Genomic DNA, 72,089 nt, shown 5'->3' with positions numbered 1-72,089 from the left:
ATAGTGCGTGATGACATTGTCAACTACGTGACTGTAGCCAGCTTCCTCCAGATGTGGCATATTGTTGACAAGTGTACAGAGATCCTGAAGAGACCTCGACCCCCAGCAGAATGCAACCCTGGGGATGCTGCAGCTGCCACACACCACGGTGCCTCCTCAAGGCAGCAGTCCCCAAGCAGCACCGACTGCCTATACATGGAGAGAGAGGGGAAAGGTAAGGAGAGGAGGCCCTATGGCCAGGAGCAGAATTCTCTGCCTCCATTGGCCACGTGGAGGAGGCCCCAGCAGTTCCCCAGGTGGAGCCGCCCCAGGTCCTCACCCCAGCAAGTCATATCCATGCCTGCCCAGCACCTAGCTGACTCACACCTGGACTACCACCCTGCCGGGGAGAGTGACTACTCCAGCTGTGAGGAGGTGTGGATGTCCAGCCACAGCAAAGCCAGCCCCCTAAGCCATCATGATGGGAGAGGACTGGACCATAGCCACACCAGGCATGGGGGGATTCCTGGTGAGGCGTTGAGACTGCGAGCTAGACTGAGACAGAGGGCAGTGCCACCAAGTGCTGAGAAACTCCATGGCAGGGATAGAGGAAGTGGAGGGGGCTTTGGGGAAGAGCCTCAGGAGAAGAGAGGGACTGAAAGAGGGATTGAAGCAAATGAAGAAATGGGGGAAGAGGAGAAGAGGGAGATGCCTGAGCGGAGAGGAAACTCTGGTATGTACTCCTAGAATGTGAAATGTAAACCGGACTTGGCGATTGATATGCCTGGGTTGGTTGTTTATAAAAGTCTCTCTCTCAAATGGGCATTCTGCAGTTGCTACATACATTTTTGGACTTATAAATTAATGATATGTACCCATTTGATTCTTGAAGAATATACCTTATAAATGCCACATGAGCTTATTTCAACTGTCGTAACCCCTCAGAACCCCAAATATAAGCTTGTTTTACGGTGTAAAGACTTGTAGTGCCTTGCCATGGGGTAGTCTTCATTGCCTACAGTGCAAGGTGTTCTACATTGGACAGACAAAGTGACACCTTCAAGACCGCTTAGCGGAACACAGGTACGCCATACGGGTAGGCAATGAAGACTACCCCATGGCAAGGCACTACAAGTCCTTACACCATGGCAACCCTGCCTCCCTACAAGCTATGGGTATTGATCATGTTCCGGCCTCTATTAGAAAAGGGGACCGTCTTAAACAGTTAAACCAAAGGGAAAGTTTTTGGATTTACAAACTACAGGCCACTAAGTACCCTGGTTTAAATTAAGATATGGATTTCTCACCCTTCCTGTAAGGTCGTGATAGGTCCATTTGCTGTCATCTAGTGGACAGTTTGCTCAATTGCCCTCAGCTATGTTTAGACTGTTGTTCATGTTTTGCTGTGTTCTAGTGTACTATGGAATATATTGCTTTCTTATTCTAGACACTTCTCCCAGTCATATTTTAAAGGTTAGAACTACCTTTCTAAGTGTTCTGATACTTCTAGCTTGGATTTGTATTTTTATGATAACATAGCTACAGTATTTCACTTTTTAATGTGTATAGTATTGCTTACTAGGTTGTGTCCCATCAATTTTGTAACCACTCCCTCTTCAAATTAGGGCTAATTGGAAAAGCTGTTCAAAAGAGGACATTGTATAATTTCTTTGTACTCCCCGACGAAGGCCATGCAGCCGAAACGCGTTGGATTTTTAAAACTTTGTTTCTATTGAACATGCCATACAAATAAAGGCATTTTAATTAATTATATGAAGAGTGCCTTGGTCCTCCTTTCTTTTTGTAGTTTTAACCATGTTGAGGCTCTAATTTTTAAATCATGGATGCACCCATAGCTATGTTGTGTTTTTTGAGAGTGGTTACATTTATCTAACCCCATCCATCAGCTAATTACCGAAACCGGGGAAGGGAATATGCTTTATTGTTGTCTCCTATTTATGAGATGATCAGCACCAATATGTGATAAGCACACATCCCTGCACCTTAAATAGAGTACCATTATATAATTATCTACGTGTATGTCCTTTGTACATTGTACATCTCTCTGTTTTGTATTTCTCCAGGAGACTTCCACACTAGTGTACACCAAGTTGAAGAGGGAGGACAGCCAGAGGGGAAAAAGAGCTCAGGGGAGCTGCAGAAGAAAGAGGAAAGACCGCTGGGGAGAAGCTCAGCCCTGACTTCTCCCCATGTTGTGGATCCAGATGATGTGATTCCTGGCCCTTCCTGCCCAGCTCCTACACCCTCATCCCGGATGCAGTGGCAGGCCGGTCCCTGGTCTCAGCAAGTAGCTAGGCCGCAAGCTGGAGAGGAATACTACAGAAGAGAAGACGATGAAGAAGATGAGGAGGAAGTGGACTTTGGCCGATTTGCAGATGGTGCTTTTGGAAGGGGCACCTATGATGAGATTGAGGATGGCACTGGGCAAGTTTCTCAGAGACCCTTAGTACCTGACTCTCCTGATAACAATGACTTTATCCTGGGCGCCCAAGAGTTGAACTGGCCCTCTGGGGCAGAAATGACCCATGGTGATGGTACCCCAACCTCCAGCTGCCACCTGTCCCCATCCCCTGCTCCATTCCCCCCTTCCTCCTCACCCCCCATCCCCTCTTCCTCCTCCCTCTCCCTTGCTGGGGCCCCTTACACGGGCAAAGTGCACTTCTGCCACTGTGGGAAGGCCTACACCCTGAAGAGCATGCGTGACCGCCACGTCAAGATGCAGCACCTCAACCTGCGGCCCTTCGCCTGCCCTGTGTGCACCAAGAGCTTCAAGATGAAGCACCACTTGACCAAGCACCTGAAGACCCATGGTGGGCTGCGGCCTTATGAGTGTGGCCTGTGTGGGAAGAAGGTCATCTGGAGGGACAGTTTCCTGCGCCACCAGGCCCGCTGTGAGAGACTGGCCGCCAGCTGTGATGGCGCTGCTGCCAGTAGTAACACCAGAGCGGCTGCCAACATGGACGATGGTTATGCTTATGGGTTCGGGGAGGGGTTTCTCTCACAGGGCGGGCAGGTGAAAGTGGAGCAGGCAGACTTTCAGGGGGAGGCGGAGTCTGGGATGAGTGGGTTGTTAGGGGTTGGGGCTGAGTTAGGCTCTCAGTCAAGGACTCTGGTTAGTCACAACTTTAAGGAGGAAGCCAGCGACAGGTTTAGCTGAAGCTAAATGAGGTAAACAGGTGGAATATAGGGCCCACAGCACTTGAATTGAGTATTAGATTGGTTGATGATTATGCTCATAATGGTCCATGTATAATCCATTAACACTCCGATCCATGTTAATGCACCTGTTTGTGAACAATTATTCTACGAGGGACATTTATGTTTATTATTTATTTAAATGACTATCCCATCATGCTATTGATATCTCGAAAGAGGGCACAAACATGTCATTTGTGTGATGTGAGTCTGTGTACATTTTGTATATTTAAATGAGCCAATTTATCTTATGAGCTGTCTTGTGAATGTATTTGAGTCACAATAAAATCTTGTTTGCACAGATATGGTTTGAACAAGAAGTTATCAGGGTCATATTGGATAACTAACATAATGCCATAACTGTGGTGGTTTGCTTCCCAGGAATATTGGAAGAAATTACTGAATATTAATTGAAAGTGTATGCAGGGTAAATACAGGGAACACAAGCGGTCTCTCTTGCTAAACGCAAGAGAGGAAAAAAAAGGGTGATGTCTTATTTTCATAGTCTGCAGCTAGGTCTGTCCCAAATGGCACCATATTCATTATGTAGTGCACTATGAGGTCAAATGTACTGTAGTGCACTATATAGGGGAAAGAGTGCCATTTGGGACCCATAGAACAGAGTAGATCAAAACCTGTACAAGGACACTGCAATCCACTTTCATCAACCCAGCCATCTAGACATTATCTCCCATTTTATTTTCGAATAACATTTAAATCAAATTTTATTTGTCACATGCGGCGAATACAACCGGTGTAGACCTTACCGTTAAATGCTTACTTACAAGCCCTTTAACCAACAATGCAGTTCAAGAAATGGAGGTAATAAAATATTGACTAAATAAACTAAAGTAAAAATCAATCAAAAAGTAAGACAAATGTACTTAACAATAACGAGGCTTTATACAGGGGGTACTGGTACAGAGTCAATGTGCGGGGGTACAGGTTAGTTGAGAGAATTTGTAAAGTGACTATGCATAGATGGTAAACAGCGAGTAGCAGCAGTGTAAAATTTATCGCCCTCCAGGTTCCCTTGGAGAGTTCATCAATGAGCTTGACGCCCTGATAAGTTCCTTTCCTGAGGATGGCTCACCTCTCACAGTTCTGGGTGACTTTAACCTCCCCACGTCTACCTTTGACTCATTCCTCTCTGCCTCCTTCTTTCCACTCCTCTCCTCTTTTGACCTCACCCTCTCACCTTCCCCCCCTACTCACAAGGCAGGCAATACGCTTGACCTCATCTTTACTAGATGCTGTTCTTCCACTAATCTCATTGCAACTCCCCTCCAAGTCTCCGACCACTACCTTGTATCCTTTTCCCTCTCGCTCTCATCCAACACTTCCCACACTGCCCCTACTCGGATGGTATCGCGCCGTCCCAACCTTCGCTCTCTCTCCCCCGCTACTCTCTCCTCTTCCATCCTATCATCTCTTCCCTCTGCTCAAACCTTCTCCAACCTATCTCCTGATTCTGCCTCCTCAACCCTCCTCTCCTCCCTTTCTGCATCCTTTGACTCTCTATGTCCCCTATCCTCCAGGCCGGCTCGGTCCTCCCCTCCTGCTCCGTGGCTCGACGACTCATTGCGAGCTCACAGAACAGGGCTCCGGGCAGCCGAGCGGAAATGGAGGAAAACTCGCCTCCCTGCGGACCTGGCATCCTTTCACTCCCTCCTCTCTACATTCTCCTCTTCTGTCTCTGCTGCTAAAGCCAATTTCTACCACTCTAAATTCCAAGCATCTGCCTCTAACCCTAGGAAGCTCTTTGCCACCTTCTCCTCCCTCCTGAATCCTCCTCCCCCTCCTCCCCCCTCCTCCCTCTCTGCTGATGACTTCGTCAACCATTTTGAAAAGAAGGTCGACGACATCCGATCCTCGTTTGCTAAGTCAAACGACACCGCTGGTTCTGCTCACACTGCCCTACCCTGTGCTTTGACCTCTTTCTCCCCTCTCTCTCCAGATGAAATCTCGCGTCTTGTGACGGCCGGCCGCCCAACAACCTGCCCGCTTGACCCTATCCCCTCCTCTCTTCTCCAGACCATTTCCGGAGACCTTCTCCCTTACCTCACCTCGCTCATCAACTCATCCTTGACCGCTGGCTACGTCCCTTCCGTCTTCAAGAGAGCGAGAGTTGCACCCCTTCTGAAAAAACCTACACTTGATCCCTCCGATGTCAACAACTACAGACCAGTATCCCTTCTTTCTTTTCTCTCCAAAACTCTTGAACGTGCCGTCCTTGGCCAGCTCTCCTGCTATCTCTCTCAGAATGACCTTCTTGATCCAAATCAGTCAGGTTTCAAGACTAGTCATTCAACTGAGACTGCTCTTCTCTGTGTCACGGAGGCGCTCCGCACTGCTAAAGCTAACTCTCTCTCCTCTGCTCTCATCCTTCTAGACCTATCGGCTGCCTTTGATACTGTGAACCATCAGATCCTCCTCTCCACCCTCTCCGAGCTGGGCATCTCCGGCGCGGCCCACGCTTGGATTGCGTCCTACCTGACAGGTCGCTCCTACCAGGTGGCGTGGCGAGAATCTGTCTCCGCACCACGTGCTCTCACCACTGGTGTCCCCCAGGGCTCTGTTCTAGGCCCTCTCCTATTCTCGCTATACACCAAGTCACTTGGCTCTGTCATATCCTCACATGGTCTCTCCTATCATTGCTATGCAGACGACACACAATTAATCTTCTCCTTTCCCCCCTCTGATAACCAGGTGGTGAATCGCATCTCTGCATGTCTGGCAGACATATCAGTGTGGATGACGGATCACCACCTCAAGCTGAACCTCGGCAAGACGGAGCTGCTCTTCCTCCCGGGGAAGGACTGCCCGTTCCATGATCTCGCCATCACGGTTGACAACTCCATTGTGTCCTCCTCCCAGAGTGCTAAGAACCTTGGCGTGATCCTGGACAACACCCTGTCGTTCTCAACTAACATCAAGGCGGTGACCCGTTCCTGTAGGTTCATGCTCTACAACATTCGCAGAGTACGACCCTGCCTCACGCAGGAAGCGGCGCAGGTCCTAATCCAGGCACTTGTCATCTCCCGTCTGGATTACTGCAACTCGCTGTTGGCTGGGCTCCCTGCCTGTGCCATTAAACCCCTACAACTCATCCAGAACGCCGCAGCCCGTCTGGTGTTCAACTTTCCCAAGTTCTCTCACGTCACCCCGCTCCTCCGCTCTCTCCACTGGCTTCCAGTTGAAGCTCGCATCCGCTACAAGACCATGGTGCTTGCCTACGGAGCTGTGAGGGGAACGGCACCTCCGTACCTTCAGGCTCTGATCAGGCCCTACACCCAAACAAGGGCACTGCGTTCATCCACCTCTGGCCTGCTCGCCTCCCTACCTCTGAGGAAGTACAGTTCCCGCTCAGCCCAGTCAAAACTGTTCGCTGCTCTGGCACCCCAATGGTGGAACAAACTCCCTCACGACGCCAGGTCAGCGGAGTCAATCACCACCTTCCGGAGACACCTGAAACCCCACCTCTTTAAGGAATACCTAGGATAGGATAAAGTAATCCTTCTAACCCCCCCCCCTTAAAAGAGTTAGATGCACTATTGTAAAGTGGTTGTTCCACTGGATATCATAAGGTGAATGCACCAATTTGTAAGTCGCTCTGGATAAGAGCGTCTGCTAAATGACTTAAATGTAAATGTAATGTAAAAACAAGGGTGGGGTCAATGTAAATAGTCTGGGTGGCCGTTTGATTAGTTTAGTTGTTTAGCAGTCTTATGGCTTGGGGATAGAAGCTGTTAAGGAGCCTTTTAGTCCTAGACTTGGTGCTCTGGTAACGCTTGCTGGGCAGTAGAAGAGAGAACAGTCTATGACTTGGGTGACTGGAGTCTTTGACAATTTTTTGGCCTTCCTCTGACACGCCTAGTATATAGGTCCTTGATGTCAGGAAGCTTGGCCCCAGTGATGTACTGGGCCGTACGCACTACACTCTAGCGCCTTACGGTCAGATGCCGAGCAGTTGCCATACCAGGCGGTGATGCAACTGGTCAGGATACCCTCAATGGTGCAGCTGTAGAACTTTTGAGGATCTGGGGACCCATGCCAAATCTTTTCAGTCTCCTGAGGGGGAAAAGGTTTTGTCGTGCCCTCATCACAACTGTCTTGGTGTGTTTGGACTATGATCGTTTGTTGGTGATGTGGACACCAAGGAACTTGAAACTCTCGACCGTCTCCACTTTTCCTGTAGTCCACGATCATCTCCTTTGTCTTGCTCACGTTGAGGGAGAGGTTGTTGTCCTGGCACCACACTGCCAGGTCTCTGACCTCCCTATAGGCTATCTCATCATTGTCGGTGATCAGGCCTTACCACTGTTGTGTCATCAGAAAACTTAATGATGGTGTTGGAGTTTTGCTTTGCCACACAGTTGTGGTTGAACAGGGAGTACAGGGGGGGACTAAGCACCCATGAGGGCCCCCAGTGTTGAGGATCAGCGTGGTAGATGTGTTGTTGCCTACCCTTACAACCTGGGGGCGGCCTGTCAGGAAGTCAAAGATCCAGTTGCAGAGGAAGGTGTTTGGTTCCAGGGTCCTTAGCTTAGTGATGAGCTTTGTGGGCAGTATGGTTTTGAATGCTGAGCTGTAGTCAATTAACAGCATTCTCACATAGGTGTTCCTTTTGTCCAGGTGTGAAAGGGCAGTGTGGAGTGCGATTGAGATTGCGTCATCTGTAGATCTGTTGGGGCGGTATGCGAATTGGAGATTTCAACAGCCGAGATTTGTATAAACCTTGCTGTCTGTCTTTCCGAAATTTGCAACATTGTTTAAATATTCAAATTCTATTTCTAGCTGTCCCATAGTAATGCATGTGTAGGGGACGAGACAGGCAGGCAGCGTTTCTCAGCCAGTCGAAATCATGAATCAGCTGGCATAATTTTTATGGATATATGCAAAGAAATGTAAATTTTAAAAAAGTCAAACGAAACGAAGTGCACCAAGTTTGCAGTCTTTACAGATTCAGTGTTTGAAGTAATTGTGTTAGCTGTGTTGTTGGCTAGCTCATCTGAGCAACTGTCCTGAGCAGATTTTTTTATGCCAGGCAAAATTCGCTCATCATTAGCTCATTGTTATGCATGTATCCAAATAATTGTCACTAGAAAACAGTTTATGCAAATGCAGCTCCTGTTATTCTGTTTAATGTTTGACGTAACTGTAAGTTAGCCGTAGTTGGCTAGCTAGCAAGCAAGTGATAAGAATGTTGCCAGACAGTATGGCAATGGAACATTTAGAACGAACGACTGGGTCGCGTCCATAAATACAGAACGAAAAGACTGAACGACTGGGTCGCGTCGCTGGCAAACGAACCAACAGAATGAACGACCAACCGGCTTGGGTAGCAACCCTAGATTTATGTCGGGACCATATCTTGTGGAAGGATGAAATAGTATGAATAAATTAATGAAAATACGTTTTTTTATTTTACAATATGCACATTTTCCCAACAAAAGTGTTTCCATCAAACAGACTTGTTGCAGATAAAAGGCTGTGCCTGATGACGTAGTGCACATAAAAATAAAAAGTGAAATGGGTTTTAATTGCATTTTCAACACTATGATGGTTTTGTCACAAAAACTGCTGCAATAAATCACAATCTTGCCCATCATAACTTAAATATACAGTACCAGTCAAAAGTTTGGACACAACTACTCATTAAAGGGTTTTTCTTTATTTTATAATTTTCTACATTGTAGAATAATAGTGAAGACATCAAAACTATTAAACAACACATATGGAATCATGTAGTAACCAAAAAAGTGTTAAACTAATCAAAATATATTTTAGGTTCTTCAAAGTAGCCACCCTTTGCCTTTGCTTTGCACGCTCTTTGGCATTCTCTCAACCAGCTTCATGATGAATGCTTTTCCAACAGTCTTGAAGGAGTTCCCACATGCTGAGCACTTGTTGGCTGCTTTTCCTTCACTCTAAGATCCAACTCATCCCAAACCATCTCAATTGGGTAGAGGTCGGGTGATTGTGGAGGCCAGGTCATCTGATGCAGCACTCCATCACTCTCCTTGATCAATTAGCTCTTACACAGCCTGGAGTTGTGTTGGGTCATTGTCCTGTTGAAAAACAAATGATAGTCCCAATAAGCGCAAACCAGATGAGAAGGCGTATCGCTGCAGAATGCTGTGGCAGCCATGCTGGTTAAGTGTGCTTTGAATTCCAAATAGATCACTGACAGTGTCAACAGCAAAGCACCATCACACCTCTGTGCTCTACGGTGGGAACCACACATGCGGAGATCATCCGTTCACCTACTCGGCGTCTCACAAAGATATGGCGGTTGGAACCAAAAATCTCAAATTTCGACTCATCAGACCAAAGGACAGATTTCCACCAGTCTATTGTCCATTGCTTGTGTTTCTTGGCCCAAGCAAGTCTCTTCTTCTTATTGGTGTCCTTTAGTGATGGTTTCTTTGCAGAAATTCTACCATTGAAGGCCTGATTCACGCAGTCTCCTCTGAACAGTTGATGTTGTGTCTGTTACTTGAAATCTGTAAAGCATTTATTTGGGATGCAATTTCTGAGATGCAGTTAACTCTAATGAACTTATCCTCTGCAGCAGAGGTAACACTGGGTCTTTTTAAATTTTTTATAATTATTTATTACAAAAGACACAAGGAAGGGGTAACATTAAAGTATTAGAACATGAAGGACAAACAACATCAAGACACTATCAAACATGTATCAGTCTTTCCGCAACAGAGCCATCCTTATGTGTGATGGTGCGTGTGCATGATAGTGATATGTCATAGTTTCCTTTTTCACGATCACCATCTTGTGAAACCCGATTCCTACAAGATCACCCCACAGTTCCCCAATAGCTGTCTTTTAGTCTTTTTGCCCCTCCCACAGCCCCCCCTCCCCCCCTGGAAAAAAAATACAATTAATTATATTCCCCACCCCCAAGAACCCCCCAATGCACCAACAACCATGAGAATGAACTAAAGAGAAAAAAGGAAAAGAGAAGAAAACAGCAAACAACAATGCAATTTTTTTAAACAAACTAATACATTTAAAACAAAGGACATCAAGGACAACTGAAATCATAACAGCAATGCTTACTTTATATGTTTGTGTGCATGTCTGACACTATTACATGTATGTGTGTGTTCTTGTATGTGTTTATTTTAATGAGAGTGTGTGTATATGTCATGGTTGTTTTATATATCAACTCATACACCCTCTTTTTTGCCCCTCCCACAGAGAGTGTGTGTATATGTCATGTTTGTGTTATGAGTGTGTGTATATGTCAACTCATACACCCTGTACCATGGAATCGGTATATCAAAAATCTCTTCCCAACTATTTTTGCAATCTGTATGGCACAGTTGTCAACATCCTGGTCCTCAAATGAAACTGGTATACTTTCCTATTTATGCTATTTTTATTCCTCCACCAGTTTTGATCCTTTATATTGGGCAGACAGACCAGTTCCCTACCTCCTCCCGCTGCCACCCGCCTCCTCCATTTTTGGGGCAATGTTGTAATCAATTGTTTGTACTCTTGGATTGAGCAGACCTTCCCGTACAATTCTGAAGGACATAACTCTACCATTACAATTTACAATATCATTTAAGAACAAAATACAATTTTCCCATAAATACAGGTATTTTATCAACCAGCACATTTGAGTTCAGCCATAATATTTGTTCTATCTTTTCAGGGGGATGAAATTGAAATTGTAGCCAGCTCTGCAATGCTTGTTTAAAAAAGACAGATACTTTGAAAAAAGTATAATTTTCAATTAATCGAAATGAGACATGGCAATCTGCACAAAGGCAAAAAGGCAATTTTAAACAATGGATGAGCTTTTCTTATTAATCTACTTGAGAACCATTTAGGGTTCAAATAAAACTTTTGAATGAGTGAAGCTTTTAGAGAGAGGTTTAGTGCTTTTATATTTAGTAATCTCAACCCACCCAATTCATATTCATTATATAGATAGGCTCTTTTTATTTTGTCTGGTTTAGCGTCCCAGATAAAGCAAAATATTTTTTGCTCATATGATTTGAAAAACGAATCATCAGGAGTAGGCAGGGCCAAAAGTAAGTGAGTAAACTGAGATAAGACTAAGGAGTTAATCAGGGCAATTTTTCCATAGACAGGTATTTACCTCTCCATGGTTGCAGGATCTTGTCTATTTTTACAAGTTTTCTATTGAAATTCATTGTGGAGAGCTTATTTATATCTTTTGTGATATGAATACCAAGTATGTCTACTTCACCATCAGCCCATTTTATACGTAAGCTGCAAGGGTCTTCCTTTTCTGGGTCTTCCTTTTCTGTGGCAGTCTTCATGAGAAACAGTTTCATCATAGCGCTTGATGGTTTTTGCGACTACACTTGAAGAAACTTTCAAAGTTCTTGACATTTTTCATGTCTTAAAGCAATAATTGACTGTCATTTCTATTTGCTTATTTGAGCTCTTCTTGCCATAATATGGACTTGATATTTTACCAAATATGGCTATCTTCTGTATACCACCCCTACCTTGTCACTGTTTGGCTCAAACGCATTAAGATGGAAAGAAATTCCACAAATATGAACTTTTAACAAGGCACACCTGTTAATTGAAATGCATTCCAGGTGAATACCTCATGAAAATGGTTGAGAGAATGCCAAGAGTGTGCAAACCTGTCATCAAGGCAAAGGGTGGCTACTTTGAAAAATCTCAAATATAAAATATATTTTGATTTGTTTAACGCTTTTTTGGTTCCTATATGATTCCGTATGTATTATTCCTTGAATGATTAGATGTGTCCAAACTTTACTGGTAGTGTATTTAAGAAATGTTTTACTTTCTCAAACAACAACAAAAGACAATCAACAGACACACAAATTCAACCAATATCAATGACATCACACCTGCTCAGACCCACATGTTCCCACCGCAACCATATAAACTCAGCAAAAAAAGAAACGTCCTCTCACTGTCAACTGCGTTTATTTTCAGCTTAACATGTGTAAATATTTGTATGAACATAACAAGATTCAACAACTGAGACATAATCTTAACAAGTTCCACAGACATGTGACTAACAGAAATTGAATAATGTGTCCCTGAACAAAGGGGGGGATCAAAAGTAACAGTCAGTATCTGGTGTGGCCACCAGCTGCATTAAGTACTGCAGTGCATCTCCTCCTCATGGACTGCACCAGATTTGCCAGTTCTTGCTGTGAGATGTTACCCCACTCTTCCACCAAGGCACCTGCACGTTTCTGGGGGAATGGCCCTAGACCTCACCCTCCGATTCAACAGGTCCCAGACGTGCTCAATGGGATTGAGAGCCGGGCTCTTCGCTGGCCATGGCAGAACACTGACATTCCTGTCTTGCAGGAAATCACGCACAGAACGAGCAGTATGACTGGTTGCATTGTCATGCTGGAGGGTCATGTCAGGATGAGCCTGCAGGAAGGGTACCACATGAGGGAGGAGGATGTCTTCCCTGTAACGCACAGCGTTGAGGTTACCTGCAATGACAACAAGTTCAATTCGATGATGCTGTGACACACCACCCCAGACCATGACGGACCCTCCACCTCCAAATCAATCCCGTTCCAGAGTACAGGCCTCAGTGTAATGCTCATTCCTTCGACGATAAACACAAATCTGCCCATCGCCCCTGGTGAGACAAAACCGCGACTCGTTAGTGAAGAGCACTTTTTGCCAGTCCTGTCTGTTCCAGCGTAGGTGGGATTGTGCCCATAGGTGACATTGTTGCCGGTGATGTCTGGTGAGGACCTGCCTTACAACAGGCATACATGCCCTCAGTCCAGTCTCTCTCAGTCTATTGCGGAGCACTGATTGAGGGATTGTGCATTCCTGGTGTAACTCGGGCAGTTGTTGCCATCCTGTACCTGTCCCGCAGGTGTGATGATCGGATGTACCGATCCTGTGCAGGTGTTGTTACACGTCGTCTGCCATTGCAAGGACGATCAGCTGTCCGTCCTGTCTCCCTGTAGCGTGTCTTAGATGTCTCACAGTACAGACATTGCAATTTATTGCCCTGGCCACATCTGCAGTCCTCATGCCTCCTTGCAGCATGCCTAACAGGCTGACCACACCGCTCGCGTCGCGTGCGCGAGCGTTGCAAAATAAATGTAGGAATCTATGTTATTCAGTTATTGCACCCACACTGCTTGCGCGCGTCAACGAGCGCCTGCGTTGCCAAGGGCTAAAATAGAAGTCCTTTCTATTTCTGACGCAGATCGCGCTGCAAGTCCTGCCTCTCCCATCTCCTCATTGGTTTATTGAAGCAGGTACCCACGTGCCATCTCCTCATTGGTTATACCCACGTGGGTAATTGAAAGATGAACTGTTTTGCCGGTCGGCGTAGTAATACTATGAAAGTTTAGATGCCAATCACCATATAAGTTCAAAGATGAAAAAGCTTGGAAGGAGGAGAGATAACTAGAAATGATTCGGTTGACCGTTTTATGTGTGGATTAATTGTTGAAGTAGAGGACCTTGTGCATTTCAGGTAAAATAACTCAATGTTTTTATCCCAGGACAAATTAGCTAGCAACAGCAAGCTAACTAGCTAAATTGCCATAAATGTTTAATGCTTTTCGACTTATCCCCAAATTAAAGTAATTGGTTCAGGGTTTGTTTTGATATTTTAACCTGCTTGTCGTGATCGCTTTTGGTGTAGGGGGGACAAAATAAATGGCGCACGTGCGCAGCCAGTTTGTGTTCCGTGTAAGGCACGTTCACACAGATGAGCAGGTACGCTGGGCATCTTTCTTTTGGTGTTTTTCAGAGTCAGTAGAAAGGCCTCTTTAGTGTCCTAAGTTGTGACTGTGACCTTAATTGCCTACCGTCTGTAAGCTGTTAGTGTCTTAACGACCGTTCCACAGGTGCTTGTTCATTAATTGTTTATGGTTCATTGAACAAGCATGGGAAACAGTGTTTAAACCCTTTACAATTAAGATCTCTGAAGTTATTTGGATTTTTAAGAATTATCTTTGAATGACAGGGACCTGAAAAAGGGACGTTTCTTTTTTTGCTGAGTTTACATCACGTATGTCTTAACCACATTGCCCTTCATCCCCTGTAACTTTTCAGTGCTTGTAGCACTCTATGCCATTTGACTCAAATTGCACTGTTCTATTTTTCTCTGTAGCCCAAACCTTTCCAATAGGCCTATTTAAATAATAATAAGTTTGATTCACCCACTGTCGTAGTGATGGAGGATAATTTGATTTCCAGATTTTGAGTAGAAGTTTTTTCAAAATCATTGACGAGAAAAGTATGGTCCACTCCATTGGGTATTTCACTGCACCCTCATATGCCATGTCTTGAAATATGGAGACAGACGGCTTAAAATAACATTATATTGTAAAACCTCTGACAGACAACGTTCTAACTCCGCCCATAACTTTTGGACTTTATATTACTCCCAGAATGCATGAACTATTGTTAGTTTTAGACTTAAGATGTGACTCTGACGTTGTGATGTAAAATGTGCATTTTGTCTCTTGTATAATACATTCTATACGTTCGTTTATACTGTATTACGCGTACATTTTCGTTAACTGTCATTTCATTAGTTATGTTCCAACACATCTTGTGCCTATATCAGTTATTTTAAAGTCTTCATTCTAATAGTTTATATTTTTTTCCCTAAGAGATGGTCAGTTGGATAGGTTTTGTGCAACGTTTTGTATACATATATATATGTATACATATATATAATCGGAAAGTATTCCGACCCCTTGACTTTTTCCACATTTTGTTACATTACAGCCTTATTCTAAAATTGATTAAATAGTTTTTTCCCCTCATCAATCTACACACTACCCCACAATGACAAAGCAAAAACAGGTTTTTAGAAATGTTTGCACATTTATTAAAAATTAAATATTACATTTACATAAGTATTCAGACCCTTTACTCAGTACTTTGTTGAAGCACCTTTGGCAGTGATTACAGCCTCGAGTCTTCTTGGGCATGACGCAACAAGCTTGGCACACCGGTATTTGGGGAGTTTCTCCCATTCTTCTTTGCAGATCCTCTCAAGCTCTGTCAGGTTGGATGGGGAGCGTCACTGCACAGCTATTTTCAGGTCTCTCCAGAGATGTTCGATCTGGTTCAAGTCCGGACTCTGGCTGGGCCACTCAAGGACATTCAGAGACTTGTCCCGAAGCCACTCCTGCGTTGTCTTGGCTGTGTGCTTAGAGTCGTTGTCCTGTTGGAAGGTGACCCTTCGCCCCATTCTGAGGTCTTGAGCGCTCTGGAGCAGGTTTTCATCAAGGATCTCTCTGTATTTTACTCCATTCATCTTTGCATCGATGCTGACTATTCTCCCAGTCCCTGATGCTGAAGAACATTACCACAGCATGATGCTGCCACCACCATGCTTCACTGCCCTTCTCCCCTGATTGCTCAGTTTGGCCGGGCGCCCAGCTCTAGGAAGAGTCTTGGTGGTCCCAAACTTCTTCCATTTAGGAATGGAGGCCACTGTTCTACCGTTCCCCAGATCTGTGCCTCGACACAATCCTGTCTCGGAGCTCTACAGATAGTTCCTTCAACCTCATGGTTTGGTTTTTGCTCTGACATGCACTGTCAACTGTGGGACCTTATAAAGAAAGGTGTGTGTGCCTTTCCAAATCGTGTCCAATCAATTGAATATCCCACAGTTGGACTTTAAGTTGTAGAAACATCTCAAGAATGATCAATGGAAACAGGATGCACCTGAGCTTAATTTCGAGTCTCATAGCAAAGGGTCTGAATACTTATGTAACATTTCTAAAAACCTGTTTTCACTTTGTCATTATGGGGTATTGTGTGTAGATTGATGAGGACTTTTATTTAATACATTTCAGAATAAGGCTGTAACGTACAGTAACAAAATGTGGAAAAAGGGGATGTGAATACTTTGAATGCACTATATGTGTATCCTTTTCTGAGTCAAATAGGATTCCCTCAAAATTTGCTCTGATCCAAAAGGTTTCAGTTCAAATTTCATGACATTAAACTTTTAAGTTGCATGTACAGTATTTAAAAATGTCTACATTGGTCAGTCCAAAATTGTTTTTTAATTCTGCCATGGAAATATTTGTATTTTCTTTTACCAAGTCATTACGGGTTCTCTGCCTTTAGCTTTCCATGTGGGCCAATTTATTGGTGAATTCTGAAAATTCAAGGATTGTTCCATAGGGTTGTATTTTTAGGGAGTGATATTGGTTCTTGTAGAATACCTTTAATTTTCTTCCATATCGTTATAATGTTCTTAACTATGAAGTTGTTAATTAATGTTTTTAGCTTTATCCAATGAAATAGACACATAAAAAGACTTAGGGGATGAGCATGCGCATCTTCAATATGTACCCATTATTTCTCTTTTGTGCATTCAACTACAGTTTGCAAGTAAAAGCCTTGGGTAGCGAGTTGATACAATTCCAAGTCTGGAAGGTTAAAACCACCCTCAGACTCAGGAAGTGGTAAAACTTTCCTTTTTATTCTATGAATTTTATTTGCCCATATAAAGTCTGTTAAGACTGAGTATACTTTTTTAAAGAATGTCTTCGGTGGGTAATTGGTATTACCGGAAATAGATACAAAAACTTTGGCAACTATGCCATTCTAAAAAGGTTTATTTTACATGTAAGATTTCTGTGAAGATTGTTCCATTTAATGAAATCTGCTTTCATATTAATGAGTAATGGAATAAAGTAATCTATATACTTTTTGTTGTTTATTTTCACAATTTAGCATCAAGTATTTAATATATTTTGTAGTCTTCTTAAATGATTGCTGTAAATCGTGAGTTAATCTTTTTCCTATTGCCATTTTTTTGTTTTTTCCACGTACATTTTATAACCTAAGATTTTTGAGTATTCTGAAAATATTTTTGATAAGGGGGCACTGAGTTTTCAGTATTGGTCAGATATATCAGGAGATCCTCTGTAAATAAGTTTAGTTTATATTCATGTTTACCAATACTGATTCCTGTTACATTTGAGTCCTGTCTAATTCTTTCTGCAAGCGGTTCAATTGCCAGTGCAAACACAAGGGCATAGAGAGGACATCCCTGTCTTGTGCCCTTTTATAAAGCAATTTCATCAGATAATTTATTATTCGTGTATATTTTGTTATATTGTATTATTTTAGCTGGAAAGTTGAAAGCTTCCAAAGTTTTAAATGGAAAAAGCCATTCAAGACGATTGAAAGCCTTTTCAGCATCAACAGACATTATTGATAAATCGTTTTTTATATATATTGTATTAAATATATTTTTTTGTAAGTGTTTATTTTTAATAAACCCTGTTTGATATGTATCAAGTCTGGTAATTCTTTTGCCATTCTATTGCTTAAAAGCTTTGTAATTATTTTGTCACAATTTATGGGTCTATAATAAGCAGGGGACTCTCCAGATGTTCCTGGATTTAATATAAATGAAATAACTGTTTGATACATGGAACTAGGAAGTACTGAATTAAGTGACATGTGTGTTGCCATTTGTGTAAATAGGGTGGCTACTTTGTCCCAAAATGTTGAATAGAATTCTATGGGAAAGCCATCCATTCCTGGTACTTCTCCCTGTGTGAATGTTTTAACACTATCTAACATTTCTTCTTGAGTGGTTTCTGTTCTTTATAATATTTGTTTTTGTCTTCTGAAAGTTGCTTCAGAGTTGTTGAGTCTAAGAAGGTCCATCCACCGTTTAATTCTGATTTATATACATTTTCATAGAAACGTTTAAAATGGTCATTAATCGCATTGTTGTTTCGAATTACCGCTTTTAAAATGATAACTGGTTTAGCATGTATTCATTTTGTGAGAGCTGTGAGATATTTACCAGGTTTATTTGTCATTAAGTAGTATGCTTTATTTGAGTTTAACCTGGCTCTCTTCAGCAGTAGTTCAGCAGTAGTTCAGACATTTTATGTTCATCTTTACCTTGTAAAGATAGTAAGTTATTTAAAATGTTCTTTATTTTTAATTTCTAAATCATATTTAACTTTATCAGAGGATGAGATTATCATTCCCCTAAAGTTCGCCTTAAAGACATCCCAAATTATATCGGGGGTTGGCTTTTCTCTGTCATCTATGTCTACATTTGTGATGGTAAAGAATAAAAACATTTTGTTGACATATTTAATAAAATTCGGGTCCAGAAGATCGTTCCTCAAATTCTGTCGCTAAATTTATTTTCTCTTGGTGTAATTAAGCATGATGCCAGAGAATGATATGATATCTCTATATCAAACATTTTTGAATCCAGTAAATAAATAAAAATGGTAAATTCTTGAATAGCTTTTCTTACTTTGAGAAAAAAAATGACTAGTATTTTGTAGTTGGGAATAGTAATTATTTGTAGAGATTACATTTTTCAGCATCTTTGGAGGCTCTCTAAATGTCTTTTTTATTACTACGTCTGTTAATCTTATCAAATGTGATTTAGGTTGCCTGCTAAAATAATAGTTCCTGTCTTGATTTGATCTAATATAGATTTCAAGCTATCTAAAAACACCAGCTGCACTCTTATTTAGAAAAATCACTGTTCCATTGCCTGCCTTTCGTCCATTTAAAGGGATATCAACCAGATTCCTATGGCTTCCTCAGGGTGTGAACAGTCTTTAGACATAGTTTCAAGCTTTTATTCTGAAAAATGAGTGAGATTTATCAAATCGCGTCAGTGGATAGCTGAATGTCCTTCCATTAGTTAATGCGCGCGACACTGTTAGCTAGACATTTTCTTTCTCTCTTATATTGAATAGTTTACAGTCTGGTTGAAATATTATCGATTATTTATGTTAAAAACAACCTGAGGATTGATTATTAAAAACGTTTGACATGTTTCTACGATCTTTACGGGTACTATTTGGAATTTGTCAACCCTTGATGACCTGCCTAAGGCTGTGGAATACTGAACATAACGCGCCAAACAAATGGAGTTTTTTTTATATAAAAATTATCTTTATCAAACAAAAGGAACATTTATTGTGTAACTGGGAGTCTCGTGAGTGCAAACATCCGAAGATCATCAAAGGTAAGCGATTCATTTGATTGCTTTTCTGACTTTCGTGACCAATCTACATTGCTGCTAGGTGTTTGTAATGTTTTGTCAAGTGATCGATAAACTCACAAACGCTTGGATTGCTTTCGCTGTAAAGCATATTTTCAAAATCTAACACGACAGGTGGATTAACAACAAGCTAAGCTGTGTTTTGCTATATTGCACTTGTGATTTCATGAATATAAATATTTTTAGATTCTTTTTTTTAATTTGGCGCTCTGCAATTCAGCGGTTGTTGATGAAAATTATCCCGCTAAAGGGATCCGTGCGTCAAGAAGTTAACAAAGCACATATGAGAAAAATGCTACAGAAGTTCTATCAACACATTGACTGTACTACTTGCGCTGCTAAAACACTCGATCACTGCTACTCCAACTTCCGGGATGCCGAATCTGATCACGTCTCCATTTTGCTCCTCCCTTCCTATTGGCAACTACTCAAACAGGAAGTATATGCTAAGGACTATTCAACGCTGGTCTGACCAATCGGAATCCACGCTTCAAGATTGTTTTGATCACGCGGATGGGAATATGTTTCGGGTAGCCTCCGAGAATAACATTGACGAATACACTGATACGGTGACTGAGTTTATCAGGAAGTGAGTAGGAGATGTTGTACCCACTGTGATTATTATAACCTACCCTAACCAGAAACTGTGGATAGATGGCAACATTCGCGCAAAACTGAAAGCGCGAACCATCGCATTTAACCATTGCAAGGTGACTGGGAATATACAAACAGTGTACTTATTCCCTCTAAGGCAAACAGGCAAAACATCAGTATAGAGACAAAGTGGAGTCGCAATTCAACGGCTCAGACACGAGATGTATGTGGCAGGGTCTACAGACAATCTACAGCCAAGTCGCGGACACCAATGTCTTGCTTTCGAACTAGCAAAACACCTTCTTTGACCTCTTTGAGGATAACTCAGTGCCACCGACGCAGCCTGCTACCAAGGACTGTGGGCTCTCCTTCTGTGGCCAACGTAAGACATTTAAGTGTGTTAACCCTTGCAAGGCTGCCAGCCCATACGGCATCCCTAGCCGCATCCTCAAAGCATGCGCAGACCACCTGGCTGAAGTGTTTACGGACATATTCAATCTCTCCCTATCCCAGTCTGCTGTCCCAACATGCTTCAAGATGTCCAACCATTGTTCCTGTACTCAAGAAAGCAAAGGTTACTGAACTAAATGACTATAGCCTCAGAGCACTCACTTCTGTCATCATGAAGTGCTTTAAGAGACTAGTCAAGGATCATATCACCTCTACCTTACCTGACACCCTTGACCCACTTCAATTTGCTTACGGCCCCAATAGATCCACAGACAATGCAATAGCCATCACACTGCACACTGCCCTATCCCATCTGGACAAGAGGAATACCTATGTAATCCTGGTAATTGACTATAGCTCAGTATTCAACACCATAGTACCTTCCAAGCTCATTAAGCTCGAGGCCCTGGGTCTGAACCCCACCTTGTCCAACTGAGTCCTGGACTTCCTGATGGGCCGCCCCCAGGTGGTGAAAGGAAACAACACCTCCACTTCGCTGATCCTCAACACTGGGGCCCCACAAGGATGCGTTCTCAGCCCCCTCCTGTACTCCCTGTTCACCCATGACTGTGTGGCCACGCACGACTCCAAATCAATCATCAAGTTTGCAGACGAAACAACAGTAGTAGGCCTGATTACCAACAATGACGAGACAGCATACAGGGTGGAGGTAAGGACCTTGGGAGTGTGATGCCAGGGAAATAACATCTCACTCAACGTCAACAAAATAAAGGAGCTGATCGTGGACTTCAGGAAACAGCAGAGGGAGCAGTATCACCGCCTGGTACGGCAACTGCACCGTCCGCAACCGCAGGGTGGTGCAGTCTGTCCAACGCATCACCGGGGGAAAACTACCTGCCCTCCAGGACACCTATAGCACCCGATGTCACAGGAAGGCCAAAAAGATAATCAAAGAGAACAACCACCCAAACCACTGCCTGTTCACCCCGATATAATCCAGGTGAGGTGAGTATAGGTGCATCAAAGCTGGGACCGAGAGACTGAAAAACAGCTTCTATCTCAAAGCCATCAGACTGTTAAATAGTTAAATAGCACATTAGAGGCTGCTGCCCTACAGTATATAGACGTGAACTCATCACTGGCCACTTTAATCATTTTTACATATTTTGCATTACTAATCTCATATGTATAAACTGTACTGTATCCTATTCTTCTGTATCTTAGTCTTTGCCACTCTGACATTGCTTGCCCAAATATTTATATATTCTCATTTTCATTCCTTTACTTTAGATTTGTGTGTAGTGTTGTGAAATTGTTAGATATTACTTCTTAGATATTACTGCACTGTTGGAGCTAGAAACACAAGCATTTCGCTACACCCACAATAACATCTGCTAAACACGTGTATGTGACAAATAATTTGATTTGAATAACTTCCATTTCAAATTTCCACTCGGGCAGCCCTGAGATCCAATAACCGAGCATGCATAAAGCACTTCGCTTGAGACTGTTTTATTTAAGTGCGAATGTATGTAATGCGTTCTAGTGTGCCCAAAGTCGTTTTCCAGTGCGTTGTCTCCATTATTTCTTGATGTGAATCAGTTCTAGCGTATTAATGTTTTATGGAAATAGGGTTGGAAATAGGTGTTTCCATAATGACAATCTAAAGAGCCAAACTACAACTGGTAAAAATGTGTCACAACGTCCACACGTGCTGCTCTCTCTCCTCTCGCTCATGTGACTCGGACAATAACTGTAATGCTCTCTCAGCGCACACAGGCACACCCATCCCCACCACTCACTCAACAACAGCCTACCTCACTGCCTGACAGTCAGCAGCAGGTCACAGTGAAATATATATTTTTAAAGAAATGCAATGTTGGCCACTGTGCAACTTAGAAATAGCCCAAAAACCTGCAACCCGCAGCCAAAACAGTTTCACCCGCGACATTGTTTTCAAAGTAGCCCAATTTGTCGGGAAAACCGCTAACATGGCAATACTGCCTGTAGAAATGTGTCAACATCCACTGAAGTCACTAGCAAGTTTACTAGACGGCTAGTTGATGGCTACAGACCTGCTAGTTTAGCTAACCAAGCCATCAGTCCTAGCTTGCTATTATGAAAATCGAATTCAGCCAGGGGCACAATCGAATCTAATAAATACTCCAAACAGCCTACACGATGCTCAGAGGCATCCGCATGGTCCTAAAGCAGACCTTTGCCTCATTTTGTATCACATTCCAATGATAAAACTGGGGGGGAACAAAAGTTGCGCCCCTGAATTCAACAATACCAATAGTTCAATTCAGCTTTTGTTTCAAAACCTCAAAAAACCTCAAACAAATCATGTAAAAATTTACAATATCCATTGAATTCTACCACGCAAATGTACCGTGAGTTGTAGAGAAATAATAGACGCTTTAGAATGCCCTTCATTAAAAAGGAGTATTCTACAGGACTGTTTTGCTAGCACAGACTGGAATATGTTCTGGGATTCATCCAATGGCATTGAGGAGTATACCACCTCAGTCACCAGCTTCATCAATAAGTGCATCGACGACGTAGTCCCCACAGTGATCGTACGTACATATCCCAACCAGAAGAAATAGATTACAGGCAACATCCGCACCGAGCTAAATGCTAGAGTTGCCGCTTTCAAGGAGCGGGACTCTAATCCGGATGCTTATAAGAAATCCCGCTACGCCCTCAGACGAACCATCAAACAGGCAAAGCGTCAACAAAGGACTAAGATTGAATCCTACTACACCGACTCTGACGCTCGTCAGATGTGGCAGGACTTGCAAACTGTTACGGACTACAAAGGGAAACCTAGCCACGAGCTGTCCAGTGACGCAAACCTAACAGACGGGCTAAATGCCTTTTAATCTCACGTCGAGGCAAGCAACACAGAAGCATGCATGAGAGCACCAGCTGTTCCAGACGACTGTGTGATCATGCTCTCCGTAGCCAATATGAGCAAGACCTTTAAACACGTCACCATTCACAAAGCCAGACAGATTACCAGGACGTGTACTCAGAGCATGCACGTACCAACTGGCAAGTGTCTTCACTGACATTTTCAACCTCTCCCTTACCAAGTCTGTAATACCTACATGTTTCAAGCAGACCACCATAGTCCCTGTGTCCAAGAAAGTGAAGGTAACCTGCCTAAATTACTACAGCCCCATAGCACTCACATCCGTAGCCATGAAGTGCTTTGTAAGGCTGGTCATGGCTCACATCAACACCATCATGCCGGAAATCCTAGACCATCTCCAATTCGCATACCACCCCAACAGATCCACAGATGATGCAATCTCAATCGCACTCCACACTGCCCTTTCCCACCTGGACAAAAGGAACACCTATGTGAGAATGCTGTTCATTGACTACAGCTCAGCGTTCAACACCATAGTGCCCACAAAGCTCATCACTAAGCTAAGGACCATGGGACTAAACACCTCCCTCTGCAACTGGATCTTGGACTTCTTGATGGGCCGCCTCCAGGTGGTAAGGGTAGGCCTCAACACGGGGGCTCCTCAGAGGTATGTACTTAGTCCCTTCCTGTACTTCCTGTTCACCCACGACTGTGTGGCCAAGCACGACTCCAACGCCATCATTAAGTTAGCTGACAACACAATGGTGGTAAGGCCTGATCACCGACAACGATGAGACAGCCTATAGGGAGGTCAGTGACCTGGCAATGTGGTGCCAAGACAACAACCTCTCCCTCAGCGTGAGCAAGACAAAGGAGATGATTGTGGACTACAGGAAAAGGAGTGCCGAACAACAAACTATTATGCCCAGTACATCACTGGGGAAAAGCTTCCTGACATCCAGGACATGTATATACTAAGCGTTGTCAGAGGAAGGCCCCCAAAAAATTGTCAAAAACTCCAGTCATCCAAGTCAATAGACTGTTCTCTTTGCTACTGCACGGCAAGCGGTACCGGAGCACCAAGTCTAGGTCCAAAAGGCTCCTTAACAGCATTCTCTCAACCAGCTTCACCTGGAATTCAAGATGACTGGTACTGTATGCATTGTATAAGAATAATGAAACCATCTACTATTTGTTATATTCAGCACTTCAAAAAGAACAGTTTTAACATTTGAATCTTGTATTTTTTAGTTAAAATTGCATAAATAAATAGTTAGCATTATCTGATGTATTGGTGACTAAACTAAATGTTGTCATAGTAATTAACAGAAAACATAGATTTTGCATGAATGACTCATGGATGAAATGTGTGAAACCCAAATTAATGCACAATAAAATGTTTTGAACATAAGATAGGGGGTATTACAAGTGTTATCAGTTTAAGAGTTAAAATTCACCCCATAACTGAAAATCACACCAATGCGATTAAAAAATATAATCCATCCATCCACTCCCCCTGTTGTATGTCTTATAAATTATGCACAATCATGAAATATACTAAACTTCAAAAGGTATTTATAATAGAATGTGATCGACTATGATAAACTGTCTTCTCAGTTCGATTGGTCTTGCTAGATGTACATTTTATTAAGACATATACCTACAATGTACAATGTTAAGTGATAATAATGACAAAAAAATAATAATTTAAGATTGACCATTTATAATATCAAACTTAACATTTTTTATATTTAAATAACAGACTGCAATTATAGCTGTCCATCCAAACTCTTAGAAGAATGCCAAAACATTTCAATCAAACTGCAACTGCAAAAGACCCATTAATTTAGATAACCTTTTGTGCAAACAGTACATAAAAAATCTCATCCAATTCCTGACATTGGATCCACTGACGTTGATAACCTCTCAAACCCCAAGTGTACTTACACAGCCTTTCGCCTATACAGCTGACACCAGTGGTGTAGCGGAGGGTAAATGCACATACATGGGAGCATTACTTTACTCACTGCGAACAGCATTTACCCACCAATCTTCTTTCTTTCTTTACATGTGTATATACACATACATATATATATTACTGGTTGGCACTACTGCAGCTGGTACACACAGTCAGTATTGGGGTACGGAGGAAGGTTGAGCTGGTACTTCTTCTCCATGGCAGGAGGCACAAAACGTCCCCCCAGATAGTGGTAGCGTCCACAGAAGTGTTTTGCTGACTTCTTAGGGGCAGTCAGGGAGATTAGCATGTCTGGCTGGAGTCCATCTGTGCTGCCCTGCTCCACATCCCAACCTGAAGAGGACATGTACAGTATGGGAGAATATCTCCATCCCAATAGAAACATTTTGGCCGAACTAATAGACTTAAGGCACACTATATTGAACCTCTGGATTCAACAAATAACGTTCCTGATGGTTTCTGAACAAGACTGCCCAAAATGTGGTTTTTAAATCAAGGCATTTTCTTATAAGCTTTTTTTTGTTTTTGATAACGTGTTAATAAATCAATTGAAATATCTGGTGGTGACCCACAGAAATGCAGGACTGATTATGGCAAGTCAGTTTATATTTGGCTTGGCTAGCTAGCTTGCTAATATGATTTGACTAGTGCAGCAACACCAGATCAACAGTATTAGCTATTTAGCCCCCTGCCCCAGTTCCTAGAGGGAAGTGGACTGCGGTGTGAGGGGATGCAGAGGCTCACTCCGTTTGTTGCTTTTCTGGACCACTGCTGAGGGTTGGGGGGTCTTACTGCCACTTTTACAGTTGCCAAAGCATCACCCAGGTGGGTGCTACATTTCAGTAGTGGATGATCCAGCCTACCTATGGAGGAGGAGCTGCGACTATCCAAGACGACTAAGTGCCCATTGTGGAGCTCCGTGGCCTGTCTGTCTGAAGGTCTCTGTACCATCTATGCTCCCTCTTCCTAAGACACTACCTTTCTGTACTGCCTATCATCTAAAGACTTTGAAGACCATCACCCAAATACTGCCAGATTTTGCTAAATTGCTTTATTTTGTTTCTAAACCAACTTTGAGATTCTCCTATATAAAATCAATTATTACCTTGTGATTGAGATATAGTAGAGACTGGATATTTTTACTCAACTAGCTAATCAGTGAAAAACATCTATACCTGCCCTCTAGATTCTAGTTTGAAGTGAGTTAAGGGCCCACCCACCTGAGGGGATGTCAATACTAACTATGGGTACAGTGGTCTTCTTCAGCACGTCCAGGATGGAGCCAAAAGGCTCCCGCACTGCACCTTTGAAGCTGAAGCCAAAGATGGCGTCTATCACCAGGTTGTAAGCCTCGTCGACCACCATTGCCTAAGAGGATCATCTCTGTCACTGTCAGAATTAACACAACTGCACAGCATCACATACACACTCCTAGATAAATACATCAACAACCTTTTGTACATCAACACTGACACTCACAGATAAACTTATGTGAGGTAGCAGAGGAGTCAGGACACACACCTAACAACCAAATAGACTTTGTTCTGAGGTTAACACAGGAGCCACAGTTCACTAGTACCTCAGGCATTTCAGTTAGGAAAGGGATGTCCATCTTCTCACACTGAGTGGTCAGACCCTGGAACAACAGTTTGTTTGGCCTCTTTGGGTACAGTATGGTGGGTGCATAACCCTGTAGTCACAGACAAAGCATCAAACACAAAGAATCACAGATTATAGGCATGTTACTTAGCAATGCATACTAATAGGTTATATAAGCCTATTTGATGCCAATTTAAAAGTCACTTACTATTACAGAAAAAGCACAACACAGCATTGATTCCAAAAGCAATAGATGCCTTTAAGAAAAACGTGTTAATTATAACAAGAACCAATTCTCTAATATCTACTGCATGCCTTGATATTTGGAAACATATCAGATGAGAAGGATGAAACACTCACAAAGAGTTTGAGATGTCTGGCACAGACCAGGCCATCTCCTCCATTGTTACCTGGGCCACAAATCACAAGCAAAGAGGGTCTGGCTATGACCAGAGAGCTGGTGGGGTAGGCCTGGAACAGAAGACAAGCAACAGGTGAATAAAAAGGTAGCCTAAAAGCAACACTTAAAGCACATGTCAACCTTAAAACCACTTCAACCAGCCTAAAGTAGGGCCCTCATGACTCCCAATTGTGAAATGTCTAATCTACACTATGCAGAGTCTAAATTGAGTTAAACTTGTGCTTCTGAGATTTTCCAATGCTGAACAGCGCACAGCTGTGGCATTCACCATCTCACAGCACCTTGGGCAGTACCAGTCATTGTAAGAGACACTCCTAGGGGAAATGCCGAGTCTCACCCTGGTGATTGCTGTAGCACAGCTGAGCCCAGCCAGCTCCATCAGCTGGTCCACACTGAAGCCATACTCTGAGAACAACTCCTCGTCAATTTGCTGAGCCTCCTCCTGCCTGAGGATACAGATAAATATATCACACACATGCAGGCATGCATACACACAGACCTGACAGACACACAATCATCCTTATTCTTTACCCAAGGTATTTTATGGACTGGGCCATGGTGGATGCTTGTCCACTGAAGCACTCCTTATATAGACTATTTGTCAGACTGACCAATGGACATGCCCTCCTGTGGGAGAGGACTGTGGTTGCCCTTAATGTCACAAGGAACCCAATCCTAAACAGAGCCCGCAGCCTCAACATCCAGTTGGTTCAAACACCTGGAAGAGGAGGGAACATATTCACATTCAATGAGAGACCCATGTTTGAATGTAATGGACACGGAAGATGACAGGTGAGTAAACAGGTGTTATTGTTATTGCCTGGGTGCCAGTCCGTTTCTGCGCCCTTGCCAACTCCTTATGGAATTGTCATCCAAAAATGTTTGATTTGACAATGGAGTTGGCAGGAGCACAAACAGATCGGGGGCCTGGCTTATGTTATTGTGCTTTGTGCATGTATGTGCTTTAAGCTATGGTTTTCTCAAAATATATAAATAACTTAAATTACCAAGAAAGAGCTCTGCAGTAAAACATCTAAATAACAGTTTAAACAGAACTATGCCTAATACCAAGCAAGCACAACACTGAAAACCTCCAACTTGCCTACTAGTTTGACTTGCTCACATCCAAAGTGATTTGAAAGATGATTAGTAAGACTCACCAAATGCACAATCTTCTAGATTAAAAGGTTGTTAATCTTCAAATATTCAATTGCACAATTTACGAATCAAATGACACAATTTAAATCGCCTTTAAAACCGTGTGTCTGGTGCAGTTTGTTACGCGAATTGCTTGGCATTTACTTCCTGTAGAAACGGAAACCGTTTCTTCTTCTTCTTTTGGGATCATCGCGTTCGCACATTTGTTTGTGCATGCCGCCACCTACTGTGCAGTAATGTGTTCTCAATCACGTTATATTTTGTGATACAAAAATAAAAAGGAAGGAGGAAAGGAAAGGAAAAAATGGCACCACTAACCCTACACCTATATACCACTATTTCATCACCCTACTTTAACTGATCCGACACCAGGCTGATGGCCTGAGAGGACGAGACTCTTTCGTTCAACAGATCTTGTAACTCTTCTGCAGTAAAACCCTTTTACACCCATGTGCCTCTTAGCAGCAGCCACCACAACATCTATTTTCTGGGATTTACATTCCATTTCTGCGGTACAGTTTATAACTAGGAAGCCTACGCCTAATACTCACCCTTGACCCATTATCCTCTAATCTCTTCACTACCTCAGCATATAACACCTTCTGTTCTACTCTGACCCTTTCAACCTCAACCTGTCTCTCTTGCACCAGGCACTTCTGATCCCCAAAAACATGGGCACGCCCACAATTGATACACACACTTTTTTTCCCACCGATACCACACATTCCTTTGCCCCATGCTCACCTGCACACTGCTCACATCTTGGAATCTCCCTCCTACACTGTGATGCAAGATGACCATAAGCTTGGCATCTAAAACACCTTAAGCAGGGTTTCCCAAACTCGATCCTCGGGACCCCATGGGCAAGAACTTTTGGTTTTTGCCCTAGCACTACACAGCTGATTCAAATAATCAACTAATTACCAAGGATATTTATGTAAAAGCGAATAATTATGTGAATATGTATTTTCAGATGCAAGTGGAAAGGCATAAACCCTCATTTTTTGTAGCAATTATTGTACATGTAATTCTAAATTATTAAAATAAAAACACATAATAGAAGAAACCATGTGTCAGAATTTTCCTTTTATATGACCACCTTATGTCCTTGTAGCTATTTTCCATATTAATTTTGATTATTTGATTATTTCTTTTTTTCCCTATGAATGAAAAGAACAGATAATATTTTAACTGAGACAAACATTATGACTCTGTGGAGGCAGAAGCACATATAAAACACAGTGTATCCAGTCATCCAGGTACAAATCAAATTATATTCGTCACATACACATATTTAGCAGATGTTATTGTGGGTGTAGCGAAATGCTTGTGTTCCTAGCTCCAACAGTGCAGCAGTATCTAACAATTCCCAACAATACACAAAAATCTAAAGTAAAATAATGGAATTAAGAAATATACAGTACCAGTCAAAAGTTTGGACAAACTTGATGACAGCTTTTCACACTCTTGGCATTCTCCCAACCAGCTTCATGAGGAATGTTTTACAGTCTTGAAGAAGGAGTTCCCAAATATGCTGAGCACTTGTTGGCTGCTTTTCCTTCACTCTGCGGTCCAACTCATCCCAAACCATCTCAATTGGGTTGAGGTCGGGTGATTGTGGAGGACAGTTCATCTGATGCAGCATTCCATCACTCTCCTTCTTGGTCAAATAGCCCTTACACAGCATGGAGGTGTGTTAGGTCATTGTCCTGTTGAAAAACAAATGATAGTCCCACTAAGAGCAAACCAGATGGGATGGTGTATCGCTGCAGAATGCTGTGGTAGCCATGCTGGTTAAGTGTGCCTTGAATTCTAAATAAAGCACAGATAGTGTCACTAGCAAAGCACCCCCACACCATCACACCTCCACCTCCTTTTTTCACGGTGGGAACCACACATGCGGAGATCATCCGTTCACCTCCTCTTCGTCTCACAAAGACACAGCAGTTGGAACCAAAAATCTCAAAGGACAGATTTCCACCGGTCTAAAGTCCATTGCTCGCGTTTCTTGGCCCAAGCAAGTCTCTTCTTCTAATCGGTGTCCTTTAGTAGTGGTTTCTTTATATAAATTCAACCATGAAAACCTGATTCACGCAGTCTCCTCTGAACAGTTGATGTTGAGATGTGTCTATTACTTGAACTCTGTGAAGCGTTTATTTGGGCTGCAGTATCTGAGGCTGGTAACTCTAATGAACTTATCCTCTGCAGCAGAGGTAACTCTGGGTCTTCCTTTCCTGTGGTGGTCCTCATGAGAGCCAGTTTCATCATAGCACTTGGTTTTTGTGACTGCACTTTCAAAGTTCTTCACATTTTCCTGATTTATTCTTGTCTTAAAGTAATGATGGACTATCGTTTCTCTTTTCTTATTTGAGCTGTTCTTGACATAATAATATTATGGACTTGGTTTTTTACCAAATACCAAATCTTCTGTATACCACCGCTATCTTGTCACAACACAACTGATTGGCCTAATGCGTATTAAGTAGGAAAGAAATTCCACAAATTAACTTTTAACAAGGCACACCTGTTAATTTAAATGCATTCCAGATGACTACTTCATGAAGCTGGTTGAGAGAATGCCAAGAGTGTGCAAAGCTGTCATCAAGGCAAAGAGTGGCTACTTTAAAGAATCTCAAATATAAAATATATTTAGATTTGTTTTTGGTTATTTGATTTGTTTTTTGTTATTACAAGATTCCATATGTGTTATTTTATAGTTTTGATGTTTTCAATATTAATCTACAATGTAGAAAATAGTACAAATAAAGGAAAACCTTTGAGTATGTGTCCAAACTTTTGACTGGTACTGTATAAATATTAGATAGGGCAATGTTAAAAATACAGTCAAATAGATAATAAATAATAAAGCAGTATGTACACATTATTAAAGTGACTAGTGTTCCATTACTAAAGTGGCCAGTGATTGCAAGTCTATGTACATATATAGGGCAGCAGCCTCTATGGATGTCGGCTCGTGATGGTTATTTAACAGTCTGATGGTCTTGAGATAGAAGCTGTTTTTCAGTCTCTCAATCCTAGCTTTGATGCACCTATACTGACCTCACCTTTTGGATGATAGTGGGGTGAACAGGCCGTGGCTTGGGTGGTTGATGTCTTTGATGATCTTTTTGGCCTTCCTGTGACATCGGGTGCTGTAGGTGTCCAGGAGGGCAGGTAGTTTACCCCCGCTGATGCGTTGGGCACACCACACCATCCTCTGGAGAGCCCTGCCGTTGCCGGTGATACCAGGCGGTGATACAGCCCGACAGGATGCTCTCAATTGTGCATCTGGAAAAGTTTGTGAGGGTTTTAGGGGCCAAGCCAAATTTCTTCAGCCTCCTGAGGTTCAAGAGGGGCCGTTACACCTTCTTCACCACACTGTTTGTGTGGGTGGACCATTTCAGATGGTCAGTGATGTGTACGCCGAGGAACTTGAAGCTTTCCACCTACTCCACTGCTTTCCTGTCGATGTGGATAAAGGAGTGCTCCCACTGCCGTTTCCTGAAGTCCACGATCAGCTCCTTTGTTTTGTTGATGTTGCGGGAGAAGTTATTTTCCTGGCACCACTCTCCCAGGGCCCTCACCTCCTCCTTGTAGGCTGTCTCCTCATTGTTGGTAAGCAGTCCTACTACTGTTGTTTCGTCTGCAAACTTGATGATTGAGTTGGACGCGTGCATGGCCATGCAGTCATGGGTGAACAGGGACTACAGGAGGGGGCTAAGCATGACCCTTGTGGGGCCCCAGTGTTGAGGATCAGCGAATTGGAGGTGTTGTTTCCTACCACCTGGGGGCAGCCCGTTAGGAAGTCCAGGACCCAGCTGCACAGGGTGGTGTTCAGACCCAGGGCCCCAAGCTTAATAGTGAGCTTGGAGGGTACTATGGTGTTGAATGCTGAGCTATAGTCAATGAACAGCATTCTTACATAGGTATTCCTCTTGTCCAAATGGGATAGGGCAGTGCAGTGCGATGGCGATTGCATCGTCTGTGGATCTATTGGGGTGGTAAGCAAATTGAACTGGGTCTAGGGTGTCAGGTAAGGTAGAGGTGATATGATCCTTATCTGGCCTCTCAAAGCACTTCATGATGACAGAAGTGAGTGCTATGGGGCGATAGTCATTTAGTTCAGTTACCTTTGCTTTCTTGGGTACAGGAACAATGGTGGACATCTTGAAGCATGTGGGGACAGCAGACTGGGATAGGGAGAGATTGAATATGTCCGTAAACACTCTAGCCAGCTGGTCTGTGTATGCTCTGAGGATGCGGCTAGGGATGCGAACTGGGCTGGCAGCTCTGCGAGGGTTAACATGCTTAAATGTCTTACTCATGTCAGCCACGAATAAGGAGAGCCCACAGTCCTTGGTAGCGGACCGCATCGGTGGCACTGTGTTATCCTCAAAGCTGCCATCTATCCACGGTTTCTAGTTTGGGTAGGTGTTAGTCACAGTGGATATAACATCTCCTATACATTTCCCGATGAACTCAATAACCTTATCCGTGTATTTGTCAATGTTATTCTCAGAGGCTACCTGGAACATATCTCCATCCGTGTGATCAAAACAATCTTGAAGCATGGATTTCGATTGGTCAGACCAGCGTTGAGTAGACCTTATCACGGGTACTTCCTGTTTGAATTTCGGCCTATAGGAAGGGAGGAGCAAAATGGAGTCGTGATCAGATTTGCCGAAGGGAAGGCGGGGGGAGGGCCTTATAGGCATTTCGAAAAGTTGAGTAGCAGTGGTTCAATGTTTTTTCAGACCGAGTACTACAGTCAACTTGTTGGTAGAATTTTTTTTGTTTTCCTCAAATTTTGCTTTGTTAAAATCCCCAGCTACAATAAATGTGGCCTCAGGATATGTGGTTTCCCGTTTGCATATTGTCCAGTGTAGTTCTTTGCAGGCCGTAGAGGTATCTGCTTGAGGGGGAATATACACGGCTGTGACTATAACCGAAGAGAATTCTCTTGGGAGGTAATATGTCGGCATTTGATTGTGAGGTATTCTAGGTCAGGTGAACAAAAGGACTTGAGTTCCTGTAGGTTATCACAATCACACCATGAGTAGTTAATCATGAAACATACACCCCTGCCTTTCTTCTTCCGAGAGAGTTATTTTTCCTATCTGCACAATGTACTGCGAGAGTATGTTACAATCCCTGATGTTTCTCTGGAAGGAGATCCTCGCCCTGAGCTCGTTTTCTTTATTGTCCAGAGACAGAACATTAGCGAGTAATATACTTGGAAGCAGACTAGAAGTCCACTCCGAATACCTCTTCTCCACCGACAGTGTTTTGGAGCAGCCTCTGAAATAAGTTAAATTGCCTTGGGGGGTACGAACAAAGAATCCAATTCGGGAAAGTCATATTCCTGTTCGTAATGCTGGTTAGTTACCGCTGCTCTGATATCCAAATTTCTTTCCGACTGTACGTAATAACACAAATAATTTTCTGGGCTAATAATGTAAGAAATAACACACACAAAAAAGAAATACTGCAAAGTTGCTTAGGACTTAGAAGCAGAGCTGCCATATCTGTCAGCGCCATCTTCCTTGTACAAACAGCCAATACAATGTGCAGCATTGAATAACAAAACGAGACCACAAGAACAAAGATACACCATTAAAACAACATGAGGCAATTGTATTGATCCATGCATAGTTATTCTATTCTATTATTTTATTAATTGTGACCTGAATAGAAGCAAGATGTGTTCCAGATCAGACTGGAGGCATACTGTAACATGCAGGGATCCATTGGGAAAATATATAGCTGGCAGTGGCACTAGTGGTTAAATCAAATTTTCATGCCAACAAATTAATCTAACCTTTATTTGTGCTCTGTCTGGATCTAAACATACATCAAATACAATACATGTGCATGTCTGAATGTATTACAATGTATAAAGTTAGAAAAACTTGATTGGATAAAGAGTATAAAAAAAGTTATATATATTTATATATATATATTTATATATATAAAATTGAGATGAAATGGAGTCCATGTGCACCAGTTAGAACTCAAGGCTTCACATGATGGGGCAGTTCTCCATTCTAGATCCACTCTGAAAAATGAGATATATTTTTTAACATACACTGTTTGTTGTGCAAAATATATTAATATGTTGAATAGCTCAATGATTATACAACCAGAGTTCTGTGTCATTAAACAGGTTTGTGTGCTTTCCAGCAGATGAAGTGTAGATTTCAAATGGGCCTACTTATAGGGACTAAAAATGCTGTGTGTCTGTGGGACTTATAGGACCTACCCTACGAGACGTGCTGCTGCTCACAACATAGGAGTGTGGGAGGAGACCCTCAGCGATGCCCCCACTTCGGATGGAGCGGGAGGCGGAGGACACAGAGAAGCCGCCGCTGGACTTGCTGTCAGCGGGCAGGCCACAGGAGCCACACCGGCTCCGCAGGTTATACTCACCATCTCCTCCGCATGTGCTATGGGCCATCTGCAGGGGGCGTCAGAGATATATCTAATAGCCACACATTCATTTTGCTGCATTCCTTATGGACGTGCCAAAGTCCGAAGTCACACCCTTTTCATACTCAATTGGCATTTGATTGCACTCACCATGTCATCATCATCCTCGTCAAATAGGGTGCGGGTCACCTTCCTCATAGCCATTTCCTGAATAGAGAGAGAGATCCGTTGCGTGTCACAAACTATAATATGAACATGTTTGTGGGGGCATGGTTTTGTGGGCGGCAGGTAGCCTAGTGGTTAGAGCGTTGGACTAGTAACCGAAAGGTTGCAAGATTGAATCCCCGAGCTGACAAGGTAAAATTCTGCCTTTCTGCCCCTGAACAAGGCAGTTAACCCACTGTTCATAGGCCGCCATTAAAAATAAGAATTTGTTCTAAAAACTGACTTGCCTAGTTAAATAAATGTCAAATAAATAAATAAACAGTGAGTGCCCACCTCTCCGTTGGCACTGATCAGAGTGGTCTGGAAGTGGTCTCCACTGCCCCATGAGGTCTGGGTCTTCCACACCAGGTCAGAAGGGGGGTTGTGGCTGCCGCCAGCTGCAGATGCCCAGATCTGATTCCCCAAAAGAACATTCAGAAGTATTTTCATTTTTTTTCACAGATAAAATTACTACGTTCAGCACAATGGTAGTTGGAGCTTTTCAGATACCCTTACCGTGACCCTCTGTCCAGCCTTCAGGGTGAATTTAGGGGGGAACTTGAAGGTGACGGGGGTGCCGGAGCCCATCTGTCGCTTCAGCTGCCAGTTTCCCAGGTTCTGGTCCTGTGGCAGTGATGTAGAGGATGGATTTACTGTAAATCCCTAATTAAAGTGCTAAAGCAGTGGCAATAGATTTGTAAATGTCACTCTTCAGCCTCATCCTATCAACCTAATACGAAAACAAACTGACTTTAATGTGTAAAATGCCAAACAAGCCCCTCTCACCTCATCTGCTTTGTTGCTGAGCAACACATACTTCCCATCCAGGTCCACTTCATCCACAGTGACACGTCCACTGGCAGAAGCCTGCTGGGTGATGCGTGTTCGCGCCACTGTGCCTCCTGTCAGGCCTGAGGCCTCACTGTCGGTGTTGTTGAGACGCCGCTTCTTGGTAGAGGAACTGCAGTGGACGGTACGGGTGCCTGATCCACTTCCTGTCACTCGTGTGGAGGGAGGGCTGGGGGACAGACGCAGCCTGGATGGAGTAGAATTGATCCATGGGTTTTAACAACCGAGATGGGAGAAGAGCAAGAGTAATTTGTGAATGTCTGAATTTGACATGTATTTGTGCTTCTGACCTGTGTATACAGTACTTTTTAATACTGTATGTGCCACATGTGACTGTTTGTAGCCCTGTGAGTAAGTACATGTGTTTTGTCAGTATGTAAAAATGTACAATATGCATTAGTAGTGGTCCCGTGGTCCCGTGTGGCTCAGTTGGTAGAGCATGGCGCTTGCAACGCCAGGGTTGTGGGTTCATTCCCCACGGGGGGACCAGGATGAATATGTATGAACTTTCCAATTTGTAAGTCGCTCTGGATAAGAGCGTCTGCTAAATGACTTAAAAATGTTTGTTTTTTTAAATGTAGAAAAGGCCTTCAGATGGAGTATTTCTAGTTCGTCCCTTTAGTTAGAATACCCGACAGATCATCAGTCAATCACCACCAAATTTCTATCCAATCAGAGACATTCTCTTTAGCCTGTGTGTTGTAAGTCCCGCCTCCAAATTGTAATTGCTTATGTATCGTCATTGCTAGCAACTAGCTAGTTAGCCAGGCTAACTATTTTCTATGCATCATGCACACAGTGCATTGCAGTTATGTTTATGCTTGAGATATAAGAATATTTATGTCCTTTTATTATCGTGGTCAGAGTTTGTTTACATTGTACAGCCTGCTGGTAACTGCGGCAGCTTATTAGCGATAGCAGTTTTAAGTTGTGTTAGTGAGCGCTCTCGCTCTGTCCACCATTTTCATGGTCAGTACACAGTTATTGCACATTGTAGTGGTCACGTGTCCTTGCGTGCCACTTTATAGTTTACCGTCTATGTTAGCATACTAGAACTGTATTGTGTAGCAGTGTATAGACTGCAGGTGTATTCTGCTATTGTGATTCATGTTCTCCTACACTGCATTATATTTTAGATGTAATGGAAGCCTATTACATACGGCATATTAAGTCAGTATTGTATTCACATCTGTGTGAAGCCTTATTTCATTACATTAACATAGCAAATTGTAGTAAGCTTATCTGGTTAAGCCTTTATACTGTATGCATCTTATAGTAATAATCACATATTATTGTGTCCTATAATATGTTCCTTTTTCTATTTCTTGTAAAACCACATCCTACAGTTGTTCATTAAAGAACCCTAAAAAGTACCAGTGTATGGTTCATGGTGGTGAGGTGATTAGCCAATTAAGACGGCATCCATACTGCTCTAGCCTTGTAGTTATTCAATATCAAAACCAGCAAGCTAGCGTAGCTATCAGGACAGATTTAACCCTGCCCTATTTTACAAGTATTGTATGTGTGACTATAAAATGCATATGTCTATGTCTTCAGTATACCTCTGCTCCTCTCCCTCCAGTAGCTTTCTGTAGGCAGAGATCTCCATGTCCAGGGCCAGTTTGACATCCAGCAGCTCCTGATACTCATCGAGCTGCTGCTGCATCCTCTGTCTCATCTCAGCCATCTCTCTCTCCTTATCCCCCAGCAGACGGCGCGTGGTGTCCCTCTCACGAGACAACGCCTCCTCCAGGTCCCTCACCTTCGCCTCACGGGCTGCCAACTGGAATGTGCGGAAAGGTTCTTGTGAAATGGGTACAACTTACTTATTGACAGGGTATACACATTTTGAACAGCTAAGCTAGCTAGCTAACTTAGTCTAGTTGTTTTCTCAAGGTCAGGGTCGGATGTTCCTTGCAACCGGGAACTAATCTATTTTTCAAAATTAAAATTGATAGATTTCCCAAAGAAGCATCGCAGTGAATAGCCTAAATTGGAAAAGTTTCCCCTACCGACCTTGAATAAAATTACATTTTAACTTACTTTAATGGTTGTCTGTGTGGTTGGCCCTTTTGCAGGTAGGAATGTGAGAAAATATGTCTACAGGAAAGTATAATTACATCAACTTTTCAAAGCGCTGGAAGAGCGTTCAGATTTCTATCACCTGAAACGTGCAGAACCATGTAAACACGTTGCACGAGCTCTAGAAGTAGGCATGCGTCTCATGCATGTATTTTCATCTTGTACGAATGCATCAGGTGATAGAAATCATCTGAAAGCACTACCAGCACTTTGAAAAGTTGATGCAATTATCCAAAGGACCAACCGCATAGACAACTGGTAAAGTACATTTAAATATAATTTTCTTTAACATTCTTGCTTGCAGAGCTTGTGAGAAGAAATTTTCCAAATAAATGTAAGGCAGCCCAGCCCTAACACCTGACATTCTGCTAATTATTTGTATTAGACACTATTCATTTAACTATTCAGTTCTCTCTTGTTTTGGAGTAAGATGGATGTCTGAACCCACTAACCATTTACACAGGCGTTCTTTGTATGATATGAAATAAAGTGTTGATTCTTTGAATTAAGTATAGTGTATTTTATGGTCATTTAACATTCCCTGTTTGTCTGTTTCATTTGATTGTCACTCACTCTCAATTTGTCTGATGATATTGCATAGATTTGCAGCTGATGTCCTTGATCATCGGTGTGGGTGTAACAATCCCTGTATGGCTGACCTGGGATTTAACCCCTGTCTACAACAGCACTTCATACCCACAACCCAGCATCCATTATCCTAGTTGGGCTAGGATAACAGTACTTTAGGTCTAAGGGTGGGTGACATCACCACACGATGGTTACTAGGATTTTGTCTCACTTTGTCTTTCCTTGATTCCTCACATCCCATTTCCTCACCTGTATTGTATTGGATGAGAAGGTACAAGGTCCCTACCCTTCTGACCTTCTCCAATGGGTTTTGAGAAGGAGGAGAGAAATTGTGGAAGGATGAATTGAGAAATAGCCTAGCACCTGTCAACTAGCTAACGTGCAACACACTCACACATCCTTCTCCGCATCAACCTCAGAAGTCAGCAGAGCAGACTGTGTGAACTGTCAATCTAGCACCCCCATTGGAATGTGACACAAAACAAGGGACGGTGTGCTTTAGGAGCATGTGGACGCCTCCGAGTGGTCGGGTAGGCTGTTTGGAGTGTTTATCCAACTGGATAAAAAAAATTACAGACCTCTACATGCTTTGTAAGTAGGAAAACCTGCAAAATCGGCAGTGTATCAAATACTTGTTCTCCCCACTGTATGTTTTGTTCGATAAAGTTCATATTTATATCCAAAAATCTCAGTTTACATTGGCGCGTTATGTTCAGTAGTTCCAAAACATCCGGTGATTTTGCAGTGAGCCACATCAATTTACAGAAATACTCATAATAAACATTGCTAAAAGAAACAACTGTTATGAATGGAATTTTAGATCCACTTCGCCTTAATGCAACCGCTGTGTCAGATTTTAAAATAAAAAATAAAATAAAAAAGCACACCATGCAATAATCTGAGTACAGCGCTCACACACAAAACCAAGCCATACAGATATCCGCCATGTTGTGGAGTCAACAAAAGCCAGAAATAGCATTATAAATATTCACTTACCTTTGATGATCTTCATCAGAATGCACTCCCAGGAATCCCAGTTCCACAATAAATGTTTGATTTGTTCGATAAAGTCCATAATTTATGTCCAAATACCTCCTTTTTGTTCGCGCGTTTAGTTCACAATCCAAACTCACGACGCGCGGGCAGGTCCAGGCGAAAGTTCAGACGAAAAGTCATATTACAGTTCGTAGAAACATGTCAAACGATGTATAGAATCAATCTTTAGGATGTTTTTATCATAAATCTTCAATAATGTTCCAACCGGAGAATTCCTTTGTCTGTAGAAATGCAATGGAGCGCAAGCTAACTCTCACGTGAATATGCGTGGTCAGCTCATGCAACTCTGGCAGACCGCTGACTCATTCAGCTCCCATTCCCCCCTCCTTTACAGTAGAAGCATCAAACAAGGTTCTAAAAACTGTTGACATCTAGTGGAAGCCTTAGGAAGTGCAATATGACCCCATAGACACTGTATATTCGATAGGCAATGACTTGAAAACCTACAAACCTTAGATTTCCCACTTCCTGGTTGGATTTATTCTCAGGTTTTTGCCTGCCATATGAGTTCTGTTATACTCACAGACATCATTCAAACAGTTCTAGAAACTTCAGAGTGTTTTCTATCCAAATCTACTAATTATATGCATATTCTAGCTTTTATGGCTGAGTAGCAGGCAGTTTAATTTGGGCACGCTTTTCATCCAAAATTTACCCTAGTGAAGTTGATTTAACTTCAAAATACATCACCAAATATGTTGCTTGAAATAAAACTAATGTTATGTACCATCCTGGCTTGATGATATGCAGTTCAACATTAGCCCCACAAGGTGTCAGTGCTAGCATCTGTAAAATTCAGCTTTACTGTAAACACACCACTAACTAGGTCTTGTAACGTGAGGCTGATAATACATGACTAGCACAAGCTAGCGGTTCATTAAAACTACAGTTTGTTACTTTAAAAAGTAAGTGGGCAATACACCTGAGTAAAATATAGTTGTGTTTTGGAGGATGCAGACGAAGAACTGAGTGACAGATTGATTAGGGGGAGAGGGGTTGATAGTTGGGTAATTACTGCTGCTAGCTAACTTACGATGTAAATATTGTGGCAGTCAAACATTGAATTTATATGCTAGCTACATAGTTACTTTGTTGGCTGTCGTGAGAGAAATTCATTTATCTAGCTAGCTGGCTAACAATGTAAACTGATATTTTTCTACCTTCACATCACGCTAGCTCCAGTGATATTATTTGCTGTGCTAGCCAAATGAAACACCAGAGCAAACAGAAAATATACAGGAAATAAATGTTGTCTGATGATTTTGTTTAGTGGATCTGGTATTAACAAGTCAATGTGTGTATATTAGTAATTTGTTCCGTTTTCTGGTTGGATCTAGCTAGCAATTATGGCGCGCTGCAGCACCGGATGTTTACTGGGGAATAATCTCGTGGAGAGATGAAACGGTGAGAATCTGTCAAGCCTCACGTACAATTATGTGATTACGAGCAGCAGTAGTTCCTGGTTTGGGGTTTTCTTCATTGATTATTTGGACGAATCAGGATTGTGCGAAGGCGGAGTTTAACTAGTGCAGTGATTTTTAAGTCTGTGTGGATGATAAATGGTTTCCACTAACAAAAAGTAGCTTTTTGGCCATGATAAACACGGGTGAAATTAGCGAAAAAGAGGGGTTTGGATGAGAGTTTGCGATGGAGGAGACTTAGCTTCCTTCCTTTCCACAAAGGTAATCACAATTGTTAAATGGCATGAAATGACAAAGTTTCGCGAGATAATTTCACTTCTGGGTAACCGAGATGAACTGTGGAATCTTTTGGTTGCACATGTGTATATAACTTGTTATTGTTTTGACAAACCTGAACAAATACTGTACCTGTTTTTGCAGCTGGCTGAGTTGGGCAGACATAGACTCGATGCGTACTCTGGTCTGCTGCAGCTCCTCATGGGCTGCCCCCACCAGGTGGCTGCTCCTGTCAGCAGACTGACGGGCATTCTCCAACTGGCAGAGAACAACAAAAGGGCATCAGTCCTTGGGAGCATGGGGACCAGAATCAGTGGTCGTCTAAACTGATGCTCTTCATCCCTTAACTATGCTGATTAAATGTACTTCAATCAATCACTTAAATCTCTCAAATGGTAGCATGCATGTTGGCCTACAGCTTTCTGAATATACTACTAGCAGGCACATTGCACATCATGAAGCTCTCTTTCTCAACCTCAAAATCCGATGGATGGGCTACCTTAGATGTATAGGTTTTCTCTATGTCATCCTTGTACATCTTGATCTGTAGCTCGTGCTGGGAGCGCATCTCCATCAGGGCCTCGGCCAGCCTGCTCTCAAGGTCCTCCTGTTTTCCGTTACCCAGCTCCACCATGCAAGACTCGTGGCGTCGCTTCGTTTCTCTCAGCTCCTGTAGGAGATTTACCAACAAAACTAAATCTTAAGGACCCGTTTCCCCGACTCAGATTAAGCCTGTTCCTGGATTCAAAATCATTCTCAATGGCAAGCGTTTGTACATTCACTCTGCCAAAACAGTACACAGTAAAGGTGTTCTGCATACATAGGTTTGGTTTGCTTCTAGTAGAACTCGGCTAGGCGAAACGAACACCTGTGCTCACACATTCCCTGAAGTCCTTCGCTTGAACAACGAGAAATAAAGCGACAACATTACTGTTGTTTGTCCCTCGAGCCACTGTAGTAACAACATAGCCAGAAACACTTCCACAAACTATTCAGGAAATAAATCAAGAAATCAGACATTTATTTTGAGGGCTAACATGCTGACCATACAGCCCGCGTTGCATTTCAGGTTAAATAACAACCCAATGTTTATATTCCAGGACAAATTAGCTAGCAACAGCAAGCTAGCTAGCTAAATGTCAATGAATATTTAATTTGTTTCGACCTGTCCCCAAACTAATATAGTTGGTTCAGAGTTTGTTTTGAATTTTGAACCTACGTGTCCTGATCATGTCTGGTGTGGATGGACAAAATCAACATGCGTGCGATGACACATGAGGACGCACGCGCCCAGTCTAGTCTATTTATTTATTTTATTTGACCTTTATTTAGCTAGGCAAGTCAGTTAAGAACAAATTCTTATTTACAATGATGGCCTGGCAAAAGGCCTCCTGTGGGGACAGGGGCTGGGATTAAAAATGTAAATATATGATAAAACACACGTCACAACAAGAGAGACACCACAACACTACATGAAGAGAGACCTAAGACAACAACACAGCATGCCAGCAACACATGAAAACACAGCTTGGTAGCAACACATGACAAAAACACGGTAGCAACATAACATGGCAGCAGCACAAAACATGGTACAAACATTATTGGGCACAGACAACAGCACAAAGGGCAAGAAGGTAGAGACAACAATACATCACGCGAACAGCCACAAGTGTCAGTAAGAGTGTCCATGATTGAGTCTTCGAATGAAGAGATGGAGATAAGACTGTCAAGTTTGAGTGGTTTTTGCAGCTCGTTCCAGTCGCTAGCTGCAGCAAACTGATAAGAGGAGCGACCCAGGGATGTGTGTGCTTTGGGGACCTTTAACAGAACGTGACTGGCAGAACGGGTGTTGTATTTGGAGGATGAGGGCTGCAGTAGGTATCTCAGATAGGCCTCACTCCCCCTGAGGGTTTTGTCAGCATCAACCAGTGGTTCTTGCAACGGGTATACGGAGATGACTAGTTTACAGAGAAGTATAGAGTGCAGTGATGTGTCCTATAAGGAGCATTGATGGCAGAATAGAAAAAGAACATACAGCTAAGATATTTGGTAAAGTATTTCTCAAGTGAAAAACGAAAACTAGTCATCTCTCGTTGAGTGAAGTGATTCGAACCCACAAATGCTCCAGATACTCAACTAGTCTAAAGAAGGCCAGTTTTATTGCTTCTTTAATCAGAACAACAGTTTTCAGCTGTGCTAACATAATTGCAAAAGGGTTTTCTAATGATCAATTAGCCTTTTAAAATGATAAACTTGGATTAGCTAACACAACGTGCCATTGGAACACAGGAGTGATGGTTGCTGATAATGGGCCTCTGTACGCCTATGTAGATATTCCATTACAAATCTGCCGTTTCCATCTACAATAGTCATTTACAACATTAACAATGTCTACACTGTATTTTTGATCAATTTGATGACAAAAAATTTGATTTTCTTTCAAAAACAAGGACATTTCCAAGTGACCCCAAACTTTTTAACGGTAGTGTATGTGCGACATGTTTCGAATGGGAAGCATATGGTAAGCTTTTAATTTAGCCAATTACCTTTAGCTGGCGAATTAGCTGTAGTTGCCTCATTAAATGCTTTCAATATGAATTTCTACAATTTATAGTTGGTTTGAAGTTTTTAAGACATTGAAATTTGGAGCTATTAACCTTTTCAAATTTTATCCCATGTACACCGTGTCATTTATTGATGGTTCTTAATAACTAGCCCCATAAGGATATTGAATGTCAAACCAAATTAACCTTGGGCATTATGATGGGGTCATGTGCAGCTGCGCTCCTAATTGATGATGACTTGGGTGCTGCCAGCTGTGGGCATGTGGGCAGGATTGACATAAACCTAACCCAAGGAAAACTGTTATGGAACCCTTCATTACGTGACATACCATTTTTTCCTATCTCGCAAATCTTGAGTTTTGTACGAGACTGACTTTATGACAAAAATGATTCTATTTACACTTTGTAATCAATTTTAACACTATAACAAATGTTTCTGTCTCATATCGATGCAACATCGGCTGTTTTCAAAACAAAAGAAGTAGCTTTTTAGGGGCAGTAGCTGTTTAATCTAAATCTTAATCGAGAAACATTACTGACCCATAATGATTACTACTAGTTTCACTGCAAACTAGTCATGGAGGTCTTAAAAAGTCTTAAAATTATGATTATCATCATCATGGTAACAGTAGTGACAATGTCAGACAGTCTGACCTCTTTGTAGAGGTTCTTCTGGAACTCCAGCTCTTCTTTTACTGTCTGGATGCGGTTCTCTCCATCCACTCTCCTTAGCATCTCATCCTGCAGCTGCTTCTTAGCATCGCTCAGACTGGTCTCCAGCTGATCCGAGTCAGAAAGAGAAATAAGATGTTAGGGTATGGCATTCACACACATGTAGGCAAGCACACACAAGCATGCACACAATGAGAAGAGATAACAGTGTCAAGATGGAGAGATTGAGTCAGAATGAACTGGAGTGAAAAAAGTCAGTGACTCACAAAAGCAATATTGGGACAATAGTGTTGGACAATAGCTGTGTGAATGGGATTGATAGTGTCTTGGAGAACCAGACAAATTGTGAGTGAGTTCACCTTGGCTAGCTGGGCCTTTAGGTTCCTGACCTCTGCCTCAAGGTTGCGTTTCTCTCCCAGGGCAGTGGTCAGGGATGCATCCTTAGAGTTCAACAAAGCCTCCAGGTCCTTCAGCCGGAGGAGCGCACCCGCCAGGTCGGACTCCTTCTTTGTGTTCCTGAGGAGACATGCATTCACTGGAATCACTGGTTTGTATGAACATAATTATGATGAGCAGTCTCTTGGAGTGTTGAGTAGATTTTTATATAAATACAATTAAAAATATATAATTTTATCCGTACACTAACCTCGTCCCCAATCTCAATTGCTACAGAAAGAGAGAATGTCAGTGACAAGAGAATACCTACACCGACTTGATTACCTACACTGATTATCCCTTCAACAAATAAATCATGTAGATGTAGAACTGTTTTTCCAACAGTTCCTTTTTCTCATTCAAACAGCTGTATCCTTGGGCTATTTTAGGGAGATGAAAGCCTGGAGGAGAAAGGTGGGAAAGCCTGGGAATGGGTGGGGGTGTTTCCAGCCCTGTGCTATGAGTCATAGTTATATCTGTATCCATCCACTGTGACGCATATGGTAGCCACAAGCCACAACCGTCTTTGTTTGGCTGAGAGGCTGCCATGGAAACCCGGCCTGCCTTTGCCAAACACAAGGCTGCCACCATCTCAATATTTATGAAAAAATAATGGAAGCGGGGAGTGGAACACTCCAAACACTGCCACGTATTGTACATTTAGGTTGTGTCCCAAATTGGCACTCTATTCCCTTCACAGAGCCCTATGGGCCATGGTCAACAGTTGTGTACTTTGTAAGAAATAGGGTGCCATTTGGGACAGAGACATGATGACTGGAAAGCAAATGGGAAAGTGTTAGTCACTGGGCTTGGATGCTGTATAGTAGGATGGGATGGGAGCTATTTGATGGTTGCAGTCAAACTGCATTGAGCAATGAGGAAAATTAAGGTATTTGCAAAATAAAACCGTAATCATTCGACACATGCAGAAGGCGTAGGAAGTGGGTGTGTGTAGGCAAACTATAGTCACCGGACAGTTTCATTAGGTCACGAAAATGGATTGCTCCTACAGTCACGGCCATAGCTTGTTATGTAAAGGAGGCAGACAGGCATCAAGGGCATTCAGTTACTGTTCGATTGAACATTAGAATGGGAAAAACTATTGACCTAAGCGACTTTGAGTGTGGTACAATCATCCGTGCCAGGCACGCTGGATCCAGTATCTCAGAAACGGCCACCCTATGCACAAAACAGTACTGTAGTAATGAGGTTTGTGCAGTAGGCTTTAGGCCCAAAATATTATCACCGCCTATTGGCTTTGCTGTCAATTCCCCTGCAAATGCATTGTTGTTCTTCTCAGACAATGTTTTGGAGGTAGGCTATATGATCACACAAGTAATAGATCAGTTGTTGTATTACTTGTGAGGCACAGCTGAGTGAGCATACATTTGAATAATTAGCTTTTGAAAATTTTAGTGGGCTGATGGAGCTGATAGTCAGTCTGAGCTCAGCAGAGGTAGAGGGCAGCAGAGGGTCCACCTCTCAATGTCCCTCCACTCTCCCTTTCCTCCGCTGACAATAACCAAAATGGACACCCTCATCCAGCTGATGGTGAAGCTTGAGTCGCACCGCATTTTTTTCTGCCTCATGCACAAATTAATGTTGTTACTCCTATGACCAGAGAAAGTGAAAGATTCCTCGGTATTAAACATTTCCCAAGCCGCTAATAACAACAACAAAGCAAACCTATCGATACACTTTCCAAAACATTCATTATAGCAGCAAATCAAATTGTATTTGTCACATGCACCAAATACAGCACCTTACAGTGAAATGCTTACTTACAAGCCCTTAACCAACAATGCAGTTTTAAGAAAATAAGAGATATAAGAATAACAATAGCGGCGCAATAAACAGGGGGTACCGGTGCAGAGTCAATGTGCGGGGGCACTGGTGTTAAGGTAATATAACATGTAGGTAGAGTTATTAAAGTGATTATATATAGATAATAACAGAGTAGCAGCTGAGTAGAAGGGGGGGGGGGGGGGGGCAATGCAAATAGTCTGGGTAGCCATTTGATTAGCTGTTCAGGAGTCTTATGGCTTGGGGTTAGAGCTGTTTAGAAGCCTCTTGGACCTAGACTTGGTGCTTCGGTACCGCTTGCCGTGTGGTAGCAGAAAGAACAGTCTATGACTAGGGTGGCTGGAGTCTTCTGGAGTCACAATTTTTAGGGCCTTCCTCTGACACCGCCTGGTATAGAGGTCCTAAATGACAGGAAGCTTGGCCCCGGGGATGTACTGGGCCGTACGCACTACCCTCTGCGGTCAGAGGCCGAGCAGTTGCCATACCAGGCAGTGATGCAAACCGTCAGGATGCTGTCGATGGTGCAGCTGTAAAACCTTTTGAGGATCTGAGTACCCATGCCAAACCTTTTCAGTCTCCTGAGGGGGAATAGGTTTTGTCGTGCCCTCTTCACGACTGTCTTGGTGTGCTTGGACCATGTTAGTTTGTTGGTGTTGTTGACGCCAAGGAACTTGAAGCTCTCAACCTACTCCACTTCAGCCCCGTCGATGAGAATGGGGGCATGCTCGGTCCTCCTGCAGTGCTGGTTGTAGCGCGAGTGGAAGTAGGGAGAACGCACATTTTATGACTTATAAAAGTGTTAAATAGAAAGTGTTGACAGTGCTGAGTAAAAACTTTGACATGAACTCACTCATAAAAATAGCAGCTCTTTGCTGTATTCATTGACAGTCTGTCTCTAGTCATGGTTTTAAGTGTAGAAATCTCACAGTATCAACTTTGCTGTAGCAATCTTTTACGCCTGCTACATTACTGCACACACGATAATCTGAGCCATCTGATTGGCCATTGGTAGGCCTATAGTGCACTTGATTTGCTCCTCCCAGGCCTGTTCTGGAGGCAAAGGGGGCACCGACCCTGTACTAGGGATGGTAGTTCGTACCTTCAGATATATGAAATTGTTCAAAATGGGAACACGTCGCCTACCTGGCGTGCAGGGAAGCTGAATAGAGTGCGGCTACCGCCAACAGCGTGAGACGAATGAAAAAAAATGCTGTTCTGGAGGCAAAGGGGGCTCTGACCAGGTACTAGACTAGTACCTAATAAACTGTCCGGTGAGTGTATATGCTACTGATAAGCACAGAAACAGCGTAATTCTTTCATGCATGATAAGTGATACATTATAGGCTAATACAAATGACCTTAAGGCCTGATTAAATTGTATTTGAGGTCAAAGACAAACAAGCCTTTAATCAGAATCAGAACAACGTCTTCAAAAGGCATTCAAGCATCCCAGTGCCCACAAGAATAGAGATGCAATGTAAAACATCTGGATCTGTTCAGATCTTAGGAAACTGTATATTTGATGACATTTTTAATCAGAGAGACAAAATTTCCGTTGAAACCTAGTCGTTCACGTGGTCAATGCATGCTCTTGAGTTGATTCCCCAGTAGGCAAAGGGTTGTTATATAACCACTGGAGACATGGTGGCAGTATAACTTTTACATCTTAAACCTATTTGGGTGAGTCAGAGAACCCAAACTACTCCAGAATGGAAACAGTAGGCATGGAAAGTTTGAATCCGACGCTCAACCATCACACAATGCTCAACCACCACACACACTTTCATAGGTTCAACTGGCTCTGTAAACATGTGCAAAATGTGCCTAGCTTTTCCGGCTGTCACAGAATGATGTAATCAGACATTCTTACTCTAATTAATAGTCTAATAATACTAAACTCAGTTCAACTGAATGGCACATCAACGCTCCACCGCTCTCCCTGCACTCTAATGACACACAGACACACAAACACACACCAGGACATTACAGTATGAATGTGTTGCGGTCTTCACAGGGAAGTGCGCAATAGCTACATGGCAGATTATCTTTCTTAATTGAGGGCTTTATCAATTGCATGGTGGGGTTTATAGGATAAAAACATGGTTTTTATATTGGAATATACACCGATGCTGTAGGTACCTGGCCTTGAGCTCCTTGTAGTCCTCCCGCACCTTGCCTAGTTCCAGCTGCAGTCGAGCACGCTCTTTGGCCACCGAGTCCAGAGTCTGCCTGGCGTCAGCAAGCTCGGCCTCATAAGCAGCCTTCATGCCCTTCATCTCCCGGCTAATCTCGGTCTCCGATTCAGTAATGCGCAGCCGCAGCCCCGCATTCTCAGATTCCAGCGAGCGCACCTTGTCGATGTAGACGGCCAGGCGGTCATTGAGGTTGCACAGGTCATCCTTCTCCTGCAGCCGCGTGATGCGGTTGGGGGAGAGCGGCATGCTCACGCCGCGGGGGGTTCGATTCTGGTTAGGCGTCGTCATGGTAGGTGAAGGTAGCCTAGTCTGTACAGGGAGATAAAGATCTTTCTGTCAGAATTTCAGAACAAGGCCTAGGCCTATATCAAAGTCAACTAACTTGTCATTTGCATATGAATATCACAAACACTCAAATAATCATGAACTTCAAATAATCATAAATCTCAGCACTGTTGCCATAGGCCTTTCTAGACATTAGATTCCAACCCTACCGTTATACTTCTTTACACTGAGCTGCGGTTGTGGCAACTAATAGCTAGTGTGCGGACGAAAATTGCAGTTTTCGATGTATCAGTTTGGATATAGGTAAAACTTTGGAGTACAGTGGAACATCCCATCCCTGCATTGAGTCACTTTTTCCAACCCATATCTCGTGCCGGCTCTGCAGTCTCTTAATCTAACCATGATTGTTCCGACCCCAGTGCAGCTCAGTGTTAACAAGCATAACGGTAAGGTCGGAATCTGCTGGCTAGACATTAACATGCAAAAATGTAAAAATGTTATCTTACATTCCAAAAGAAAGTCCTGCTGCTGGAATTTGAAAACAACTGAGTCTAGTCATTCAAAACTTTGGCCATAGAAAGGCTAATCATAATTTAACTTGTCATTTAAAAAAAATATTATCTGTTGGCTAGTCTTTGATATGTAATTGGATAATCAACTCTACCAAAAACATAAGTTGTGTCTCTATTTCATAGGACAATTTTCCATGAGACTTACCTTGAAAGGTGTTGTAGAAGGGGGAAAGTGTAAATCAGCGTCTGATGGTCAACTTGTCTTTCTGACTGTGAAAATAGCTCCAGTTGTCAGTGTATGTTCTGTAAATGAATTACCAGCCTAGGAACACTGTCTGAGAATCCGTCTGTTAGTGCCCATATATTTGACCACAGAGAGAGAGAGAGATTTCCTCAATGCTCCGCCTATCTTCCCCTCCCTTCATTCACTGGGTGTGTGTGACTTTTAAGGATGAATGTTGAATTGCCCAAGTAAATTCATGATGCTACATTTAAATTGCAAAACAATTGCTCAACACTAAAAGTGCTAATGTAAACATGGTTTGTCAGTATTAAATTCCATGCTTCTTTTATTTCATTGGTGTACAGCTTTTGCCTCTACATGAGTATATCAACTACGAGGTTATAGAAAACATGTCATATTTGATAGTAGGCTATGCAGTCAGAAGTCATCCCTATTCGTGGCAGCTGAACACTTCAATATAACCCCAAACTACCAAAACTGTGCTCCCTCACAAACAATGTGATTAAAAACACAAATGGGTAGTTACATTGATGATTATTTCAAGGCAATATTTAGTTCCAGTAAAGCCATAATAACTAGGCAATGGAATTCTGCAGACTGTGGTGGAGAGCCACTGTAGCTATGACTCATAGACATGAGGAAATAACTAGCCAAGTCCTCCCTAGTGCTACAAGCAAGGAAAGCAAAGCAATCACTTGGAGACCAATAAAGATATGTGTTTTAATAAACTAGTGTATGTAATCAAATTGTGAGAAAGATTGCACACTGAATGTTTATTTTATTGATTTTATTTCACCTTCATTTAACCAGGTAGGCCAGTTCAGAGCAAGTTCTCATTTACAACTGCAACCTGGCCAAGATAAAGCAAAGAAGTGCGACAAAAACAACAGAGTTACACATAAACAAATGTACAGTCAATAACACAATAGAAAAATATATGTACAGTGTGTGCAAATGTAGAAGAATAGGAAGGTAAGGCAATAAATAGGCCATTGAGGAGAAATAATTACAATTTAGCAATAACACTGGGTGATAGATGTGCAGATGATGTGCAAGTAGAGATACTGGGGTGCAAAAGAGCAAGAATATAAATAACAATATGGGGATGAGGTAGTTGGGTGTGCTATTTACAGATTGGTTGTGTACAGGTACAGTGATCGGTAAGCTGCTCTGACAGCTGATGCTTAAAGTTAGAGAGGGAGATATAAGTCTCCAGCTTCAGTGATTTTTGCAATTCGTTCCAGTCATTGGCAGCAGAGAACTGGAAGGAAAGGCAGCCAAAGGAAGTGTTGGCTTTGTGGATGACCAGTGAAATATACCTGCTGGAGCGCATGCTACGGGTGGGTGTTGCTATGGTGACCAGTGAGCTGAGATAAGGCGGGACTTTACCTAGCAAAGACTTATAGATGACCTGGAGCCAGTGGGTTTGGCAACGAATATGTAACGAGGGCCAGCCAACGAGAGCATACAGGTCGCAGTGGTGGGTAATATATGGGGCTTTGGTGACAAAACGGATGGCACTGTGATAGAATACATGTTGGAGGCTATTTTGTAAATGACATCGCCGAAGTCAAGGATCGGTAGGATAGTCAGTTTTACGAGGGTATGTTTAGTAGCATGAGTGAAGGAGGCTTTGTTGCAAAAAGGAAGTCGATTTTTGATTTAATTTTGGATTGGAGATGCTTAATGTGAGTCTGGAAGGAGAGTTTACAGTCTAACCAGACACCTAGGTATTTGTAGTTGTCCACATATTCTAAGTCAGAACTGTCCAGCGTAGTGATGGTAGTTGGGCGGGCGGGTGCGGGCAGCAATCGGTTGAAGAGCATGCATTTAGTTTTACTAGTATTTAAAAGCAGTTTGAGGCCACGGAAGGAGTGGTGTAAGATCGTTTGGAGGTTTATTAACACAGTGTCCAAAGAAGGGCCAGATGTATACAGAATGGTGACGTTGGTGTAGAGGTGGATCAGAGAATCACCAGCAGCAAGAGCGACATCATTGATATATACAGAGAAAAGAGTCAGCCCGAGAATTGAACCCTGTGGCACCCCCATAGAGATTGCCAGAGGTCCGGACAACAGGCCCTCCGATTTGACACACTGAACTCTATCTGAGAAGTAGTTGGTGAACCAGGCGAAGCAGTCTATTGAGGCTATTGAGTCTGCCAATAAGAATGAGGTGATTGACAGAGTTTCAACGCCTTGGCCAGGTCGATGAAGACGGCTGCACAGTACTGTTTATTTATCGATGGCGGTTATGATATCGTTTAGGACCTTGAGCGTGGCTGAGGTGCACCCATGACCAGCTCGGAAACCAGATTGCATAGTGGAGAAGGTACAGTGGAATTCGAAATGGTTGGTGATCTGTTTGTTAACTTGGCTTTCGAAGATTTTAGAAGGGCAGGGTGGATATAGGTCTCTAACAGTTTGGGTCTAGAGTGTCTCACCCTTTGAAGAGGGGGATGACCGCGGCAGCTTTCCAATCTTTGGGAATCTCAGACGATACGAAAGAGAGGTTGAACAGGCTAGTAATAGGGGTTGCAACAATTTTGGCAGATAATTTTAGGAAGAGATGGTCCAGATTGTTGTGAGCCCAGCTGATTTGTAGAGATCCAGATTTTGCAGCTTTTTCAGAACATCAGCTGTCTGGATTTGGGTGAAGGAGAAGCGGGCGGGGGTGGGCACTTGGGCAAGTAGCTGAAGGGGGTGCAGAGCTGTTGGCCGGGGTTGGGGTAGCCAGGTGGAAAGCATGGCCATCCGTAGAAAAATGTTTATTGAAATTATCGATTATCGTAGATTTATCGGTGGTGACAGTGTTTCCTAGCCTCAGTGCAGTGGGCAGCTGGGAGGAGGTGCTCTTATTCTCCATGGACTTTACAGTGTCCCAAAACTTTTTGGAATTAGTGCTACAGGATGCTTATTTCTGTTTGAAAAAGCTAGCCTTAGCTTTCCTAACTGACTGTGTATATTAGTTCCTGACTTCCCTGAAAAGTTGCATATCGTGGGGGCTGTTCGATGCTAATGCAGAACGCCACAGGATGTTTTTGTGCTGGTCAAGGGCAGTCAAGTCTGGGTTGAACCAAGGGCTATATCTGTTCTTAGTTCTACATTTTTTGAATGGGGCATGGTTATCTAAGATGGTGAGGAAAGCACTTTTAAAGAGCAACCAGGCATCCTCTACTGACAGGATGAGGTCAATATCCTTCCAGGATACCTGGGCCAGGTCGATTAGAAAGGCCTGCTCGCTGAAGTGTTTTAGGGAGCGTTTGACAGTGATGAGGGGTGGTCGTTTGATCACGGACCAATTACGGACGCAGGCAATGAGGCAGTGATTGCTGAGATCCTGGTTGAAGACAGCAGAGGTGTATTTAAATCCATGGTTACGGATTTAGGGTTGTACCTGGTAGGTTCCTTGATAATTTGTGAGATTGAGGGCATCAAGCTTAGATTGTAGGATGGCCGGAGTGTTAAGCATGTCCGAGTTTAGGTCACCTAACAGTACGAACTCGGAAGATAGATGAAGGGCAATCAAATCACTTATGGTGTCCAGGGCACAGCTGGGGGCTGAGGGGGGTCTATAACAAGCGGGAGCGGTGAGAGACTTGTTTCTGGAAAGTTGGATTTTTAAAAGTAGTATCTCGAATTGTTTGGGCACAGACCTGGATAGTATGACATAACTCTGCAGGCTCTCTCTGCAATAGATTGCAACTCCATCGCCTTTGGCAGTTCTATCTTGTTGGAAAATGTTGTAGTTGGGGATGGAAATGTCAGGATTTTTGGTGGCCTTCCTAAGCCAGGATTCAGACACGGCTAGGACATCAGGGTTGGCGGAGTGTGCTAAAGCAGTGAATAAAACAAATTTAAGGAGGAGGCTTCTGATGTTAACATGCATGAAACCAAGGCTTTTACAGTTACAGAAGTCAACAAATGAGAGTGCCTGGGGAATGGGAGTGGTGCTGGGGGCTGCAGGGCCTGGGTTAACCTCTACATCACCAGAGGAACAGAGGACGAGTAGGATAAGGGTACGTCTAAAGGCTATAAGAACTGGTTGTCTAGTGCGTTCGGAACAGAGAGTAAAAGGAGAAGATTCCTTTGCGTGGAAGAATAGATTCAAGGCATAATGTACAAACAAGACTATGGTAGCATGTGAGTACAGTGGAGGTAAACCTAGGCATTGAGTGACGATGAGAGGTTTTGTCTCTAGAGGCACCAGTTAAGCCAAGTGAGCTCACCGCATGTGTGGGGGTTGGGACAAAAGGGCTATCTAAGGCATTTTGGGCAGGGCTGGGGGCTCTACAGTGAAATAAGACAATAATCACTAACCAAAACAGCAATAGCCATGGCAGATTGACATTAGGGAGAGGCATGTGAAGCCGAGTGATCATAGGGTCCAATGAGTAGCAATAGGTGAGTCAGGGAGCCGATTCAGTAGTCGCTACTACGCTAGGCATGCTGGAGACACGGCGATTCAGACAACTAGCGGGCCGGTCCTAGCAGATGGGCCTTCGGCGACATCGCAACGGAAGAGCCTGTTGAGACCACCTCAGACGATTACGTCGGCAGACCAGTCGTGATGGATCGGCGGGGCTCCGTGTCGGCAGTAAAGGATCCAGGCCCAAAGACATACACTGAGTGTACTAAACATTAGGAACACCTTCTAACACCCTCCTAATATTGAGTTGAACCCCCTTTTTCCTTCAAAGGTGTCGAAAGAGTTCCACAGGTATGCTGGCCCATGTTGATTCCAAGTTGGCTCCCAGAAAGGAGACATCATTGGAAGACACGAGGAGTTACTGCAATGCCTTATGGAGGGACTCCTTACCCTGGTGGAATGCCATGACCAGGCGTTCGATACATTGCTGGAGAAATTCAGCGGATTCTCTACAAAGCAGCAAGCCACACCATTCATTCTCCAGACTTTCAGCAGGCCCGCCACCAGGAGTGCTTATTCCCAGTCTACTCCAGTGTCCCAAGATCCCTGCTTACATCCTCCGGAGCATTACGCTGGAGATTCTGGAATCTGCCGGGCCTTTCTCTCCCAGTGCTCCCTTGTCTTCGAGCTGCAGCCTTCTTTGTTCCCCTCGGACTGCTCGAGGATAGCATGCATCATGACGCTGATGTCCGGGAGAGCACTTATCTGGGCTACGGTGGTGTGGGAGCAACAGTCTGCCGTCTGCCTCAGTCTGGAGGAGTTTGTGGCGGAAGTATGGAAGGTGTCCAAGTCTCCGTTGTACGGGAGAGAGGCTGCTCATAAACTGCTCCAGCACAGGACTCCCATAGTGTGGCAGACTACGCGGTGGATTTTCGCACGTTGGCGGCTGAGAGTGCCTGGAACCCGGAAGCATTGTACGACATGTTCCTTCACAGATTATCGGAGGTGATCAAAGATGAGCTCGCAGCCTGGGAGTTGCCCATGGACCTAGACTCCCTCATAGCCTTGACCATCTGGATCGGTGGGCGGCTACGAAAACGTAGGAGGGAGAGGAAATCTGTCCCGTCGCCTTCGCTCGCCCTCGATTCCCACCTCGACTCCCAGAATCCCGGAAAACCCGGAAGGCAGTTCCGAGAAACTCCGATGTCCCCCAAGTGCTCACGGGAACCGCCAAGGGCGGTCAACTCACCTCCTCCAGAGCCCAAGCTACTGGGGAGGGCTCGATGAACGTTTACGCAGACTGAACACCAGGGGCTGTCTGTATTACGGGACTACAGAACATTATATTTCCACCTGATGAGGCTCATCAGTAGGCACAAGTACTCTGGTGAGCTGTACAGGGATTTTCCTATCTCCCAATACTCCCTTCTCCATGCTACCCTGTTATGGGGTGAGCAGGCCAAATCACTCCGAGTGCTCATTGACTCTGGGGCTGATGAAAGCTTTATCAATGCTACCTTGGTGTCACCACTCAGCCCCTCTCCATTCCCATGGACGGGGGGCGTTATATTGGCCGAGTCACCCGCAATACGATTCCTATCAATCTACGAGTATCAGGGAATCACAGTATGCAGAGTGTATGCAGTTCCTGCTCATCGAATCTCCCCATGTACCCATGGTTTTGGGATATTCATGGCTCCAGAAGCATAATCCCCTGATCGACTGGGCTACTGGCGCTATCGTGGGTTGGAGCCCGTTCTGCAATGCTCATTGTCTCAAGTTGGCCCAGCCTGCCCCGGGACATCTCCCTGCAGGCTTGAAAGAAGCCTTGGACCTCTCCCCCATTCCCGCGGAGTATCTGGACCTCCGGGAGGTCTTTAACAAGGCCCATGCTACCGCTCTCCCTCCGCATTGACCCTACGACTGCACTATTGACCTTCTCTCAGGCACTACACCCCCTCGGTGGCGGCTTTACTCTCTGTCGGGTCCGGAGTCCAAGGCTATGGAAGAGTACATTGAAAACGTACTCGTTGTAGGGAGTATTCGCCCATTGGCCTCCCCCGCCGGCGCAGGGTTCTTCTATGTGGAGAAGGACAAAACCCTGCGCCCATGTATTGACTACAAGGGCCATAATGACATCACGGTAAAAAGAATGCCCCTCTACCACAGCTCCTCGGCTTTCAAACCTCTTCAGGGAGCGACCATCTTCTCTAAGTTGGACCTTCAGCACTATGAGTACGTAGTTATGCCATTCGGGCTGACCATCGTACCCGCGGTGTTCCAGGCCCTGGTCACCGATGTGCTCCGGGACATGCTGAACCAGTTCGTGTTTGTGTACCTCAACGACATCCTGGTCTTTTCCCGGTCAGCTCAAAAACATTTCCTCCACGTCAGACAAGTCCTTCTCATTAAAGCGGAGAAGTGTAAGTTCCATCACTCCACTATCTCCTTCCTTGGATACGTCATCGCTGCAGCACATATACAGATGGTGAGAGCAGTGGTAGATTGGCCTCAACCCACATCCAGAGTGCAGCTGCAACGTTTCCTGGGGTTTTCTAACTTCTACCATCGCTTCATCCATGGTTACAGCGTCCTGGCTTACCCCTCTCAGCACTCACCTCTCCCAAGGTTCCCTTCACATGGTCGGGAAGATATTAATCCCTACAGGCCACTATAGTAAACTGAATTCACTGTCATGTTCCTGGAACCATTCCTGGACAATCCTAGCCTTGTGGCAAAAATCTATTTGCAGATGTACACTGTGTACACTGCTGCCATGAAGGGATGCACCTGATTGGCAATGATGTTCAGATATCCTGTTGCATTCAAACATTGCTCCACTTTTATCGAGGGGGCCATTGTGTGCCTTTTAAACACAACACATCATCACACCACCACAACCAGCCTGCAATGTTGACATGTGGCTTGATGGATGCATGTACTCATGTGGTTTTCTCCATAACCTAGTGCAGTCATAAACTGCGGTCAAGTCAGCCGACACTTGCAAAATGCTGTCAAGCCATCAGCTCTTCAGTTTCCACCTGAATTTGCGTACGCGAATAGACAACACTTTACGGTATTGAATGTTTTCGGGTAGGGAAACTGAGTCAGATGCAATCTCATGCAGCACTCCACCAATCAGGCCTTTACGATAGAGTGGCCAGACGGAGCCACTCCTCAGTAAAAGGCACATTACGGCCCAATTGGAGTTTGCCAAAAGGAACGTAAAGACTCTCAGACCATGAGAAACAAGATTCTCTGGTCTGATGAAACCAAGATTGAACTCTTTGGCCTGAATGCCAAGCATCACATCTGGAGGAAACCTGGCACCATCCCTACTGTGAAGCATGGTGGTGGCAGCATCATTCTGTGGGGAAGTTTTTCAGCGGCAGGGACTGGGAGACTTGTCAGGATCAATGAACAGAGTAAAGTGCAGAGATCCTTGATGAAAACCTGCTCCATAGCGCTCAGGACCTCAGACTGGGGTGAAGGTTCACCTTCCAACAGGAAATTTGAAAAAAAATCTAAAATCCTGTTTTTCTTTGTCATTATGTGGTTTTGTTTGTAGACTGATGAGGGGGGGGAAATATTTAATCAATTTTAGAATAAGGCTGTAACCTAACAACATTTTGAAAAAATCAAGAGGTCTGAATACTTTCCGAAGGCACTGTAAAAGCTAGGTTTTAGCGAAAGTATAAACAAATCCGTTTCACAAATCCTCTAGATACTTTTGATAAACAAATGTATTGAGCTAGCTATCTGGCAGTCCAGGCATTACATGATAGGCTGCACTAGCACAACTAGCTTGTGTCCACAACTAGCTAGCTTCTAACTTTATCCACTGCCTCTCACATTACCCAAAGCCAACAGTACCGTGGCACTGTAGGCGCTGCTGGAGCAATCCTATTTCTGGTCATAATGTTGGTGAGTTGCTCTTATATCCAATAATTCCTCCCGACTGTATGTAATAAAACCTAATATTTCCTGGGGTAACAATGTAAGAAATAACACATTAAAAAACAAAATAATGCATAGTTTCCTAGGATCGCGAGGCGGCCATCTCTGTCGGCGCCGGAAGTTAGAGCATGCGCAGACCAGCTGGCTGGTGTGTTTACGGACATATTCAATCAATCCTTATCTCAGTCTGCTGTTCCCACATGCTTCAAGAGGGCCACCATTGTTCCTGTTCCCAAGAAAGCGAAGGTAACTGAGCTAAATGACCATCGCCCCGTAGCACTCACTTCCGTTCAAATGAAGTGCTTTGAGAGACTAGTCAAGGACCATATCACCTCCACCCTACCTGACACCCTAGACTCACTCCAAATTGCTTACCGCCCCAATAGGTCCACAGACGACGCAATCGCAATCACACTGCCCTAACCCATCTGGACAAGAGGAATACCAATGTAAGAATGCTGTTCGACTACAGCTCAGCATTTAACACAATACTACCCTCCAAACTCGTCAATAAGCACGAGACCCTGGGTCTTGACCCCGCCCTGTGCAACTGGGTCCTGGACTTCCTGACAGGCCGCCCCCAGGTGGTGAGAGTAGGTAACAACATCTCCACCCCGCTGATCCTCAACACTGGGGCCCCACAAGGGTGCGTTCTCAGCCCCCTCCTGTACTCCCTGTTCACCCATGACTGCGTGGCCATGCACTCCTCCAACTCAATCATCAAGTTTGCAGACGACACTACAGTGGTAGGCTTGATAACCAACAACGACGAGACTACCTACAGGGAGGAGGTGAGGGCCCTCGGAGTGTGGTGTCAGGAAAATAACCTCACACTCGATGTCAACAAAACAAAGGAGATGATCGTGGACTTCAGGAAACAGCAGAGGGAGCAGACCCCTATCCACATTGACGGGACAGTAGTGGAGAAGGTGGAAGGTCAAATTCCTCGGCGTACACATCACAGACAAACTGAAATGGTCCACCCACACAGACAGCGTGGTGACGAAGGCGCAGCAGCGCCTCTTCAACCTCAGGAGGCTGAAGAAATTCGGCTTGTCACCAAAAACACTCAAACTTTTACAGATGCACAATCGAGAGCATCCTGTCGGGCTGCATCACCGCCTGGTACGGCAACTGCTCTGCCCACAACCGTAAGGCTCTCCAGAGTGTAGTGAGGTCTGCACAACGCATCACCGGGGGCAAACTACCTGCCCTCCAGGACACCTACACCACCCGATGTCACAGGAAGGACAAAAAGATTATCAAGGACAACAACCACCCGAGCCACTGCCTGTTCACCCCGCTATCATCCAGAAGGCGAGGTCAGTACGGGGGCATCAAAGCAGGGACCGAGAGACTGAAAAACAGCTTCTATCATCAGACTGTTAAATAGCCATCACTAACATTGAGTGGCTGCTGCCAACATACTGACTCATCTCTAGCCACTTTAATAATGAAAAATTGATGTAATAAATGTATCACTAGCCACTTTAAACAATGCCACTTTATATAATGTTTACATACACTACATTACTCATCTCATATGTATATACTGTACTATTCCATCTACTGCATCTTGCCTATGCCGTTCGGCCATCGCTCATTCATATTTTTTTTTTTATTCAGTCCTTTACACTTGTGTGTATAAGGTAGTTGTTGTGAAATTGTTAGGTTAGATTACTTGTTAGATATTACTGCATAGTCGGAACTAGAAGCACAAGCATTTCGCTACACTCGTATTAACATCTGCTAACCATGTGTATGTGACAAATAAAATTTGATTTGATTTGATTGCGTAAACAGGGCTGACACTAATTAGTCGACTAGTCGATTGTTTAGTCGATTGTTTGGTCTTAGGCGGTTGGTATAAGAGTTTTGTCAATTTAGTCATTGTATTTTGTTTGGAGCTCTCCTGTCAATGTTGAGTAAGGACACGCACACATAGAAGTAGGCCTATAGGCTACCTGGCCTGCACACAAATGTAGGCATATAAATGTGCCCATTTGGGGACCTGATAGTATTTCTGATTGGCTTAACGCACCACCACTAATGCTTCTCAAAGTAATATTTTCTTCACCTCAAAACAGCAAGCAAACAAAGTCAGGTTTTACATCCATTGAGAATTACAATAGTTCCTTACTGTATTAGAAAAATATTTCCAGCTCTCTATCCCTTTCGATAACCACTCAGTGTGAAAGGGAAAAATGTAATGCTCTGATCCAATGGAAATGTCAAAAAATAGGCCTACCTGATTACTTCTTATCAGTGCTTGACTTGGACTGAAAAAGGTTCCAATACTCATTTTGGGTGCTGGTACTTTTTATATTTAGGTGCAGGAGCTCCACAATACTTTTGAGCTAATATTCTATAAGAGAAATAGGAGCTCAAGCAGTAAATCATTTAAGGTGCCGGAACTCAGCTCCGGTGAACTCCTGGCCAAATCAAGCACTACTTCTTGTCCCTTGCGCAAATAGCCTACAGCTGTGTCTGCCCCAGGGCCCAGAATATTTTATACAAAGTTGCAAGTTTGCTCGAGCAAGCTTCAGGCCAGACCCAAGTTAACTTTCAAGTTCGTTGCAGACAGGCCATGTGTAGCCAATGTGATTTACAGGATATTTATTTATCAGGCTGCAATGTTTTTATTTGTTTACTTTATGTAGGCAATTTTTTACATAGTTGGCAATGGCAATACTTTAGGTTTGTATCTATTTCAATTAGATTTGGCTAGAATTCTGATTAAACACATGACAATGATTTTGAGATATGAAGTTACTATAAATTAAATTTAACTGTTCCACAAAAATGTGCATATGAAAACCATAATTGGCACGCAGGTCGGTAGAAATGGTAAGATACATTAGTATTCCACATGAAAAAGGTTGCAGACTCCTCCTGTACTCTATTACCGTCAATTTCGGGAGAATAATTGTCACACCCTGATCTGTTTCACCTGTCTTGTGCTTGTCTCCACCCCGCACCAGGTGTCTCCAATTTCCCCCCCATTATCCCCTGTGTACTTCTACCTGCGTTTTCTGTGTTTCTGTTACCAGTTTGTCTTGTCAGGTCTTCCCAGCATCTCCAGTTTCTGTTTTCTAGTCTTCCTGGTTCTGACCATTCTGCCTGCCCTGATATTAAAACACATATGGTGCGGCTATATATGGAAAAATGCATGTTTAAAAATTGTAACCAATCGATTGGTCGTATTAACAGACAACTTTCGGTCTTCCAAGATTGTTTTGTTGTCGAGGACAGCCCTAGTAAACAACAGTAATTGTGCGATGACGAGGAAAACCTATAAGTGTGCTTGCTCGAGTTCCTCAACGACACAGCTAGGAGAGCTCAAAAACGCACCTTGTAGTTGAAGACGCTTCTTTGAGTCAAAGTGCATTGAAATGACTTAGGAACTGTGCACACTTGGTAGAGGTGTGGTCTCTTGGAGACACTTTTGTTAATTTCTGCTCCTTCTATTTTTGTTTCCTCACCTTTGGTCTAAAAATGTTCTCAATCTCCAAACTGTTCCCTTTCAATTGCTACAATGGGTATGCATATGCTTTTCATATTTCTTCTGTAAGAAACATTTCAATTTAGTTGCTAAGGCAATTGCCTGTTGGTCGTGCTTCATTTGTTGAGGTGTTGGATAAGTTTTAGTTTAATCCAACAAATGTTGAGTTTTAATATTGGTTAGTTTGTTAAATAAATGGCTACATTGGTTGGGCGGACTATTCCATTGGTCCTTAAGTAAAATCTCCACCTAACTGGGGCACCAGACCATGCGAAATTAACGCATCCATTGTAGGGCTGTCCCCTGATTAAAAAATAAATAATAATAATCTCGGTTGACCAATCGATTGGTCAACATTTTGAAACGTGTATTTTTCCATATATACACACCCTATGTTGGAATAAAATGGGGGCATTAGAGTGTAACATTTCTAGCTGAGGAACAATTTTAGGGTTTTCTCAAAGTTTACAGTTTTAGACTGCAGTTGCAATTTGTTTTTTTCACAAAAAATGATATCTAACCATACAATGTAGCTATTTTGAATAATTTTGTAATTAATCAAACCATTGAAATATATTTTTGACGATTTCCAACGAACAAGCTAGTTATCGAAAAGTTTCAGTGTGTGTAGTTAAGTTAGCATGCTAACGTCTTCATAGCTAGTAGCATGGAATCAGGACATGGCCAAACTGTTGCTGAGATGATGGATGTTGAAACTTCCAAGGAGAAAATAGGCATTGTTGAAACTCACTCATATGCTTGCAGTGTAAAAAAGGGGTGTGAATGTGATTCATACCCAAATACCCCAACCAAGGAGAACTTCCAAAGAAGCTGAGAAGTGAACCATCAATGAGCCAGCTACAGGACGACGTCGTCCGCATCCTCATGACTAAAATCAAAGAGAGCGCAGATGACATCATGGATTTGTTGAAAAAGAACACTATCAGTATCGTTAACCTGAAGAAATCGATTGATTTCAATGCTGAGGAAGTAAAAACTCTGAAGCAGCAGAACGCAACAGTGAAAATTCAGGTTGCAAAGCAGGAGAAGAAACTCACTGAAATGGAGTCAAAGGTAAACCGTTATGGTCGGAGATGGAATCTTCGAATTTATGGAATAGCAGAAAAATCTGACGAGAACATCAAAGCAAGAGTGAAGGACATTTGCAGGGCAATAGTCCCGGAGGAGGAGCGAAATGTTGTTGCAGGTTCTCTGGATGTAGTGCACCGCCTGGGTAGGCTGAGAGATGGGGAAAACAACCAGCCACCACGACCAGTGATCATGAGATTCATCTCCGGGACAGAAAGGGATATGACATGGAAAAGTGCAAAGAAAAATGACTATTTAAAGAAGAACAACCTGAGGTTCAAGGAGGATCTGACAGCATTTGACAAAGAAGCTCGGAATCGTCTGTGGCCGATGATTGAGAGAGCAAGGAAGGAAGGGAAGAAGTGCATACTTTGCGGGAGCTAAGGCTTTTGTTAATGGAAGGGAAATTCACGCCTAGCTTGTTGACTGCTGGACTTATCAAGTGAGTTGTGCAGGACTGAGCTTTATTTGCATCTGATAAAACTTTATATTTCTTGAGGAAAGAGCATTGTTTGTGTGAGCCAATCTTTTATATATATATATTTTTTTATGGCAGGGAAATTCGCACTGACACTTAATGTTAACTGGATGGCTATTCGTTTTTACCAATCTATGGTACAATGTTATTTGCGATTGGATTAAAAAAATATATGTATAAAATTTAGGTCAACCACAAATGACTGTTGTTATTTGCAACTAGTAAGAACTTTTCTTTTTGTGAGAAACCGATTCATGTGAACTTATACAACTTTAATATTGTAATGAAACAGCAGAGAGCTGGGCTCGAACTCTCGACCTTCTAGCCCGAAGTCCAGCGCGCTATCGACTGTGCCACAAAAGCATGCTCCAGAGCAGAGTCGATATCCGCGCTTATAAACCCAGGGTCGTTACACTATATAAGTTCTACTTGCACCTTCATCTTCTGCACATCTACCATTCCAGTGTTTAATTGCTATATTGTAATTACTTCGCCACCATGGCCTATTTATTGCCTTAACTCCCTTATCTTACCTCATTAGTACTCACTGTATATAGACTTTTTGTTTTCTTTTGTTCTACCTTATTATTGCCTATGTTTTGTTTATTCCATGTGTAACTCTGTGTTGTTGTATGTGTCGAATTGCTATAATTTCTCGTGGCCAGGTCGCAGTTGCAAATGAGAACTTGTTCTCAACTAGCCTACCTGGTTAAATAAAGATGAAAGAAAAAGAAAAAAAGAAAATCTTCATATAGTCACTGTAATAAATGTCCATTTCTGTTTTTTCTATTATTAATGCCAGGGGAATCCGTAATATTTTGAAAAGGAAATCTTTATTTTTGTATTGTAAGGGTAAGAGTGCCGACTTTTATTTCATTCATTCAAGAAACTCATGCCTGTCCACTGCGTATTGGAAGTGTCAATGGGGGAATGATATTTGGTTTTCATTTGGTAATCGGTCAGCAAGTGTCGCTATTTTAAAAGGCAACTTTAAGGGTCATATATTGAGGCATGAAGCAAATAATACAGGGAGATGGATTATACTATTGGTAGATGTCAACCACATTCAATTAATTGTTGTAAATACTTATGCTTCCAATAACAAGTCAAGTAACTGTATTTTATTTAGAGACATTGAGAGGAAAATAAGTAAAATTATGTCTACATTTCCATTGGCCAAAGTAAAATGGGGTGGAGATTTTAATACAAGTATTACATGATCGTCTAGATAGATGGCCTCCGAAGGATAGCAAGTCTGTTTGTGAGATAAGAAATACGTCTAAGGTTAGGTGTTCTAGATATTTGGAGACATAAGAACCCAGATAAGGTTATGTTTACATGGAGTACAAAATATTTATCTATACAATCCCGTATTGATTTCTAGCTGATATCTGAAGATATGGCTGACAAGGTTGATACAGTCTCGATTGAACCATCGATTTTAACAGACCACAAAGGGATCTCAATAAAGATAAATATGCATGGTTTGTCAACAAAAAAAGTTAGTAAATGTTACTGGAAAATGAACACGACTTTACTAGAGAATTAAGTATTTAAGAAGGAAGTAGCAGGAATTATTGATAAATACTGGAATTGTGCCTGTGTTATGAATACGTTTGGAAGTTACTGGGAGCTAATGAAATTTGATATAAGGCTTTTGGCTATTTCAATGGGGAAAGAAATTGCTCGTGCCAAGAGAGAGAAAGAATATGACATCATAAAGTGAATAATGGATTATACAACAACAAAAAAGATCTAACTAATCAGGAATTACTGGAGTTATCATCATTGCAAATGCAGTTAGACTGTATCTACGAGGAAAAGGCCCGGGGAGCGTTTGTAAGATCAAGACGAAAATGGATGGAAGAGGGAGAGAAAAATACAAAATGTTTCTTTAATTTAGAAAAAAGGGCAGGCGAAAAGACTTCCATATGTAAATTAATGATCAATAATACTCCCAATGAAAATCCAAAAGAAATCTCTCAGCATGTTGCCCAGTTTTATCAGAATCTGTATACATCATCCCAGTCAACTTCCAATATGGATCTTGTCTTAGACAATGTAGCAAACATTGCTAAGAAGATAGATAATGATTTCAGGGATTTTTGTGATGATTAGTTATCTGAAATTGAGATAAGACTGTATTAAAAGCCTTAAGGACAATAGGTCCCCTGGAAATGATAGTTTAATAAGTGAGTTTTATAAATCAATTATAAATTGATTCCTATCATTCTTGCTATGTTTCAAGAATCAATAGAAAAAGGGGCGTTACCGGCTTCCTTAAAGCAAGGTGTAATTACTTTGATTCCCAAACCTAATAAGGATCATCTTTATATAGACAACTGGAGACCCATTAGACTGTTGAATAATGATGGGAAATTATTTGCCCCTGTATTTGCTAAGAGGTTGAAACAAGGCTTGCATCATATAATTGATGAAGAACAATCTGGTTTTATGCATGGTCGACACATTAGTAATAACATCAGGTTGATCTTAGATATGATTGACTATAATGACCTCATCCTTGATGATAGTTTTCTTATGTTTGTTGATTTTTATAAAGCTTTTGACACTGTAGAACGTGAGTTTATGTTCAAAGCAATACGTTTTTGGGGGTTTGGGGACTTTTTTTGAAAGCAGTCCAAACTTTATATAGTGGTTGTACTAGCTCTGTAAAATTAGCTCACGGGACATCCCAAAGATTTGATATTGGCCGTGGCATTAGGCAGGGCTGCACAATTAGTCAATTTTTATTGGTTACTCAAATTATGGCTCTTCATATCAAGAAAGGGAATTTTCAAGGTGTTTCAGCACTTGGCAATGCATTTAAAGATAAGGTTACTTATCTTGGAATTGTTATATGCAAGGATGAAAAACAAAGGAGTGAATTAAACTTTAACCCCATTATTGAGAAAACAAAGAAGAAATTGAACTTCTGGTTACTGAGAGATATTTTGTTATACGGTCTGGTTTTATTGTCCAAAGCTGAAGGGTTATCCAGATCGGTTTATGTCTCGTTATCACTTGACTTACCCCTTAAAATTGTAAAGGACTTAGATAAGATTCTTTATCATTTTATTTGAAGGAACAAGCCTCACTATCTACGAAAATATATTCTCACTAATACCCAAGAACAAGGAGGTCTGAGGTTTTAGATTTCAATACTCTAAATAATACTTTTTAAATAAATTGGATTCTGAAGTATGTTAAGAACCAGAACAGTATTTGGAATGTCTTCCCTAAGTATTTATTTGACTCTATTGGTGGTTTAGAATTTTTGCTTCGATGTCATTTTGATGTTGATAAAATCCCAGTAAAGTTGGCCAAATTCCATAAGCGGGCAATTTTAGCTTGGATGTTAGCGTATAAACACAATTTTTCCCCTCCTTATTTAAAAATAAAATTATTTTGATTGGTCAGTTACTGAATGAGGATGGATATCTACTCTCATATGGGGAATTTCTTGATAAGTTTAAAATTCCAATAACCCTGAAAGAATATGCAATTGTTTTTGATGCGATTCCAAGGGGGGTTGTATCTCTTTTAAATTCCTCTGTGGTTGATGTAAGTAACACAGATTTACATGGAAATATATTAATTAGCAATATTAACATCAAAGATAAATGTAGTAATAAACAGATTAAGAATATTGTTTGTGATACTACAATTCCCTCAGCAAGATTATTTTGGTCAAATATCTATGGTGATATACAATGGGGGAAAGCATGGAAAATTGCTAACAAATATTGTATCAGTAACAAGGTAAAGGAAGTTTCATTTAAAATGTTACATAGAATTTATCCTGTGAAACATGTTTTGGAAAGATTCAAGCTGAATATTGACTATAAATGTGATTTCTGTGGAATGGAAGAGACCATTTTGCATTTGTTTTTTGCCTGTATTTATAGTAGAATTTTTTGGATTGACATACAGAATTTTGTAACAGAAACAATAGGACTGTTTGTACTATTTAATGGTTTTGATAAAATTATTTTTCAGAAATTCTATATATTTAATTCAACTGCTAATAATACTAGGTAAATTTCATATTCACAAATGCAACTTTCACTTTATAAATGAATTTCAACAATATGGCACTACTTTAACTAAAATGAAAACCAAAAAGGCAATTAAAACTTGTATTATTAATGAATACGATTTGTTTGTTTAGGATTCCTGGCAATATAAATAGTTTGTATGCATGTGACGATTGCTCTTTTGTTTGTTGATATTTGTTAAGAAAAAAAAAAAAAATCAGCCAATGAAGAGAAGCACCACACGAGATTGAACTTCAGTCAATTTTCTAGAGGAGTGGTCACCAACCTGTCGATCGTGATCTCCAAGTCATTTCTAGTCGATAAAGGGCACTGCAGTCCCTGGTTCTAATCCAGGCTGCATCACATCCGGCCGTGATTGGGAGTCTCATAGGGCAGCGCACAATTGGCCCAGCGTTGTCTGGGTTTGGCTGTCATTGTAAATAAGAATTTGTTCTTAACTGACTTGCCAAGTTAAATAAAGGTTAAATAAAAAATAAAAATAAAAATGTTGGAATAAAATCAACTACATGTAGGCTACTGAGCTTGTCTGATGCTTTAAGCACTGCAATTAAAAATGAACACACACAAATTACTAAAGAGGGAGCCAGATATCAATATAGCCAAACAGATCAATATAGCCTAACCAGAAGAAAAAGGCCTGTTCTCTACCCTCCTCCTCCCGCTGTTGCTGGCCTTTGCAGCCTTTATTCTCCTGAAGTTGCCGGTAATAGACCACACCAGCTGTCGGCAACCTATTCCATTTGGAGTGCCAAGTTCTCATAACATTTCTACTGATCTGCATGCCAGTTATAATTTTCATATGCTCGTCTTTGTGGAACAGTTAAATTTAATTTATAATAAAATCTTCATATCTCAAAATTTATTAGAAACTATTAACATGGTCTGAAGCAGCTGGTGCTAGCAAACTTGCAACATTGTATAAAATATTCTGGGTCCTCAGAAGTAAGAAGTAATCAGGCAGGCTTATTTAATGACGTTTACACCGGATCAGAGCATTACATTCTTTTCCCCTTTCATGCCAAATGGTTGGAGAGCTGGAAAGATTTTTCAAATTGACAATAGTTCCTCAACTTAGCCTTTCTCAATTGCTGTTTGAGAAGCTCCACAGTGATGGTGAGTTAAGACAATCAGAAATAGTTTCAGATCCTCAAATGGATTTCACACAGGCCAGGTAGTTTAGGCATACTTCTATGCGTAATCAGGTGCGTGTCCTTACTCAAGATTGACAGGAGCGCTCCAAACAAAAGACAATGAATAAATTGACAACTCGTAAATGGAATGACATAAAGCAAGCAAAACTTTTTTCTCACAAGTGTAGCGTAGGTTGTGTGCTCTGCAAACAACGTGTCCACTCCAACAATAATGATAAGATTGTAATAATAATACATCAAAATACATTTTATATTTGAGATTCTTCAAATAGCCACCCTTTGCCTTGATTACAGCTTTGCACACTCTTGGCATTCTCTCAACAAGCTTCATGAGGTAGTCACATGGAATGCATTTCAATTAACAGGTGCGCCTTCTTAAAAGATAATTTATGGATTTTCCTTCCTTCTTAATGCATTTGAGCCAATCAGTTGTGTTGTGACAAGGTGTGTGTGGGTATACAGAAGATAGCCCTATTTGGTAAAAGACCAAGTCCATATTATGTCAAGAACAGCTCTAATAAGCAAAGAGAAATGACAGTCCATCATTACTTTAAGACAAGAAGGTCAGTCAATACGGAAAATGTCAAGAACTTTTGACAACTTTGACAAGTTTCTTCAAGTGCAGTTGCAAAAACCATCAAGCACTATGATGAAACTGTCTCTCATGAAGGTTGCCACAGGAATGGAAGACCCTAGTGTATTTCCCACAGTAAAGAATGGAGGAGGAGGTGTTATGGTGTGGGGGTGCTTTTCTGGTGACACTGTCTGATTTATTTAGAATTCAAGGCACACTTAACCAGCATGGTTACCACAGCATTCTGCAGGGATATGCCATCCCATCTGGTTTGGGCTTAGTGGGACTATCATTTATTTTTCAAGAGGACAATGACACAACACACCTTCAGGCTGTGTAAGGGCTATTTTACCAATAAGGAGAGTGATGGAGTGCTGCATCAGATGACCTGGCCTCCACAATCCCCCTACCTCAACCAAATGAAGATGGTTTGGCATGAGTTGGACTGCAGAGTGAAGGAAAAGCAGCCAACAAGTGCTCAGCATATGTGGGAAGTTATTCAAGACTGTTGGAAAAGCATTCCAGGTGAAGCTGGTTGAGAGAATGCCAAGAGTGTGCAAAACTGTCATCAAGGCAAAGGGTGGCTACTTTAAAGAATCTCAAATATAACATATATTTTGATTTGTTTAACACTTTTTTGGTAACTACGTGATTCCATATGTGTTATTTCATAGTTTTGAGGTCTTCACTATTATTCTACAATGTAGAAAATACAAAATATTAAGAAAAATCCTTGAATGAGTAGGTGTTCTAAAACTTTTAACAGGTACTTGTTATAAAAAAAGATCTGGACGGTGTTTTTGACAGTGACTACCTGCTGACTACCTATTGCTTCAGAGGACCAAAAAAAATGGAAAGAGAACTCTTTCTTTACCATATATTTGTCTTTATATTGTTAAATAGGAATAAATAATTTAAGCTGTTTTTAGATTGGTGTTGCTACCTACTGTTCTTACTCAGCCAGCTAGCTAGGCAGACAGTTTTATTTTGCTAACGTTAGCTAGCTAGCTACTGTAACTGTTATTGTTGCTTTCTGTCACCATAGTACTGGCATAGTACTATGAAGGCACCACTGATCTCGACAAGAGGCGCAGCATTCAGAGAAACTCACAATTCACCGTAACGTTAAGCAGTTAACTTTTTTTTAGATAACTGGATCGATTTAGCTATGGACAACTCTTTTTCAACAACTATTTTCGATCTAGCTAGTTGGTCATCTACAGGGCATTCGGAAAGTATTCAGACCCCTTTACTTTTTCCACATTTTGTTACGTTACAGCCTTATTCTAAAATTGATTAGATTAGTTTTTTTCCTCATCAATCTACACACAATAACTCATAACTCTTTGGCCTGAATGCCAAGTGTCACGTCTGGAGGAAACCTGTCACCATCCTGACGGTGAAGCATGGTGGTGGCAGCATCATGCTGTGGGGATGTTTTTCAGCGGCAGGGACTTGGAGGCTAGTCAGGATCAAGGAAAAAATAAACGTAGCAAAGTAGAGAGATCCTTGATGAAAACCTGCTCCAGAGCGCCCAGGACCTCAGACTGGGGTGAAAGTTCACCTTCCAACAGGACAACGACCCTAAGTACACAGCCAAGACAACGCAGGAGTGTCTTCCGAACAAGTCTCTGAATGTCCTTGAGTGGCTGTTAGAGGAATTTCATAATTCCTTTATGTGCTCATTAATTAAAATCACTCTGTCTGTTTCTAAGAATTTGTAAGATCCTTATTAACATAAAATAGACAGGGAACAGTCTTATTAAAAATAGATAAGGTAAGAAGAGGGGCGGGGGGGTATGCCTTATGATTAACGAGAAGTGGTGTGATCATCATAACAACACACAGGAACTCAAGTCATTCTGTTCACCTGATCTAGAACTCCTCACAATCAAATGTCGACCGCATTATCTACCAAGGGAATTCTCTTCAATCATAATCACAGCCGTATATATTCCCCCCCAAGCAGACACATCGATGGCCCTGAACGAACTTTATCTGACTCTTTGTAAACTGGAAACCACACACCCTGAGGCTGCATTCATCGTAGCTGGGGATTTTAACAAGGCTAATCTAAAAACAAAACTCCCTAAATTCTATCAGCATATCGATTGTGCTACCAGGGCTGGAAAAACCCTAGATCATTGTTATACTAATTTCCGCGACGCATATAAGGCCCTCCCCCGCCCCCCTTTCGGAAAAGCTGACCACGACTCCATTTTGTTGATTCCAGCCTACAAACAGAAACTCAAACAACAAGCTCCCGCGCTCAGGTCTGTTCAACGCTGGTCCGACCAATCTGAATCCACGCTTCAAGACTGCTTCGATCACGCGGATTGGAATATGTTCCGCATCGCGTCCAACAACAATATTGACGAATATGCTGATTCGGTGAGCGAGTTCATTAGGAAGTGCATTGACGATGTCGTACCCACAGCAACGATAAAAACATTCCCAAACCAGAAACCGTGGATTGACGGCAGCATTCGCGTGAAACTGAAAGCGCGAACCACTGCTTTTAACCAGGGCAAGGTGACCGGAAGCATGACCGAATACAAACAGTGTAGCTATTCTCTCCGCAAGGCAATCAAACAGGCTAAGTCCCAGTACAGAGACAAAATCGAGTCGCAATTCAACAGCTCAGACACAAGAGGTATGTGGCAGGGTCTACAGTCAATCACGGATTACAAAAAGAAAACCAGCCCCGTCGCGGACCAGGATGTCTTGCTCCCAGACAGGCTAAACAACTTTTTTGCCCGCTTTGAGGACAATACAGTGCCACTGACACGGCCCCCTACCAAAACCTGCGGGCTCTCCTTCACTGCAGCCGAGGTGAGTAAAACATTTAAACGTGTTAACCCTCGCAAGGCTGCAGGCCCAGACGGCATTCCCAGCCGCGTCCTCAGAGCATGCGCAGACCAGCTGGCTGGTGTGTTTACGGACATATTCAATCAATCCTTATCCCAGTCTGCTGTTCCCACATGCTTCAAGAGGGCCACCATAGTTCCTGTTCCCAAGAAA

The 72,089-nt window shown here is 42.6% G+C and overlaps 3 protein-coding genes and 1 long non-coding RNA gene across 4 annotated transcripts in view; 2 read left to right on the top strand and 2 right to left on the bottom strand.

Annotated features, from left to right (window-relative positions):
* Positions 1 to 3,498, top strand: part of LOC139558839 (zinc finger and BTB domain-containing protein 22-like) — an 11,072-nt gene extending 7,574 nt beyond the window's left edge. Inside the window, exons 3-4 of the mRNA XM_071374344.1 lie at positions 1 to 712; positions 2,064 to 3,498. The exon at positions 1 to 712 is cut by the window's left edge and continues 99 nt beyond it. Of these exons, the coding sequence (XP_071230445.1) occupies positions 1 to 712; positions 2,064 to 3,157 (1,806 nt within the window). The 3' untranslated portion in view covers positions 3,158 to 3,498. The remainder of the gene's footprint in view (positions 713 to 2,063) is intronic.
* Positions 3,499 to 24,745: 21,247 nt separating this feature from the next.
* naxe (NAD(P)HX epimerase) lies at positions 24,746 to 28,509 on the bottom strand. The gene is made up of 7 exons (XM_071374345.1): positions 28,282 to 28,509; positions 27,653 to 27,839; positions 27,459 to 27,567; positions 27,061 to 27,171; positions 26,681 to 26,791; positions 26,322 to 26,469; positions 24,746 to 25,434 (listed from the first exon to the last, which is right to left on the bottom strand). Exons 2-7 carry the CDS (start codon positions 27,820 to 27,822, stop codon positions 25,232 to 25,234), a joined length of 852 nt encoding a protein of 283 aa, XP_071230446.1. The 5' UTR covers positions 27,823 to 27,839; positions 28,282 to 28,509; the 3' UTR covers positions 24,746 to 25,231.
* Positions 28,510 to 33,892: 5,383 nt separating this feature from the next.
* Positions 33,893 to 50,354, bottom strand: LOC139558837 (lamin-A-like). Its single transcript, XM_071374342.1, has 13 exons — positions 49,853 to 50,354; positions 48,795 to 49,159; positions 44,777 to 44,933; positions 44,400 to 44,525; positions 41,681 to 41,851; positions 41,314 to 41,439; positions 37,321 to 37,541; positions 35,696 to 35,945; positions 35,426 to 35,533; positions 35,204 to 35,323; positions 34,856 to 34,912; positions 34,539 to 34,733; positions 33,893 to 34,334 (listed from the first exon to the last, which is right to left on the bottom strand). Exons 2-13 carry the CDS (start codon positions 49,136 to 49,138, stop codon positions 34,299 to 34,301), a joined length of 1,911 nt encoding a protein of 636 aa, XP_071230443.1. The 5' UTR covers positions 49,139 to 49,159; positions 49,853 to 50,354; the 3' UTR covers positions 33,893 to 34,298.
* LOC139558838 (uncharacterized) lies at positions 40,282 to 41,559 on the top strand. Its single transcript, XR_011671651.1, has 3 exons — positions 40,282 to 40,389; positions 40,822 to 40,888; positions 41,326 to 41,559. It is a non-coding gene; the product is annotated as an uncharacterized lncRNA (long non-coding RNA).
* Positions 50,355 to 72,089: the final 21,735 nt, after the last annotated feature.

The sequence above is a fragment of the Salvelinus alpinus genome, chromosome 29 (genome assembly GCF_045679555.1).
Source record: "Salvelinus alpinus chromosome 29, SLU_Salpinus.1, whole genome shotgun sequence".
In the NCBI taxonomy this organism is placed as follows: domain Eukaryota; kingdom Metazoa; phylum Chordata; class Actinopteri; order Salmoniformes; family Salmonidae; genus Salvelinus; species Salvelinus alpinus.
This window is presented reverse-complemented; position numbering and strand designations above follow the sequence as displayed.

Excerpts from the sequence above, each read along its gene's own strand:
- LOC139558837 (XM_071374342.1), bottom strand. The coding sequence starts at position 49,138 with ATGACGACGCCTAACCAGAATCGAACCCCCCGCGGCGTGAGCATGCCG. Across the intron at positions 35,534-35,695 it reads TCAGCAACAAAGCAGATGAG|GACCAGAACCTGGGAAACTG; the intron begins GTGAGAGGGGCT and ends TCACTGCCACAG. Across the intron at positions 34,335-34,538 it reads GCAGCAGCACGTCTCGTAGG|AGTGGATCTAGAATGGAGAA; the intron begins GTAGGTCCTATA and ends CTCATTTTTCAG.
- naxe (XM_071374345.1), bottom strand. The coding sequence starts at position 27,822 with ATGTTGAGGCTGCGGGCTCTGTTTAGGATTGGGTTCCTTGTGACATTA. Across the intron at positions 27,172-27,458 it reads GTGCTACAGCAATCACCAGG|GCCTACCCCACCAGCTCTCT; the intron begins GTGAGACTCGGC and ends CTTCTGTTCCAG. Across the intron at positions 25,435-26,321 it reads TAGTATTGACATCCCCTCAG|GTTGGGATGTGGAGCAGGGC; the intron begins GTGGGTGGGCCC and ends TGTCCTCTTCAG.